Raw genomic sequence first — 70981 nt, forward strand, 5'->3', positions numbered from 1 at the left:
TATAACATGTGATTTTTAAATTAGGGATTAATTATGGATTACACTGCACACGGTTTGCGAAAGAGAAACGTCTGCAATATACGTGGAGATCAGAAACGTTTCTAGGGTCCACTACGTGTGCGATCAATCTCCACTGCACACACGACTTTCTCTTGACAACTGTTTGCGTTAGGCCACCTTGCGCAAACGTTTATCACATAAAAAGTGTGTGTGATGGACAGCCTTTGCCACACAGTTTCTTTCTACGCACCGTGTGTGATGCATTCAATAACGCAAACAATAAAATTGTTAATATCGTGTGCAATGGCAACGCTATCACAAACGATTTAACGGGAAAAATTATGTGTGATGTACCTGTGAACGGAAACGTTTTCCTTGGAGCGACTGTGTGAGATGTACATATGAATGGAAAAGTTTAGCGGGGACTGACTGTGTGGGACGTACTTGCGACCGGAAACAATTTTGCCGTATAATTGTATTTTTTAGCTCTACTGTACGTATTTCCGTATTTGAGCGCTCGCTGGTCGCACACGACCTCATTTTGCCGAACGTGTGTGCCAGGAGGGCATATCCCCGACGGTTTCTGGGTCGTGTGGGAAGGACCCCCCCTATTGCCCACACTCACTTGGCGATGGTTCCAGATGCCGTCGCGGAAAGGGGTTAAAAACCGTTTCTTTAGGACCGACGCGCACCGGTGATTTGTCACTCTGAGTATCGGAGAGGTATCTCTGGGCCCTCTTGGTAATAAACATCATGATAAGCTTTGCAAGCAATGTGACTAATGAGTTAGTTGCGGGATGATGTATTACGAAACGAGTAAAGAGACTTGCCGGTGACGAGATTGTACTAGGTATGAAGATACCGACGATCGAATCTCGGGCAAGTAACATACCAATGACAAAGGAATGGCGTATGTTGTCATTACGGTTTGACCGATAAAGATCTTTGTAGAATATGTAGGAACTAATATGACCATCCAGGTTCCGCTGTTGGTTATTGACAGGAGATGTGTCTCGGTCATGTCTACATAGTTCTCGAACTCGTAGGGTCCGCACGCTTAACGTTCGATGACGATTTGTATTATGAGTTATGTGTTTTGATGACCGAAGATTGTTCAGAGTCCCGAATGAGATCACGGACATGACGAGGAGTCTTGAAATGGTCAAGAGGTCAAGATTGATATATTGGATTATGGTATTCGGACACCGGAAGTGTTTCAGAATGAATCGGGTACGTATCGGAGTACCGGGAGGTTACCGGAACCCCCCGGGGGAAGATATGGGCCCTATGGGCCATAGGAGGGAGGCAAGGCAGCCCACAAGGGTGATGCGCCCTCCCCAAGGGAGGATTCTGAATTGGACTAGGGGAGGGGGCGGCGCCCCCCTTTCCTTCTCCTTCTCCCTCTCCTTCCCTCTTTCCCCCTGCGATAAAAGGAAGGGGGGCAAATTGGACTAGGAGCCTAAGTGGGACTCCTCCCACTTGGGGAGCCCCTAGGCCGGCCTCCTCCCCTATCCCTCCTTTATATACGGGGGTGGGGGCGCCTCTAACACACAACAATTGTTCTTAGCCGTGTGCAGTGCCCATCTCCACCGTTTACTCCTCTGGTCATATCGTCGTAGTGCTTAGGCGAAACCCTGTGCGGATCACTTCACCATCACCGTCACCACGCCGTCGTGCTGACAAAACTCTCCCTCGCCACTTTGTTGGATCAAGAGTTCGAGGGACGTCATCGAGCTGAACGTGTGCAGAACTCGGTGGTGCCGTACGTTCGGTGCTTGATCGGTTGAATTGAGAAGACGTTCGACTACATCAACCGCGTTAAGCTAACGCTTTCGCTTTCAGTCTACGAGGGTACATGGACACACTCTCCCCTCTCGTTGCTATGCATCTCCTAGATAGATTTGCGTGAGCTTAGGAATTTTTTTCAAATTGCATGCTACGTTTCCCAACAGGGAGGGGGAGTGCGGGAGGGTTTTTGGGAAAGGAAGGGAAAGTGGGTGTGTTGTGTCCTCGACGGGCGGGCCATGGGAGGAAAAGGGCGTGCGTCCCGCCCGTTCGTGCGCTGTCCATTTTGACGCAAACGCGGCCCAAATCTGGGCCGGAAATGTGTCAGCCGCGGACAAAGAATAGACATTTGTCCATTTGTTCCCACGTGTTAGGCCGTGATTTGTGTCCGTCTATCCGTTTACCCCCAAATGGACACGGCCGGACCAATTGTGGTCGTCTGTTGGAGTTGCCTAAGGGCATCTCCAACACCGATCGTCATACATCCGGACTGAGCGGTTCGGACATGTTTTTCCATCCAACGTAGTATTATATCGGACCACTCGGTGGTCCGGATGCACTTTTTCCTGCAAACTGGAGACAAATTAGAGGGCTTTGCGGGCATTTGGACCATTGCAACGTCTGCTTCTGACTGCTCTGACCCACCAAACAACTTCACCCACCTCTCTTGCACTTTACTTTCATTGCACGCATCGCTTCCCGCGCGGCATCAATGCCGTCCCAGAGCATGCAGCGACCGTCATTGATGTCGCGTGATGTGATCGGACGGGAGGACGGTGCAGACCAACGCGACCTCTCGGTAGCCATCTCTTCAATGTAGATGCATTTTCCCAAGGAACCAAATCTAGCCGTTGTGTCGCATTTAAGCGGCCGGCCGTCCGTTCAGATGGCCTGGCTGATGTCTACTACACAACTTGTTCTTGTAGACTCGTGTTGGGCCTCCAAGCGCAGAGTTTTGTAGGACAGTAGCAAATTTCCCTCAAGTGCATGACCTAAGGTTTATCAATCCGTGGGAAGCGTAGGATGAAGATGATCTCTCTCAAACAACCCTGCAACCAAATAATAAAAAGTCCCTTGTGTCCCCAACACACCAAATACAATGGTAATTTGTATAGGTACACTAGTTCGGCGAGGAGATGGTAATAAAAGCGTAGAAATGATAGTAGATATTTGTTTTTGTGTTAGGAACAATAAAAACAGCAAGGTAGCAATTGATAAAATGGAGCACAAACGCAATGCTTGAAAATGAGGCCTAGGGTCTGTACTGTTGCTAGTGCAATCTCTCAACAATGCTAATATAATTGGATCATATAACCTTCCCTCAACGTGCGTTGAAGAATCACTCCAAAGTTCCTATCTAGCGGAGAACATAAGAAGAAATTGTTTGTAGAGTACAAAACCACCTCAAAACTATTCTTTCCGATCAATCCATCCTAGAGTTCATACTAAAATAACAGCAAGCTATTCTTTCCATTCGATCTAACCAAGAGTTTGTACTAAAATAACACCATATGATACACATCAACCAACTCTAATGTCACCTAGATACTCCAATGTCACCGCGAGTATCCGCGAGTTGATTATACGATATGCATCAAACAATAACAGATTCATAATAGTGAACCCAACACAAAGAACCTCAAAGAGTGCCCCAAGATTTCTACCAGAGAAACAAAGACAAGAACATGCATCAACCCCTATGCATAGATTACCCCAATGTCACCCCGGAAATCCGCGAGTTGAGTGCCAAAACATATATCAAGTGAATCAATATAATACCCCATTGTCACCACGGGTATTCATATGCAAGGCATATATCAAGTGCTCTCAAATCCATAAAACTATTCAATCCGATAAAACAAAATCTCAAAAGGAAAACTCAATTCATCACAAGATAGAGAGGGGAAAACACCATATGATCCAACTATATTAACAAAGCCCGCGATACATCAAGATCATGCCATCAAGAACACGACAGAGAGAGAGAGAGAGAGAGAGAGATTAAACACATAGCCACTGGTACAAACTCTCATCCCCGAGGGTGGACTACTCCCTCCTCATCATGGTGGCCATAGGGATGATGAAGATGGCCACCGGTGATGATTTCCCCCTCCGGCGGAGTGCCGGAACGGGGTCTAGATTGGTTTTTTCTGGCTACAAAGGCTTGCGGCGATGGAACTTCTGATCTATGTCAATAAGTTAGTCCGAAAAAATGATATAAAGTTGCTATAAAATGATTGTAAAACATCCAAGAATGATAATATAACAGTATGAATACTTCATAAATTATAGATATGTTGGAGACGTATCACTGGCCAAGGCTTTATAAGCCATGCTCCGACACCATTCACATCGCACTCGTCGCAACGCTCCATACGTTCTCCTCTTCCCCTTCCCTCTTCCTCCACCACTATGGCGCTGGGAAAGTCATGGACCTCGGCGCCGGCAGGCGGTGGCTCTGGAACGGGCTTCTCTGGGGTCGTTGTCCTCATCGGCGGGTGCCTCCTCGATAAAGGTGGAGATCGTCATATCCTCCAGCGACAATGAGGACCAGCCACAGCAGCAGTCGCCGCCAGTGAAGTAGGGCACGGTGTACGCCACCATGGACAAGGAGTACAAGCAACAGATGAAGGTGATGCTCTATCCTCCACGTGTACCACCGGAGCTCCTCCGCGCTAAGCCGGAGCTCGCATCGCCTCCGTGCTCTCCCCTGCGCAACGACGACGTCCAAATCGGGTGCCGTGTCAAGGAGGAGCCCCTCTCGCTGCCGCCCCGGCGCGTCAAGGAGGAGCGGCTCCGTCTGGTGACCCGACGCGTGAAGGAGGAGTGACACTCTCCACCGCCTCCCTGATGACCCACAAGTATAGGTGTCGGGAGGATGGACCCCGGGCAGGCAACGGAACCCGGATCCTCTTCAAAAACAACGGGGCTGGCACCGCCCCTCAATATCGGCACGCGCTTGGCCGGGTCGCTCGACCCGGCCAAGCCCCGCAAGCCGGCCAGACTAGCCGACCCGGCAAGACACGTCGAGTCGGCCTCAACAACTGGCGCAAGACAGCCGAACCCGGCAAGGCCGAAGCCTCCTCAACAAGCCAGCGCCAACCATGGCATGCTATGCAATCCAGCCGCGGGTCAACTCCCGTCCCATCCAGGCCGTACGATGGGGACGAGACTTCAATCAACAATGACCGAGGGAACAGTGCCCCGCCCATGCCTCTGGTCTGCAGGAACGTGGCAACAGTGCCCCTCACCTACCCGCTGACCAGGGCCGGCGTGGCTACAGTGCCCCGCCCTCACCGCTGACGACAGAAAGCGGCAACCTGACGGAGAGCACTGTACGCGACTCAACTCGGCCACGCCCTGACGATCGACAAGACGGCGCACAGTCCCCCTAGGCTTGCGGGGCCTGCACCTAGGGGAACCCGGCGAACCACAAGCCCTCAGCGGGACCCAGCCCGGGTCCCCGGACACCGACAACACGGACCCACCGACTTATAGCATTACCATTGTACCCCCGGGGGGTTGAACTATAAAACCCCCGGAAGCCCACGGTCATTCGGGGGGCAAGCAAGAGGACTACCACAAAACAGCAACACCGGAGAGAAGGAGCAGCCCAAGCCTTGGCCAACGTCCTTCCTCCTCCATACAGCTCCTGGAGCAACATTGTACTATCGATCATCCAACTATACTCGGCAGGACTAGGGGTATTATCTCTCCGGAGAGCCCCGAACCTGGGTATGTCCGGCGTCCCGCGCCCGCTCATGCCAACCTCGCCTCTGGAGTCCACCAGCGCCCTCGAGCCTCCTCCTCTCTTTAGCCATCCCTTGGCATCTGCTGTGCGCCCACCACAACAGTTGGCGCCCACCATGGGGTAGCTCGAGGAGCTGGCCGGGAGCATGCTTCAGATGGGGCCCTTCTCCTACGCCGACGAGTCCGTCGCGCTGGCGGACGACGTCGTCGGCGCGCTTGTCGCCTCCTTCGCCGCGCTGCACATCTCCGATGCGTTCGCGGCCGACGAGTACCCCAGCGAGGTGCTCAGCTACTCCGACTCTCCCCTCTCCCTCGGCTGTAACGCCCACGATGCGGCTATATCTCCCATGTGTCGAGGCACGACTTAGAGGCATAACCGCATTGTGGTATTGTCGCAAGAAGAGTTATCTTCACACAATCCCATGTAATGAACAAGAATGGGATAACGAGAGTTGGCTTACAATCGCCACTTCACACAATACATAAATATAATTCATACATCATCCAAAATCCACACATAGACCGACTACGGTCAAAATCCAAATGAAAATAAGATAACCCCAAATGCTAGATCCCCGATCATCCCAACTGGGCTCCACTACTGATCATCAGGAAAAGAAACATAGTAACGACCACATTCCTCGTCGAACTCCCACTTGAGCTCGGTTGCGTCGTCTGCACTGGCATCGTCGGCACCTGCAACTGTTTTGGTAGAATCTGTGAGTCATGAGGACTCAGCAATCTCACACCCGCGAGATCAAGACTATTTAAGCTTATAGGAAAAGATGGTGTAATGAGGTGGAGCTGCAGCAAGCACTAAGCATATATGGTGGCTAACATACGCAAAAGAGAGCGAGAAGAGAAGCAACGCAACGGTCGCGAAGCTAGAAATGATCAAGAAGTGATCCTGAAACTACTTACGTTCATGCATAACTCAAACCGTGTTCACTTCCCGGACTCCGCCGAGAAGAGACCATCACGGCTACACACACGGTTGATGTATTTTAAATTAAGTCAAGTGACAAGTTCTCTACAACCAGACATTAACAAATTCCCATCTGCCTCATAACCGCGGGCACGGCTTTCAAAAGATAATACCCTGCAGGGGTGTCCCAACTTAGCCCATAATAAGCTCTCACGGTCAACGAAGGATAAACCTTCTCCCAGGAAGACCCGATCAGTCTCGGAATCCCGGTTTACAAGACATTTCGACAATGGTAAAACAAGACCAGCAAAGCCGCCCGAATGTGCCGACAAATCCTGATAGGAGCTGCACATATCTCGTTCTCAGGGCACACCGGATGAACACTACGTACAACTAGAACCAGCCCTCGAGTTTCCCCAAGGTGGCGCTGCAAGTGGCTCTAGTTCGGACCAGCACTCAGAGGAACACTGGCTCGGGGGTTTAAATAAAGATGACCCTCGGGCTCGCGAAAACCCAAGGGAAAAGGCTTAGGTGGCAAATGGTAAAACCAAGGTTGGGCCTTGCTGGAGGAGTTTTATTCAAGGCGAACTGTCAAGGGGGTCCCATAAATCACCCAACCGCGTAAGGAACACAAACTCAAGGAACATAATACCGGTATGACGGAAAGTAGGGCGGCAAGAGTGGAACAAAACACCAGGCATAAGGCCGAGCCTTCCACCCTTTACAAAATATATAGATGCATTAATTAAATAAGAGATATTGTGATATTCCAAAATATCCATGTTCCAACATGGAACCAACTTCAACTTCACCTGCAACTAGCAACGCTATAAGAAGGACTGAGCAAAAGCGGTAACTTAGCCAAACAACGGTTTGCTAGGAAAGGATGGTTAGAGGCTTGACATGGCAATATGGGAGGCATGATATAGCAAGTGGTAGGTAGCGCATCATATCAATAGAACGAACAACTAGCAAAGCAAAGATAGAAGTGATTTCGAGGGTATGGTCATCTTGCCTGCAAGGTTCTCAGAGTTGTCGAAAGCCTGATCCTCGTAAGCGTACTCAACGGGTTCCTCGTTCACGAACTCGTCTCCCGGCTCTACCCACAACAAGAACACAAGCAACGAAACCACAATCAATCACGGGAAATGCACAAGCAACATGATGCAATACATGTATGATATGCGAGATGTGGTATGCGGTGCATATGCGTGCTCCGGAAGAAAAGGAATGAACAAGGCAGTAACTTGGCAAACCAAGTATGCCACTGGAAAGATGAGATGATTTCGGTCGAAATCGATATAAAGATCACCGGAAACGGATGCACGGTTTGCAAATGGCAAGCAAAACAAGAATAACACGATTCTGCGATTAACAGCATGATAGCACTTAGAATGCATCAAGTAACTATGCTACAACACTCCAACATAGCAACAAAGCATATGGCAGTAATCTACGGGAGATGATTGACTAAAGATGAACACTGAGCTACGGCTAGATCACAACATAACAGGCTCAAACAAGCATGGCAGAAGTGCAAAAGATATCAGGTTCACAGACTTTGATGAAATTATTGGACATGGCATAAACAGCATCAGGTAGCAAAGTTCAGAGCAAGCAAACAACATGCTACAGGAACTTAACATACAAAACAAGGCATGGCTTGAATCTACTAAATGCATATGACAAAAGTCCCTTACTAACCATAAGCCAAAAAGGACCACACAATATGGTGGCAACCATGTAAACATAGCAAGTTTCGTTAACAGGTTCCAGACTTGGCAGAAAAAAGAGCATGGCAGAAACAGTATTATAAAGGCATCTTTGTGAGCTTGATTCACTCACCACAAAGCAATGCATGACAAAACAACCATATCTACAGCAAGATGGTATGTTTATGAAGCTATACATGGCAAGAGCAAATACATAGCATGAATGGATCAACTACAACAACCTTGGCAAAATTGAATATCATGTTAACAATCTGCCAGAAATATTTTATAGCAAAAGTAGAGCAAGATTAAGACATGCTATTGCACTCCAAAATTGCAAACAGGGGCATGGATGGATAGAGCACAACTATATCTACAAAACATCCTTACTGAACATCACCAAAAGGAGCATGGATCTCTCTGTAGACATATGGATACATGGCAACAAAATAACAGCAGTAACAGACAGTGAAATTACTAAGCCCCTGAAAACAGAAACATCACGAAGCCTAGTTTGCATGCTTGTGCTAGTCACCACAGAGATTACAAAAATACATGGCATACACCTCTGTAAATATGGCATGGCATACATCAAAACACATGTAGAGCTCCTACTCATAAGATGCACACAATAAATGCAACAAAAATAACGAAACACCAAGTTCTGCTAAGTAACAGCAGTTAACAGCATATAGCACTCTTGCACCAGAGATTTGGGCATCAAGACGGACTCAAATGAACATGGCATAATGTAACAAAATGAAAAGCATCTCGAGACGAGCATTTCTATATATTACATGCACGAAACGGAGCACTATGCAGAGAGTTATGATGCAATGAACAGGAGCATATAATGTAAAAAATATGGGACTTAGAATTCAGAGGGATCTCGGGGAGAAAGTCAACCGCGGGCTCGAGCTCGGGCTCGCCGGAGTGAGCTCGAGAGAGGGAGGAGGGAGACGCGGCGACCGGAGGAGGAGAGGAGCTCGTCGGGGCTCGGGCGCCGGTGCGGGACGGGCGGCGGCGCGGGGGACGGCGTCGGGCGCGCCGAACGGCGCCGGCGGGGTCGGGGGAGGAGCGCCGGCGGGAGGACGACGGGCGGAGCCACGGCGCGGGTCGCCGGCGGAGCGGGGCGCGGGCTCCCGCGGGGCCTGGCGGCGGACGGAGGGGGGCTCGGGGGGCCCGAGGCGGGCCTCGCGGGCTCGCGCGGTGGAGGCGGCCGGGGAGCTGACGTGGCGGCCTCCGGTTGGCCGGGCGCGGCGGCGAGGATGTGTCCGGTGGCGGCGGGGCGATTTGATCTAGGGTTTGACCCGGATTTCGGAGGGGGTGTTTTTATAGGTAGAGGGAGCTAGGAGACTCTAAATAGAGCATGGTTTTCGCCCACACGATCGTGATCGAACGACGGAGAGCATGGAGAGGACTTAGGTGGGTTTTGGGCTGTTAGGAGGGGGGTTTTGCTCCAACACCCAAAAGAACTTTGCGGTTACCCGATTAACCGTTGGAGCATCAAACGACCTCCAAATGGAATGAAACTTGACAGGTGGTCTACCGGTGGTGTACCAAGGCCACTTGGCAAGACTCGGTCCATTCCGAGAATGTTCAACACCCGCTCACGAAAAGAAACAAGAGGGGTGCGCTGGTGCATGTGGGAGTGTCGGATTGCAAAACGGATAACGGGGAAAATGCTCGGACGCATGAGACGAACACGTATGCAAAAGAGATGCACATGATGACATGATATGAGATGCATGACATGAACAAAATGCAAAACGAAAAAAAAACCCGACCACAGAGGGAATATCATAACACATAGCCGAAAATGGCAAGAGTTGGAGTTACAAATATGAAAAGTTACATCCAGGGTGTTACATCGGCGGCGGCATTTCCGCCAGGGCAATGGACGTCCATGTGGAGGTCTTCGTCATCGGCGACGGCGCCTCCTCCTCATCGAGCAAGACGAGGAAGGCTGCTGAAGCCAGGGCCACAGCGGATCAGATCGAGTTGTCCGATCCGTTGCGCGCCGCGATGCAGAGCCTCCGCATCCCCATCGGCATCGACGTCGACGCCACCAACGTCGCTGAGGCCCGAACCCAGCTTGAGGAAAGGCGCCAGCAGATGCTCGACCTATCTGAGACGCTCGCCGCCACTCAGCGTCACCTGGACGCCGCTCAGCTGGAGTGCGACGCCGCCTACGGATTCACGCCCGCCGCGGCCGAGCCAAGCCGGGTCGCCGATGTGCGTGCCCGGGGAGGAGCGATCGGTCGTGCCCTCGGCGCCGTCCCAACCGTCTACGAGACCCCAGCAAAGAACATGCGCGTGCCCAGGCAGCCGCAGTCGGCCTGGACCAGCTCGCGGGTGAGGAGCTGAAAGAGGGCATCGGGCGGATGCGTGAACTCCTCCACGCCGCCAACACCCAGCAGGACCGCCTCAACTAGCTCGCCAAGTCGGCGGGATCCGGCTCCGCCCGCCTTGGCGGGCCCGGCGAACTTCTGCACACCGCTTCCTCGCCACCCGACGAGGCGCACTCCGGCCGAGCCCGGACTCGGCACGACCCGGCCGCTACAGCCGCCGGCGGATTGGGCGACGAGCCCGTCCTAGAGATCCAGCGCGGACCCGGACAGCATGGCCGGCGTCCGGCACCAACCGACCCGGCCCCCCGTGGCCTGGCCGCAAGTCGACTCGGCCCGCGCGCCATCGACGACGCCGACGCTCGCCGCTGGCTGGATCAGCTCGCTCGCTCCCTGGAGCTGGAGGAGAGCGGCGCTATCGGGCCGGTGTGCTTTGGCCCGCGCATCCGGGAGGAGCCCTTCCCCAAAGGATTCATGCTCCCCCGCGACACCCCCAAGTACAACGGGACGGTGAAGCCAGAAGACTGGCTCACCGACTACACCACGGCCATTGGCATCACCGGTGCCAATCGTCGTCTCGCCTTGCGCTACGCACCGCTCATGCTCCAAGGGTCGGCCCGCACGTGGTTGAACAGCCTGCCGATGGGCAGCATCAACACGTGGGTGGATTTCGAGGAAGCCTTCATCCGCAACTTCACGCGGACCTACAAGCGACCCGACCGCCCTAGCCATCTCGCCATGTGCGTGCAAGGGCCTACGGAGACCGGTCGCGAGTACCTCGCACGCTGGACCGAGCTCCGGAACAGCTGCGAGGCCGTCCATGAAGTCCAGGCGATCCAGTACTTCGTCAGCGGGTGCCGAGACGGCACCCTCCTCAAGCACAAGCTCTTACGCTCCAAGCCGGCCACCATGGCCGCGCTCACGGTGACGGCAGACAAGTACGCCAACGCCGACTCCGCCATGAAGATCTAGGTGGCGCTGGATGAAGCCGGCAAGGCGAAGTCGGTTCCCCCTCCGAAGCCGGCCGACGAAAGCAGCCGGCAGCAGCATCACCAGAACAACAAGCGCAAGGCCGACCGGCCGGCGCCGCGTCATGACAACCGGCTCGTCGCGGCCACCGAGCCCGCGGCGGACCCGGCGGCGAAACGCCGGCAAATCGGCAAGATGGCATGGCAACCCGCCATGAGCTTCGAGCAGATGCTCGACGCCTCCTACAAGCACCACAGCGGCGCAAGACCCTCCACACACACGCTTCGGCAGTGCGCCATCACCAAGCGCGTCATGAGGGGTGACGTCCCGCCCCCTCCGGCTCCGGCTCCAGGCGCGGGACAGCTGCCTCTGCCTCCACCGCCGCCTCCAGCTGGCAGCGTGATGCGCGACGACGCCTACCCGGACCAGAGCACGGCCTACGCCGTCTTCACCAGCCTCGGCGACGACAAGCGCAGCGAGCGCCTCCTTCGGCAGGAGGTGAACACCGTCGTCTCGGCCAAGCCGGAGTTCATGCATTGGTCGGATCGCCCGATCATCTGGACCTGGGAGGATCACCCGGCAGTCATGCCGAGTCCGGGTGGTTACGCCCTCGTCCTCAACCCCACCATCGTCGCGTGGCGCACGTGCAAGTTCTCCCGAGTCCTCATCGACGGCGGCAGCAGCATCAACATCCTCTACTGTGACACGATGACCAAGCTCGGCCTCAAGGCCGAGGACCTGGAGCCAACCCGAACGATCTTCCACGGCATCGTGCCCGGCCTCTCCTGCTCCCCCATTGGCCGGGTCCGTCTAGATGTCCTATTCGGTGACAGCAGCCACTTCCGGCGCGAACCGATCTGGTTCGAGGTGGTGGACCTGTCCAGCGCGTATCACGCGTTGCTGGGCCGGCCTGCGTTCGCCAAGTTCATGGCGATTCCCCACTACGCGTACCTGAAGATGAAGATGCCGGGTCCCAAGGGCCTCATCACCGTCACCGGCGATTACCGCAAGTCCCTGGAGTGTGCCCGAGACGGCGCCAAGTTGGCCGAGTCGCTGGTCATTGCCGAGGAGCGGCGCCAGCTCGACCGGATCGTCGCCCTGGCAGGCGAGGCCTCCGCCGCGTCGATGCCGACACCGGACCCGGCCGACGAGGCCGCCTTCAAGCCCTCCAAGGAGACCAAGAAAGTGAAGCTCAACCCAGAAGACCCCAGCTGCAGCAAGTACGTTGTCATAGGCGCCCGCCTCAACAGCAAATAGGAAGGCGAGCTCGTCGACTTCCTCCGTGGGAATCGGGATATCTTCGCGTGGACCCCCAAGGACATGCCGGGTATCCCGAGGAAGTACGCCGACCACAAACTTCACGTCTGCAAGGACGCCAAGCCTGTCCGTCAACCCCTACGACGATTTTCCGAAGAGAAGAGAAGAACCATTGGTGAAGAGGTCGCCAAGCTTTTGGCGGCCGGCTTCATAATGGAAGTGTTTCACCCCGAGTGGCTGGCCAATCCAGTCCTCGTCCTGAAGAAGAACAAGACCTGGCGCATGTGTATCAACTACACCAGCCTCAACAAGGCCTGTCTCAAGGATCCGTTCGCCCTCCCGCGGATCGACCAAGTCATCGACTCGACCGCCGGGTGTGAGCTCCTGTCCTTCCTGGACGCTTACTCCGGCTACCACCAGATCAAGCTGGACCTGGCCGACGCCCTGAAGATGTCCTTCATCACGCCCTTTGGAGCGTATTGCTACATCACCATGTCGTTCAGCTTGAAGAACGCCGGCGCCACCATCCAGCGCTGCATGCAGAAATGCCTGCTGCCGCAACTCGGCCGCAATATCCACGTATACGTGGAGGACATCGTGGTGAAGACCAAGCAGCACCTCACGCTCCTCGATGATTTGAAGGAAACCTTTGCCAACCTCCGCGAATACAAGGTCAAGCTTAACCCGGAAAAATGCGTCTTCGGCGTCCTGGCCGGAAAGCTACTCGGCTTCCTCGTCTCAGAACGCGGCATTGAGGCGAACCCGGAGAAGATCAAGGCCATCGAGCGCATGCGCAAGCCGGCTCGGCTGCGCGATGTCGAGAAGTTCACCGGATGCTTGGCCTCGGTCAGCCGGTTTCTAAGCCGGCTGGGCGAGAGGGCGCTACCCCTGTACCAGCTGATGAAGAAGACGAGCCCGTTCGAATGGAACGGCAAGGCAGACGAGGCCTTCCAAGACCTCAAGCACATGCTCTCCACCGCACCAGTCCTGGCCGCGCCGACCGACAAGGAGCCGCTGTTGCTCTACATAGCCGCGACCTCGCGGGCGGTTAGCACGGTGCTAGTGGTCGAGCGACCAGAGAAGGGAAAGATCCAAGCCGTCCAGCGCCCAGTCTACCACCTGAGCGAGGTGCTCTCCATCTCCAAGCAGAACTACCCGCACTACCACAAGATGTGTTACGACGTGTACTTCACCGCCAAGAAGCTGAAGCAGTATTTCCAAGAGCACGTCGTCACCGTGGTCAGCACGACGCCTATCGAAGAAATCATCGGGTGCCGGGATGCCTCTGGCCGGGTTGCCAAGTGGGCGATCCAGCTAGCCGGCCACACCATCCTCTACGAGCCCCGCACCGCGATCAAGTCTCAAGCCCTGGCCGACTTCCTCGTTGACTGGACCGAGACCTAGTACTTGCCGCTGCCTCCCGACTCGACGCATTGGCGCATGCACTTCAACGGGTTCAAAATGCGACTCGGCTTGGGGGCCGGCATCGTACTGTCGTCCCCGAAGGGCGACCGGCTCCGCTACGCGCTCCAGATCCACTTCGCCGCCTCCAACAACATCGCCGAGTACGAAGCCCTTGTGCACGGCTTCCGGCTTGCCAAGAAACTCGGCATCCGGCGCATCCTGTGCTACGGCAACTCATACCCGCCGGTGCAGCAATGCTCCGGCGAATGGGACGCCCGCGACTCCAACATGGCAAGCTACCGCTTCCTCGTCCAGAAGCTGTCCGGATCCTTCGAGGGCTGCGAGTTCCTCCACGTCCCGCGCACGGAGAATGAAGCAGCCGACACGCTCGCCAAGATCGCCTCGTCACGACAAGCCATCCCGTCCGACGTCTCCCTCGAGCACCTGCGCGAGCCGTCCGTCTAGCCATCGCCGGACTCCGAGTCCATCCACGTTCCAGACGACCCGGCTGCACCTCAACCCGGCCCGGGGACTGCTGAACCCGGCCCGGGGGCTGCTCAGCTCGACCCGGCCACCATCGTCCCGGCCCCGGCCGTCTTCGCCGTGGTTGCGGCTCCATCTTGGGCCCTCCCAATATTAGAATTTTTGGAGAACGGGGTTCTCCCCATGGACGAGGCCGAAGCTCGGCAAGTGCAGTGTCGGGCGTCTGCCTACAGCATCATCAACAACGAGCTCGTCGAGCGCAGCTCCACCGGCGTGTTCCAGCGCTGCGTCGAGCAGGAACGGGGCATCGACATCCTCCTCGACATACATCAGGGCGAGTGTGGGCACCACGCCGCATCATGATCCCTGGTGGCCAAGGCGTTCCGCCATGGTTTCTACTGGCCCACGGCCCTCCAAGATGCCGAGTTGCTCGTCCTCAAGTGTGAGGGATGCCAACGCTTCAGGAAACGCAGCCACCAGCCGGCGTCAGCACTTCGCACCATACCGATCGCCTGGCCCTTCGCGGTCTGGGGACTCGAGGTGGTGGGACCCTTCAAAACCGCTCGAGGCGGCATGACGCACTTGCTGGTGGCAGTGGACAAATTCACCAAGTGGATCGAGGCAAGACCAAACAAGAAACTGGATGGGCCAACAGCCGTCCGGTTCATCAAGGACATAGCGGTGCGCTACGGCACGCCGAACGGCATCATCACCGACAACGGCACCAACATTGCCAAGGGCGCGCTCGAGCAATACTGCTCCGTCTCCGGCATCCGCCTCGACCTGGCCTCCGTTGCGCATCCGCAGTCCAACGGGCAGGTCGAGCGGGCCAATGGACTCATCCTGTCCGGCGTCAAGCCGCGACTCGTCGAGCCACTCATCTGCTCACCCGGCAGCTGGCTTGACGAGTTGCCAGCCGTTCTCTAGAGTCTACGCACCACGCCGAATCGGTCGACCGGGTTCACCCCGTTCTTCCTCGTCTACGGAGCCGAAGCCGTCATCCCGACCGACGTCGAGTTCGACTCGCCGCGCGTCGCGATGTACACCGAAGCCGAAGCCAGAGAAGCCCGCGAAGATGGCGTCGACCTGCTCGAAGAAGCACGCCTCCTGGCGCTCAGCCGCTCGGCCATCTACCAGCAAGGCCTGAGGCACTACCACAGCAAGAAGATCAAGCCCCTCGCGTTCCGCGAGGGCGACCTCGTCCTCCGACTCGTCAAGAGCAGGCAGGCCAGCACAACCTGTCCCCTCCATGGGAGGGCTCATTCATCGTGAGCAGGGCCTTGCGCGACCGCAACGCCTACTACCTCATCGACGCACGCAAGTCAACGAAGCGCAAGAAGGACACTGCCGGTGAAGAAACGACCCGGCCGTGGAACGCGGAACTCCTCCGCCCGTTTTACAGTTAGCCGCACGAGCGTATGTGTCATCGCCTTTTTTAAACGCATGAAACTATGGGGTCCCCGAACGAGACTCGAGGGCTGCCTCTTGTCGACCAATTTATTGTGTCCCTATTTTCTTGCATCACTATACCACTGAACCCGGCCACCGGTCCGACTCGCTCGACCCGGGGGCTCGGGGGCTGGCCGGCTCGGTCGCCACCCCGCCGCCTTACTTGGCGATTCCTGATAAAGTTAGGATGCCGCGGTCCCCCACTTCGCCCTAAAGCCACAGATCCAGTTCTGCCACTTCTTGGCAGAATCCTCCAGCGGGATCTTGGGGAAATCCGCCCCTGACCGCTTCGAGATGACGGCGGCGGGCGAACTCCCCGGCCGACGTGCCCTGCTGCTTCAAGGAGAAGAAGCGCGCCGAGAGGTCGATCGTAGGCTCGACCCCCAGGTACCCCTCGCGGAAGGTGACGAAGCCGGAGAGCTGGACGATGGCGCCGGCGCCAAGATGATGCGGATGGAACCCGAAGAACTCCAGGAACGCACGGAAGAAGGTGCTCGCCGGCAGCCCGAACCCGCACTTGAAGTGTGTGAGGAAGACCACGCGCTCCCGCCCCTCAGGCCGAGGCCTCTGCTCGCCGCGCGGCAGGCGGACGCCGACGTCCGTCTCCCGCGGCAGGCGCCGCGTCGCCCGGAGTTGGGTGATGTCCTCGGAGGTGACATACGAACCCATCCAGGAGCCCGATGGCAGTGACATGATCGAAGGAAGAAGAAGGAAGATGGACGGCGAAGGAGTTCTGCTCGGAGCAGCGGGCGCCGTGGTGCGTCAGTTGCAAAGAGCGGAGCGAGAGCAAAGGGACAAGAGGGCGTGAGCGAGAATAATGTCCGCCGCCCCCTGCCCCCCGATTTATAACCATCGGTTTGAACGTGGGGATGTGGGGAAGTGGGATCGTCTGCATGCGCCCGTTCCACTACCCCGCAATAAGCGCGCATGTTCACGCGCAGTAACTGCCCGGGGAAGAGCAACCGGCCCCCGGGCGCCGCAATAAATCCGTGCGCTTGGGCCGAGGGCGTGCGGCGGTGGGCCCCAGCCCGTCGCCCGGTCCCTCACGCGCGTGGCCTGTCAGGCCCCTCCGACTTCCGGGCACCACGTGGCGCCCGCGCAAAGGCTGAGGGATTGCCCCAAGATTCGGCGGACTTCTCGGTCCCCGCCACAGCCGAGATGTCGCGATCCGGTTTCCGGGAAAACCGGCACACAGTGGGTGTTGCCGGACCCGGCGCTCGCAAAATCCACCTTGCTTAAGGGGGAAACTGCGAAGGCCCACTCATCCGAAGACGGCGGACCTTCACAGCTTCGGGGACTACTGTCGGGGGGATGGACCCCGGGCAGGCAACGGAACCCGGATCCTCTTCAAAAACAACGGGGCTGGCACCGCCCCTCAATACTGGCACGCGCTTGGCCGGGTCGCTCGAACCGGCCAAGCCCCGCAAGCCGGCCAGACTAGCCGACCCGGCAAGACACGTCGACTCGGCCTCAACAACTGGCGCAAGACAGCCGAACCCGGCACGGCCGAAGCCTCCTCAACAAGCCAGTGCCACCCATGGCGTGCTACGCAATCCAGCCGCGGGTCAACTCCCGTCCCATCCAGGCCTTACGAGGGGACGAGACTTCAATCAACGATGACGGAGGCAACAGTGCCCCGCCCATGCCTCTGGTCAGCAGGAATGTGGCAACAGTGCCCCTCACCTACCCGCTGACCAGGGCCGGCGTGGCTACAGTGCCCCCGCCCTCACCGCTGAAGACAGCAAGCGGCAACCTGACGGAGAGCACTGTACGCGACTCAACTCGGCCACGCCCTGACGATCAACAAGACGGCGCATAGTCCCCCTAGGCTTGCAGGGCCCGCACCTAGGGGAACCCGGCGAACCACAAGCCCTCAGCGGGACCCAGCCCGGGTCCCCGGACACCGGCAACACGGACCCACCGACTTATAACATTACCATTGTACCCCCGGGGGGTTGAACTATAAAACCCCCGGAAGCCCACGGTCATTCGGGGGGCAAGCAAGAGGACTAGCCACAAAACAGCAACACCGGAGAGAAGGAGCAGCCCAAGCCTTGGCCAGCTTCCTTCCTCCTCCATACAGCTCTAGGAGCAACATTGTACTATCGATCATCCAACTATACTCGGCAGGACTAGGGGTATTATCTCTCCGGAGTGCCCCGAACCTGGGTATGTCCGGCGTCCCGCGCCAGCTCATGCCAACCTCGCCTCTGGAGTCCACCAGCGCCCTCGAGCCTCCTCCTCTCTTTAGCCATCCCTTGGCATCTGCCGTGCGCCCACCACGACAATAGGGGATCAATAATATCTCTTTTCGATAAGTAAGAGTGTCGAACCCAACAAGGAGCAGAAGGAAATGACAAGTAGTTTTCAGTAAGGTAATGTCTGCGAGTGTTGAAACCGTAAATAGCGAGTAGTTTGATAGCAAGATTGTAACGAGCAAGTAACGATAATAGTAACAAGTATGCAGAAAGGTAGCCCAATCCTTTTGAGGCAAAGGACAGGCCAAAACGGTCTCTTATGATAAGCAAAGCGTTCTTGAGGGTGCACGGGAATTTCATCTAGTCACTTTCATCATGTTGGTTTGATTTGTGTTCGCTACTTTGATAATTTGATATGTGGGTGGACCGGTGCTTAGGTGTTGTTCTTACTTGAACAAACCTCCTACTTATGATTAACCCTCCCACAAGCATCCGCAACTATGAGAAAAGTATTAAGAATAAATTCTAACCATATCATTAAACTTTTGGATCCAATCGGTCCCTTACGGAATAGCGCATAAACTGGGGTTTAAGCTTCTATCACTCTTGCAACCCATCATCTAAATGCTACTCCACAATGCATTCCCTTAGGCCCAAATATGGTGAAGTGTCATGTAGTCGACGTTCACATGACACCACTAAGGGAATCACGACATACATACTATCAAAATATCGAACACACATATCAAGTTCACATGATTACTTGCAACATGATTTCTCTCGTGACCTGAAGAACAAAAGTAACTACTCACAAATGATAAACATGTTCATGATCAGAGGAGTATTAAATAGCATAATGGATCTGAACATATAATCTTCCACCAAATAAACCATATAGTAATCAACTACAAGATGTAATCAACACTACTAGTCACCCACAAGCACCAATCTATAGTTCCGGTAACAAGATTGAATACAAGAGATGAACTAGGATTTGAGATGAGATGGTGCTGTTGAAGATGTTGATGAAGATTGCCCTCCCCAAGATGGGAGAGTTGTTGGTGATGATGATGATGATGATGATTTCCCCCTCCAGGACGGAAGTTCCCCCGGCGGAATCGCTCCGCCGGAGGGCAAAAGTGCTCTTGCCCAAGTTCCGCCTTGAGATGGCGGCGCTCCGTCCCGAAAGCCCTTTCCTTATTTTTTCTAGGTAAAAATGACTTATATACCAGAAGATGGGCACCGGAGGTGGGCCGAGGAGGGCACAACCCATCAGGGCGCGCCTGGGCTCCCTGGCGCGCCCAGGTGGGTTGTGCCCACCTGGTGGGCCCCTTTGGTAGTTATTTGCTCTAGTAATTCTTAAATATTCCATAAAAAATCCTCGCGAAGTTTCAGCTTGTTTGGAGTTGTGCAAAATAGGTGGCCTGACGTAACTTTTTCAGGTCCAGATTTCCAGCTGCCGGAATTCTCCCTCTTGATGTGTACCTTGCAAATTATGAGAGAAAAGGCATTAGAATTACTCCAAAAAGCATTATTATGGATAAAAACATTATAAATAACAGTAAGAAAACATGATGCAAAATGGATGTATCACTCGCCACCTCAAGGAGAATCGCTGATCGACGCCATCCCTGCCCCATGCGATCATTGTGAATGAGTACGCCTACAGGGAGCAGCGTCGATAGGACAGGCGCAACGCGGCGCGCTGGTCGGAGTTTTTGGACTTCGACGTGCCGCCGCCACACATCGAGGCGGACCTGGAGCCGGTGTATGCCTGGGCCCTGGACCGCTCCGTGACAACGGCGGAGACGAGCAAGAGTCGTCTCTGCCACCTCGATGGGGAGATGGCCAAGTACATCAAGGAGTGGTCTCTTAGCGAGATTCTCACCAATGCCGCCTTCTCTAAGGCCCGCTGCCCTCTCTCCCTGCCCACCTTGTCATTGGTCGCGGGCGCATTGCGCACGGAGTAGGGTGAAGCAGAGAGGATCATCCACAAGCGCGAGGCGGCTGCTGGGAAGCCGTGTCACCACACCGCGACCTTCCACCGCGTGAAGCCCGACGACGACGACTCCGATTACGGCTCTGGCGACGTTGACAAAGGAGTCACCTCCCAGCCCAGCACTTCCTCCGAGGTCACCGTCAAGTATAGGGTAGTGTAGGGTTAGGTTTTTAGTGGGCCGCGCATCTTCATGGCCCACGCACCGCATCTCCCCTTTCATCCTTATATCCATTTAATGTTGGGAAACGTAGCATGCAATTTCAAAAAAATTCCTATGCTCACGCAAGTTCTATCTAGGAGATGCATAGCGATGAGAAGGGGAGAGTGTGTCTACGTAGCCTCGTAGATCGAAAGCGGAAGCATTTGACAACGCGGTTGATGTAGTCGAACTTCTTCTCGTTCCGACCGATCAAGCACCGAACATGCGGCACCTCCGAGTTCTGCACACGTTCAGCTCGATGACGTCCTTCGAACTCTTGATCCAGCAAAGTGCCGAGGAAGTAGACGAGTTCCGTCAGCACGACAGCATGGTGACGGTGATGGTGAAGTGATCCGCATAGGGCTTCGACTAAGCACTACGAATATATGACCGGAGGCGTAAACTATGGAGGGGGGCGCCGCACACGGCTAGCAATTGTTGGTGTGTGTTCTAGGCGCCCCTCCCCACGTATATATAGGTGGGAGGGGGAGGGGGTCATCCTTGGGGCGCCCCAAGTAGGAGGAATCCTACTTGGGGCCCTAGTCCAATTCGCCCCCCCTTACCATGTTTTCTAGAGGGGAAAGGAAGGAGGAGGGAGGAGGGGAGGAAGGGGGAGGCCGAATCCTTCCCCTTCCTTCTCTCTTCCCCTCTTTCCTTCCCCTCAGGTGCGGCCCATATGGGGGGCGTGGCAGCCCCTGTTGGCTGCTGCGTTTCCCCTCTTGGCCCATTAGGCCCATATCTTTTGCCGGGGGCGTCCGGAACCCCTTCCGCTGACCCGATGTACCCGGTACCCTCCGGAACACTTCCGGTGTCCGAATACTATCGTCCTATATATAAATATTTACCTATCGACCATTTTGAGACTCCTCGTCATGTCCGTGATCTCATCCGAGACTCCGAACAACATTCGGTCACCAAATCACATAACTCATATAATACAAAATTATCATCGAACGTTAAGCGTGCGGACCCTATGAGTTCGAGAACTATGTAGACATGACCGAGACACCTCTCCGGTCAATAACCAATAGCGGAACCTAGATGCTCATATTGGATCCTACATATTATACGAAGATCTTTATTTGTCGAACCGTTATGACAACCTATGTTATTCCCTTTGTCTATCGGTATGTTACTTGCCCGAGATTCGATCATCGGTATCCACATACCTAGTTCAATCTTGTTACCGGCAAGTCTCTTTACTCGTTCCGTAATACATCATCCCGTAACTAACTCATTAGTCACTTTGCTTGCAAGGCTTCTTATGATGTGTATTACCGAGAGGGCCCAGAGATACCTCTCCGATACTCGGAGTGACAAATCCTAATCTTGATCTATGCCAACCCAACAAATACCTTCGGAGATACCTGTAGAGCATTTTTATAATCACCCAGTTACGTTGTGAAGTTTGATAGCACACAAGGTATTCCTCCGGTATCCGGGAGTTGCATAATCTCATAGTCGAAGGAATATGTATTTGACATGAAGAAAGCAATAGCAATAAAACTGAACGATCAGTATGCTAAGCTAATAGATGGGTCTTGTCCATCACATCATTCTCCTAATGATGTGATCCCGTTATCAAATGACAACTCATGTCCATGGTTAGGAAACCTTAACCATCTTTGATCAACGAGCTAGTCAACTAGATGCTCACTAGGGACACCGTGTTTGTCTATATATTCACACATGTATTAAGGTTTCCGATCAATACAATTCTAGCATGAATAATAAACCTTTATCATGAATAAGGAAATATACAATAAGAACTTTATTATTGCCTCTATGGCATATTTCCTTCATTTAAATGCTAGCCACATATATATTCTTGCAACCGGCCATCGGTTTCAAAAGGCACACCGCAACAAGCGGCCTGTTGCAGACCCCCAGGAGGGAACCGTGAGGGAGGGCAACGATGACAACACAAGGCACACCGCAACAAGTGGTCTGTTGCAGACCCCCAGGAGGGAACCGTGGGGGAGGGCAACGATGACAACACAACCATTGCCAACGGTGGCCTCCCCGACCACGGCGGGGTGACCATGGCGGCCGGGCCCGAGCAGTCACCGTCGAAACCACCCAGGTGCCAGCAGGCAGAGCCACACCGCCTCTGCTGCGACGCGATCTCGACCGGTGGTCCCCGTCATCGACGGTGAAGTAGGTGCAAGACCAGCGTCATGAAACCGCTGAGTCTGCCTCGCACAACGGAAGCTGCTCGTGCCCGCCAGGCCGTGCGGCCGCACACCGATGAGTTTCTGCAACAACGACGGAGTTGCAAAATGGCGACAACAATGATGACGGTGCTGCTGCGACATCCCTTTATTACAAAAGGAATTTTGCAACATCATCCATGTTGCAAAAGTTCTTTCAGCAACATCATCTTTGTTGCAAAAAGGTGAAGTCAATAAAAAAAGAATTCTGCAACACAACCTCTGTTACAAAATGTTGTCTGCAACATGAATTATGTTGCAAAGGCTTGTGCAAATACCTCCTTTGTTGCAATGGTGAGTTCGGGGCTGTTTCATTGGATAACACGGCTGCCTCGGCGGTGGATCTTTTACAGCTGACGCGTAGCACATCCCTTATTTAAAGGAGTATATAAGAGCATCTCTAAAAGATCCGGTAAACGCCCATCACGGAAAAATTGTTTACGTCATCCCGGAAACGATTTTTGTAGGATGACAGGTGTTGAGACAGAATGGATCCGGTAAAGATGTACCACATATTCAAATTTGCAGTTCACGCTTAAACTAGATCACCGGAGTTCATACATAAAAACATAGTACGTACTACATACCGAAGTTCATACTTAATAAAAACAGAAATTAAACAGTTCGTACTTAAATGGGGTGCATACTAGCATAGTAGATCTACTCATCGCCGTCGTCTCTGTTCTCGCGGGGCGGGTTGCCGTGGAGGTGGTACTCCATGAGGGTGCTGGAGAGGAATTGCACGAGCTGGTACTCCTCGAACAACGCCTCCACCCACCCTGTTGCAGCTTCATCTCTGGCGGCGGCAGCCTCCTTGGCCTGGAACCACGCCTTCCCCGCCTCCTGGCGATGCTTGAGCGCGGGGGAGAATATGCGGTCGAGGCAGTTGAAGTTGCTCCATGCCTGTGCTCCGGCGCTGCGTGAGCGGGTGCCGCGCGTGCGTGCCCGCTCCTTGCGCCATTCCTCCACCGGCGGGCGGAGGGAGGAGCTCCCGCCCTCAGCGTCGTTGCGGTGCTTGCGAGACGGCTTGTGACCGAGCCTCACTCGGCCACCCCTCCCGTCGCCCGCACACGACATCTCCTCTCGCCTCGGGTGGCTCAACTCGCCGGAAAACAACGCCGGAGCTTGCTTGATTTGCCGCGGGAGTAAAAGAAACGCGACGAAGGATGGGAGAAAAGGAGGATGGAAACCATAAAATGTCCCGGAGCCGGTATATATAGTGAAATCGCGGTCGGTTTATGGCCCTCCAGGCTGTTTTTACCGGACCTGGTTGGGCCGTTTTTTTACCTCCCGTAATTCCGCTGGAAGAAAGCGTCCCGACAAGGTTTTACGAAAGAAAATGCCCTGACAAGGTTTTATGGGATCCGCTAGAGTTGCTCTAACCATCTAAAAAGACCAGTCCAAGAAAACCCGACATAAACATTTGCACCTCCAAACGAAGACAATTTGGAGATACGATCACTTTACCATCAATTTTAGCACCACATCTACTAGGGTACGAAATTAATTCAAAGCCTCCATGAAACCACGCCGAAAAGCACCAATAACGAACCGGTTTAATCGCCCCCAAACCCACCGCGACCCGTCCGTACACACGCCCCGCCCACTCCCCTCCCCCCTCCCCTGCCCCTGGCACGAACCACGCTGCGGTTTAAGACGGGCAGGGCAGGTGGCGAGTGCCATTGCCATCCGCCGCTCTCCGTCCCGTCCCGTCCCGTCTCCAACAAAACCCCCGCCCCTCCGCCCCGCGCTCCCCCTTTCCCTCCGCCCGGCGCGGCCCCCGTTTTACCGCGGCCAGCATCGTCGGCTCCACACGCAAACGCCTCCCAGGGAGCGACCAAAAAGCCAGGGCGCCACGGTCTGGCCTGACGGCCCACCTCAGTCCATCAGGGGCGGGCAGCGCGGAAAACAGAACCGCGCGCGCCTACCTCGCTGCGGCGCCAAGCAAAGCGCGACGGCACGGGGCGGGGCTTTCTGGGAGGTCGGCGGATGAGATGGCGCTGCGGCGCAAGGGGAGGTCGGCGGGGCGCCGGGCGGCGGTGAGGTGGTGGCTGCTCTCCCTCCTCGGGGCCGGCGCCGCCGTCACCGCCGCGGCCGCGCTGCTCGCCGTCGCGCTCCACGTCTCCGCGTCCGCCTCCGCCGGCTCTCCCTACCGCCTGGCCAAGGTACGCGCGACTTCCGGGTCTCTCTTCGACCCTTCCGCCTCTCAGATTGAACTCTCTGGGGCGTGCTAAGTGCTAACGGATCGCCGTCTCGATGCCGCAGCAGCCGCGGGAGGCCGAGGAGCTGCGCTGGGAGCAGGAGTTCGCGCCGCCGCAGCTCGCCTCGCCGCACTCGCGGAAGGTGATTCCCCCCGCCGTGCGCCGCGGATGGCGCGTCTCTTACCGTTATGATTTTGTTATCCTGTTACTACTGTACATGGGAGCCCGTGACATTCGGGATTAATCTCTAGATTTGACAGCTGGACGGCGCGGCCGAAGACGAGCCGGAGAAGAGGCTGTGGCTGCCGGCCCCGTCGCGCCGGTTCGTGCCCTGCGTCTCCCCGTCGCTCGAGTACAGACGTACGCGCACTGGCACTTCAATCTAGCGGTAGAATCTCGCCCGCCCGGCGCACATTCTCGGTAGGCCGTTCTGATTTCGGTCGGCCTGTTTTTTCAGGCCCGGAGGCATCCAGGGGGTACCTGCTCGTACACACCAATGGCGGGCTCAACCAGATGCGCGCCGGGGTGAGTCATTGGTTCGTCCTGGTAAAAAATTCCCTAGTTGCCGTGGCATAGGAATAATGGTCCAGTTTGCATTAGATATGTTTGACTTACGTGGTGGGAAGCTGGAACCTAGCGTGCGTGCATGTGGTGTGTTTGATCACGGTTGACGGTTTTGTAGCATTTCATCATCAGTTTTTGTGGGCAATGCTGTAATCAATGCGTACGGGTGGTTCTGGTGCTAGTGTAGACACCCGACTTCTGTGGGTAGTGTTTTGGTGTTTTATCCCCATCTAGAGGTATGCCTCCATAAGCTTGAAATGGTGGCTGTGAAACTGAACTGTTTGCTTTGTTTTTATTGCCCAACCGAGTTATCGGTGGAAGAGACATGAATGGCTCAACTGCACTCAGGATAAAGTCCTGAGTATAATTGGTGGGTCTATGCTGTCTCAGCACTCTTCTGAATTTCTTGTCCCAATGTGTCGCAGTCAATTTGTTTGTCATGATAAAAGATGATTATCTGAAGGTGCTATTCCTATATTTGTGCCATCACTTCAGTCACTATCTTGTACGTTTCATTTATGACAACCAAGACAGCTGTATATTCTTGATAAAAAAGATGCCTGATTTGTTAGTTGATACCAAAAGTGAATACATTCTATTTGAGCATACACCCCCTAAGAGAAGTAACATCGGTCCTGCAAGTCCTTTTGAGTTTGATGCGTTAACAGAATTTGCTGGTTTTCTTTAGGCAGGCTTGAATTGAGACTGCATATCTTTTTGCAAGTTGGATGTTTTTCCTATTCTCAGGAATGATCTTAACAAAAGTGTGATGTGACTTGGCAAATATAGAAAAGATGAAGCATATGTTTATTGTTTTGTCTTCTATCTTGTGTGTACATGTCCGTGTTTACCAATCAATCATAATCATGGGAAGCTTCACTTTAAATATAAGCTCCCACACACTTCCAATTTTTCACTGATTTGTTCTTATTCTTATGGCAGATCAGTGATATGGTAGCAGTTGCACGTATACTCAAGGCTACACTTATAATCCCAGAACTTGATAAGAAATCGTTTTGGCTCGACAAAAGGTGAACACTGCATGATTGTTTTTGCTCTGAGCCTTTCCCTTTAACTGATCAAAACTGACAGAACCGTTTTTCATTTCTCATCACAGCAACTTTTCAGATGTCTTCGATGAAGAACACTTTATACGTTATTTGGCAAACGATGTGAAAGTTGAGAAAAATTTGCCAAAGGAATTGGTGAAAGCACCAAAATCTGTTAGGTACTTCAAGAGTTGGTCTGGAGTAGATTATTATCAGAATGAGATTTCTCCACTATGGGAGCACCGTCAGGTTTGGATTCCACAACTACTGCCCTTTTGTGGCTGCGTACTAATCAATCGTAAGCAGTAGTTACTGGATGCAAGTATTTGGAACTGTTATTCTGATCAAAGATTTGTATCAGGTTATTCGAGCTGCTAAATCAGATTCTCGCCTTGCAAACAACTTCCTTCCGCCTGATATTCAAAAGCTTCGCTGCCGGACCTTTTTCCAGGCACTTAGATTTGCTCCCCCAATCGAAGCTTTAGGCAATGTAAATCCTTCTCTAAAGTCCATCACGGGAAAAATATAACATTATAGTTCGAACTTCTAACTTATAAATGTATTGACAAATAATATCAACCAATTTGCAGCTATTGGTGGAGAGGATGAAATCATTTGGACCATATATTGCTTTGCATTTACGCTATGAGAAGGATATGCTTGCTTTTAGTGGGTGTACGTATGGTCTGTCAGATACCGAATCAGAGGAGCTTGCAATGATCAGGCAAGGCCTTTAAAATAGACGTGTTAGTCATTGCACTGTCTTTACCTTCTTGGTTTTAGAACTCTATAGTATTATGTGACTTACTTCTTCACCTATTTTAACAGAGGAAACACAACCTACTGGAAGGTGAAGGACATTGATCCATTAGAACAAAGATCACATGGTCATTGTCCCCTGACGCCAAAGGAAGTTGGAATGTTTCTTTCTGCCCTAGGATATCCATCAAGCACCCCAGTTTACATAGCTGCAGGGGAGATATATGGAGGTGAATCTCATATGGTCGATTTGCAATCCCGATTCCCAATTCTGATGAACAAGGTATGAAAGCTGCCATTTTGTTTTTTCTAGTGTTTGATAACATGACTTCTGTTCCGTCAGCACATTGCGTCTTCTCCATTTGCAGGAGAAACTGGCCTCAGCGGAAGAACTGCGACCGTTCAGCCAATACGCTTCTCAAATGGCAGCTTTGGATTACATCGTTTCAGTGGAAAGTGATGTATTTATCCCATCATATTCCGGGAACATGGCGCGGGCTGTTGCCGGTCATCGGCGTTTCCATGGCCACAGGAAAACAATCAGTCCTGACAGGTGAAACCACAGCTTAGCACTTGTCTATAAAGCCGTGTGTCACTCTTCGCATCTTGGCCTCATCATCTTCTTTCTGTGTTCAGGAAAGCATTAGTTCATTTGTTTGACAAAGTTGATAGTGGATTACTCGATGAAGGCAAAAGGCTATCGCAAAAGATAATAGAAATGCACCAGAAGAGGTACCGAACTGGGCATGAGAGCTAAAGGACCCTTTGCTCTGTGTTTTAACTGTCAATGTTTCTTATGCTGTTCTTCATCTGTCTTCAGACAAGGTTCTCCTCGGAAACGGAAAGGTCCCGTGTCAGGCACAAGGGGCAGCGATAGGTTTCGCTCAGAGGAGGCATTTTATGAGAACCCTCTTCCTGATTGCCTGTGTCAATCGAATGACAATTCTATTGTCAACATATAACCACGATCATGGAGTTAACCGGTCTTCGCTACCCCTGCCCCCTGGCCAGCATGCCCAGGTACATAGAGCAAAGGGAGGCGCATACTGATAAAGTTCCACAGCATTAGAGATCTGCTTAGGTGACATTACGGTCCAACGATTCGTTGGCACACACGGTCCGGCTCTCATTCCGCAGAACAAGTTGCCAATGTATCAAAGAATCGAAGATGTTCAGAGCAGCTGTACAGCGGTTTAGATGTAACTGCAGTTTGTAAGCTTGGGTATAATTATTACCTCTTGTAAGTATAGGACTAATAAAGAGCGGAGGATAGTTTCTGTTGAAACATCTTGACGCTAGTAGTATCTCACTGGAGATAGTTTCTGTTGACTGACATCACACGATGGCAGCATGAGGATGAGTATGTTCAGAACACGGCTGTGCAGGGCTTTAGATGTAGCTGCAGTTGTAAGCCTCCTGTGTAGGTAAAACCAATAGAATAAGAGGAATAGGTGAAACATGCTGAATTCCTAGCTGGGTATTTCTGAATCAAAGCTTGAGCTTGGACGAAGGAACTATACAGCAGAGCACTGGAAAACATCGCACTAACATTGAGTTTCTGATTTCTTTGTTACAAGTGCACACCAGAATGTGCTAAATTTCTTTTGTCTTTTGTCTTGTGAGTTACAATCATGTTATGTTTGTCACCATGAAAATCACGAAGGAGCTGATAAACAAACGCCCATCTCATATGGCTGTTTACACAAGAAGAGTACAAGTACCTACAAAAAGTAACACACAGGATAGACACACAAATTTCAGTGAGCAACAACCATTAGTTAGTACTCCCGTTCACCACTAACTCCAGTTCATCACGTCAGACTAGAGGGAATCAACCAAGTTCATGGCCAATTTCACCATCAAATAAGTTCATCAAGCAAAGCTGGAGTAAATCATAAGTTCCATGATGTAAGAGGCGAGAGAGAGAGAGTTTGCGCTGCACACATTGTTCATTGACATTGCCACAATTTATACAAGTACAGTGAGTGGGATCAGCTAACAGAATGGCTAACAACCTGAGCTAAACGAGGAGTAGTGGGTTAGTGGATAGGCTGATCCGTTGGCTACGCTAACAGAACGGCTGCCACGGCAGAGATAATGCGTGCCGTGACAACGGTCAAAGGACTGTTTCAACACCCCCCCGCAGTCGAAGCTTCACCGTCGGTGATGCAGAGGCTGGACCGGAACTCCGTGAAGACCGTGGTAGACAACCCCTTCGTCATGATGTCGGCAAGTTGTTGCGTGGTGGGGACATGAAGAACTCGGACCTGTCCGAGCGCAACTTTCTCCCGGACAAAATGAATGTCAAGTTCTATGTGCTTTGTCCGCCGATGATGCACCGGATTGGCAGACAAATAGACCGCCGACACATTGTCGCAGTAGACCAGAGTGGCACGATGAACGCTGCAGTGGAGCTCCTCGAGTAGCTGAAGCAGCCACGCGCACTCAGCGACGGCGTTGGCCACGGCGCGGTACTCGGCTTCCGCGCTGGAGCGGGAGACCGTCGGCTGGCGTTTCGAGGACCAGGAGACGAGCGAAGGACCGAGGAAGACGCAGTAGCCGGACGTAGATCGTCGGGTGTCGGGGCAGCCCGCCCAGTCCGCGTCGGAGTAGGCGACGATGTCGAGCGAGGTCGAGCGATGCAGAGTGAGCCCGAGCGACGGTGTGCCACGGATGTACCGTAGAATCCGTTTCACAAGACTCAGTGGACGTCGCGCGGCGCGTGCATATGCAGGCACACCTGTTGGACGGCGTACGTCAGGTCGGGGCGGGTAAGGGTCAGGTACTGGAGCGCGCCCACGATGCTCCGGTAGAAGGCGCCGTCAGGAGCCAAAACGCCGTCCGCCGCGGAGACCTTGGCCTTGGTGTCGACGGGGGTGGAGGCGACCTTGCAGTTCGCCATGCCCGCACGCTCCAGGATCTCCAGCGCGTACTTCTTCTGACACAGGAAGAAGCCATCGGGGCGCCGGGAGACCTCCACGCCCAGGAAGTAGCTCAGCGGCCCCAAGTCTTTGAGCGCGAACTCAGCGTGCAGACGACCAATGAGTCGGCGAAGAAGATCACCACTGGACGCCGTAAGGACGATATCGTCGACGTACAAGAGCAGGTACGCCATGTCGCCGGCATGCCTGTACACAAAAAGAGACGCGTCGGACCGCGTGGAGACGAAGCCGAGCTCGACGAGGTAGCCGGCGATCCGTTGATACCACGCGCGCGGCGCCTGTTTGAGGCCGTAGAGCGAACGTGACAGGAGACAGACGTCGTCGGGGTGGGCAGCGTCGACAAAACCTGCCGGCTGTTGGCAGTACACGCGCTCGGCAAGATGCCCATGCAGGAACGCGTTGGAGACGTCAAGCTGGTGTACATCCCACTGGCGCGAGACGGCGAGCTGCAGGACGCACCGGATCGTGCCGGGCTTGACGACGGGTGCGAACGTGTCGGTGAAGTCGACGCCGGCGCGTTGGCGGAAGCCCCGGACGACCCATCTGGCCTTGTACCGCTCGAGGGTGCCGTCGGAGCGAAGCTTGCGGCGGAACACCCACCGGCCGCTGATCACGTTGGCGCCCGGTGGGCGGGGCACCAACTGCCAAGTATGGTTGCGCTGGAGCGCCTCGAATTCTTCACGCATGGCCGCGACCCAGAGTGGATCGCGAAGAGCCGCGTGAACTGACGACGGGAGAGCGGTCGAGGACGACGAGGTGGACGCCGCGCAGACGTACTGGTCCGACGGGTACCGGCTGCTGGGCCGATGGACTCCAGCACGGGCTCGAGTGACGACCCGTGACACGCCTGGAGCGGCAGCCGGGGCGCCCAGGCCAGCGGAGCCAGCTGGAGGGGCGGCAGCCGGGGCGCCCAGGCCAGCGGAGCCAGCTGGAGGGGCGGCGGCCGCTACAGCGGAGCTGGCCGCGGGTGACACCATAGCAGGTGCAGCGGCTGCCAGGCCCGCAGAAGGGGCAGCGGGAGACGCAGCAGAGTTGGCCGAGGCTGATGTAGAGCCAGCTTCAGCTGATGGAGCAGTAGAAGCGCCCGACGCGGGCGAGCCAGCAGGCGGGCGCGACGAAGCCGGAGAGCGCCGGGGAGCCGGCGGCTGGCGGTGAAGACGTGCCAAGCGGGGCCGGCGAGGCTCGTGAGTGTCCAGAGGGACCACGACGCGGGCCGGCGATGAGACCGGCGGGGAAGATGGCGGTGCGGCAACCTGCTTAAACGGGAACACGAGCTCGTCAAAATAAACATGCCGGGATATGATCACGCGGTTGGACTCCGGATCGTAACAGCGGTACCCCTTTGTGTTTGCGGGATATCCGAGGAAGATACATGGAAGAGACCGCGGGGCGAGCTTGTGAGGAGCGGTGGCTAGGACATTGGGGTAGCAGCGACACCCGAAGACGCGGAGATCGGCAAAGGAGGGTGGGTGGCCGAAAAGAAGATGGTAGGGGGAAAAATTACCACGGGGACGACACGGGCGCATGTTGAGAAGGCGCGTGGACGTGGCGAGGGCCTCGGCCCAGAACCGTGGAGGGGCGCCGGCATGGAGAAGCAGAGCACGGACACCGTCGTTGAGCGTGCGGAGCACGCGCTCGGCGCGCCCGTTCTGCTGCGACGTGTACGGGCAAGTGAGACGTAGGATGGAGCCGTGCGCGGCGAGCAGCGTGTGGACGCCCTGGTTGTCAAATTCCCTGCCGTTATCTGTTTGAAGCCCGAGGATGGAGTGACGAAACTGAGTACGCACAAAGGCAAAAAACGAGGTGAGCACGGTGATCACGTCAGATTTACGGCGGAGAGGGAAAGTCCAGACGAAGTGAGAAAAATCATCAAGCAACACCAAGTAATACTCAAAACCAGAATTGCTCTTTATTGGAGATGTCCAGACGTCACAATGGAGTAGTTCAAAAGGGAAACTAGAAACTGAAAAAGATTCAGAGAACGGGAGGCGCGTGTGTTTGCCAAGCCGACAGGCGGAACATGAGTGTTTCTCTGTTTTATTACAACTGAAAGGGAAACTACGAAGAAGCTGCTGCATAGCTGAAACGCCGGGGTGCCCAAGGCGTGCATGCCACAGGTCGAGACCGATGGAGAGCGCAACCGGAGCGGGGGCAGCAGGCGACGCCCGGAGCGGGTACAGGTCGTCCGGGCTATTACATCGGAGCAGCACCGTCTTGGTCTGCAGGTCCTTGACAGAGAAACCAAAGGCGTCAAATTCAACTGTAGCAGAGTTCTGGCGAGTGAGAGCACGAACAGAAACTAAATTGGTAATGAGATGCGGTGAGACAAGAACATCATATAAGCGAACAGGAGCACCAGAGGAAGGGAGGGAGAGGCCACCGCGGTGGGTGATGGGGAGAGAAGAGCCGTCACCGACGATGATGCGGGTGGAGGTGGGAAAGGGACGGGAGTGAGAGAGGATACCAGGGTGCGACGCCATATGAGAGGAGGCCCCGGTGTCCATGAACCAGTCGCCGTTCCCGGGGTAGGCGCTCGGCGGCGGGGCCTGCTGAAGTGCAGCGAGGAGGGCGGGGTCGTAGGTGGACGAAGAAGCGGCCGTCCAGGAGGAGGTAGGCGCCGGCGGCCACGAAGAGGGCGGCGGAGGAGGGACCCCGCCGGGCTGGGGCGCGGCGAGCAGCGCCTGATGACCCGCGGGCCGCGGGCCGAGGATGCCGGGATGCGGCGCGCGCGTCGGGGGCATGGCCCAGGCATGCACCACGCCCGTCCATGGGTTGACCCCGCCGAACCACGGCGCCGGTGCAGCCGGCGGAGCTGGTGGACGAGGCCCGGCCGAAGTCTGGCCGGAGGAGCGTGGACGCCCGTCGTTCCCGCGTTTCTTCTTGCGGGTGTTGCCGGGTGGAGACGCGGCCGCCGGAGGGGCCGCGGGCGCGGGGACGGGGTTGGGCGCGGCCGGAGCGCGCGTGGTGCCGACGGCCAGGGCCGTCTGGGTGCGCTGCAGCGAGGCGTGCCGCATGCGCCGTTCCTCGAGGCGCAGGTAGTTGACGGCGCGCGCGAAGGTCGGCTCTGTCAGCAGGTTGAGGTTGGAGGCGGCGTTGGCGTAGTCGGGACCCAGCCCACGAATGAGGTTCGTGAGCATGGTGGCGTCGGAGACGGCCGCGCCCACGTCGCGCAGCTCGTCGGCGAGGACCTTGAGGCGCAAGCAGTAGTCGAACAGCCCCATCCCATCCTGCGTCAGACTGTAGAACTCTGTGGTTAACAGTACCTGGCGCTGGAGACGATTGTCGAGGAAGAGCTGGCAGATGGAGGTCCAGGCGCCCAGCGCGGTGTCGTTGTCGCGGATGATGTGCGAGAGAATCTCGCGAGACACCGTGCGATAGAGCCACTTGACGATGGTGGCATCCACAGCGAGCCAGTGGACATCATGCTGCATGGCCATGGCATCCACTGATCCATCGACGTGGTCGCGGATGCCGAACTCGCGGAACGTCAGAGAGAAATACGTACGCCAGGTGGAGAAGGAGGGAGTGTGTAGGTCGAGGGTGATGGGGATGTGGTCATGAATTGGGACATGGCGGAGGGCTGCGGCGGTGGGTGGCTCAAGGACGGCGAACGGGTTGAGGTCACCGGAAGCAGAGGACGCCGGGGAAGCCATGAGCAGAGAGAACGAGCGGAAGCGGGGACGATCAGTACTGAACGTCTGATACCATGTAAGAGGCGAGAGAGAGAGAGTTTGCGCTGCACACATTGTTCATTGACATTGCCACAATTTATACAAGTACAGTGAGAGGGATCAGCTAACAGAATGGCTAACAACCTGAGCTAAACGAGGAGTAGTGGGTTAGTGGATAGGCTGATCCGTTGGCTACGCTAACAGAACGGCTGCCACGGCAGAGATAATGCGTGCCGTGACAACGGTCAAAGGACTGTTTCAACACATGACCAATTTCACCAAAGTAGTTCAGTTCATCACGTGCAAGCTTGAGGAAATCAACAAAGTTCATGACCACTTTCGCCACCAAATCAGTTCATCATGTGCAAGCTTGAGGTAATCAACAAAGTTCATGACCATCCCTCGAAAAAAGAAGTTCATCACCAATTTCACCACCAAAATCAGTTCATCACGTCAAGCATGAGGAAATCCTGCAAGTTTCATGACCAATTTCACCACCAATGCAGTTCAGTTCATCACGTCAAACTTGAGGAAATCAACAAAGTTCATCACGTCAAACTTGAGGAAATCAAGCATGAGGAAATCAACAAATTTTCATGACCAACTTCACCATCAAGTAGTTCATCATACGCCAAACTTGGGATATCAACATAGTCCGCGACCAAATTCACCACCAGTCGATCAGAAACCACGATCCAAGACGATCAACAAAGCAAAACAGGGCAGAAAGACACCAAACATGACCACATCAACAAGGCGTCTCTCACACTCTCGCGCCGGCCATCCTCCATGAGCACTACCACTACCACTACTAGACTCTGATCCGTCTTCCATGAGTACTACCACTACGACTACTCGCCTCGCCTGAGCCTCCCTACTCGATCTTCACCTGGAACACGTCCTTGCGCTCCTCCTCCTTCAGCTTGGGCAAGGTCACCTTCAGCACGAAGTTCTTCATCTCGGCCTTGATCTTGTCCATCTTGTACGCGCCAGCGGGCATCTCGATGCGGTGGCTGTACCTTGACATCGCGGGGTCGTAGTCGCCTTTCCGGGGCGCCTTCTCGCCCTCGCCCTTGATCACCAGGATGTTCCGCTCCGCCCACACCTTCACGCACTCCTTCCCGAGCCCCAGCATCGGCACCGTCAGGTACACCGCGTCGTCGTCGTCCTTCTCCACCCACCACCCGCGCCGCGGCGCCCCTGCCGCGGAGGAGAGGCCGGGCGGAGCGGCACCGTCCTCCATCAGAGCGTACAGGCGGTCCACGCATGCCGGGATGCCTACCGGGTCGAGCACGTCTGCGGAATCAATCAAGAGCGGCAAAAGCTGTTGTGATCAGAACCCCGATTCGCCTCACGATGCTAAAAGCGAACGCAGAGAAGGATGCGGCGAGGGCGGGATGGGTGAGGACGCATGCATACATACCCTGCGAGGGGAAGCTGGAGTCGTCGTCGTACCAGCGGGGGGCTCCTTGCCCTGGGTGCCGTTCGGGCGGCGGGCAGGGGTGACCGCGGGGTGCCGGTGCGGAGCGCGTAGAAGGCCACGGGCGCACCGGACTCTCTCTCGCTCGCTCGCTCTCTCTCTCTCTGATGCGAAATGGAGGGGGTGCGAAACGGAAGGGAGCTTTCTTGTGGGAGGGCTAATTTTTTTGAAAAAGTCTAAAATAAACCTTGAACTTGTACCTTGAACTTTGACTCTTAAAATCAGCACACCGAACTATATGATTTCGGTCTATTTTAAACCTTGAGTGCATTCCCAGACAAGAATTGTTGATATGCAGGTGAAACGCGGGATTTCTGACCGCAGGCCGACTGTACTGGACAGGCCCACTAGGCGAATTTAAAATCTGCCGCTGGACGGCACTGGACCAGCCCACCAGGTAAACTTAAAAATAAGAAAACAATGGAGATGTTGTCAGGAATCGTAGTTTCATTGTAAAAAAAAAGGAATCGTAGTTTCAACCTCGCGTTGCTGACCTTGTCAGGATAGCCACTCTACCTCGTAGCTGTTTTTCTTTTGAGAATCACTACCTCGTAGTTGTTCATGATAAAAGAGAAGCGCGAAAATATTTAACAACAAACAGTAGCGTCGAGATTTGAAAAGATTTCTGAAATTTTTAGATATATTTTCTTGAAAATTGTCAACAATTTTGAAATCCGAACATTTTTTGGAATTATGTGGAATACACAAACAAATTTTGAAAACGTGTACCATTTTTGAAATCCCCTACGATTTTTAAAGTGCGAACACTTATAAAAGGAATAATTTCGGAAGCTGAACAAAATATGAAAGTGCGAACAGTTTTGTGAAAATTTGTTTCCATTTTTAAAAAGTTAGAAAGTGTTCGCACATTAAAATTTTATTCAGATTTACGAATTTGTTCACATTTTTACAAAGAAATGTTTCTGTTTCAAAAAAATCTCGTCTTGGAAAATTCTTCGCAGTTATTTGTTTAGGTTTCAAAATTTTGTTTGCTTTTCTAAAGGTGTTCGCACGTCAAAAAATGTTCGGGGATATAAAAAATGGTTCGTGTTTTCAAAATTTCTTTGTGTTCCTTTTTTGCTTTTAAGAACACTTGGATTTCAAAATTGTTGACCATTTCCAAGAAAATGTTCCGAAATTAAATGTTTCAAATATCGACCCCGCAGTGTCTTATTAAATATGTTCGCGCTTCCAATTTACAACAAAAGTTATTAGCTAGGATGGTTGGCGGTATGAGCTTGGAAGCAACAGGTCCCAAGTTCAAATCTTTGTTCACGATTTATTTTGTCTTGGGTATTTTTAAGTCGCGCGATATACTCAAAAGGAAAAGATGCTTCGCGCCTGATGGGCTGGCCCAGCCATAGCCTTACGAGCCACGTCGACAATCCCCTTGAAAAGGCGCTTAAGGTTTAAAATAGACCGGGATCTTATAGTTCGGTGTGCTGATTTCAGAGATTCAAAGTTCAGGGTCTTATTTAGCTTCCGTCTACAAACTTAAGGTTTATTTTAGACTTTTTCCTTTTTTTTAACTGGGATGCCATTTTTTTGAGGGTATTACTTTTGATATGGTCAGCTACGTCTGTAACGAATGATTTGCTTTTTGGAGTTGGACTACTTTTGCATTGAATTCCTACCGTATGGTTTGTTATTTTTGCAGTGCCCTCACCCATATATTTCGGCCACATTTTTTGGGTTGTTATTTTTGCACGCCTATTGCATTGCTTACACTGTTACACATATGAGAATAGAGCGATCCTAAAAAGAAAAGAAAAACATATGACAATAGAGCATCAACTCAACACCACTGTTTGGTTTGCTAAACTTATGCCTGTTCCCGGATAGTCGTGCAAGAAAACATAAACATCCCTCGTACCCCCTCGTGTCGCCCCCGTGGGCGACCAGGGTGAAACCCTAGCCGCCGGCGCCCGTACTCGCCCGCATCTCCTTCATCCTCGCCGCCGTCCGCAGCACCGCCGGGCGAAGCCTGGCCGGCAGGGGCAGCGGCGGGGCTCCCCTCCCCTTCGCGCGAATCTTTGTTCACGATTTATTTTGTCTTGGGTATTTTTAAGTCGCGCGATATACTCAAAAGAAAAAGATGCTTCGCGCCTGATGGGCTGGCCCAGTCATAGCCTTACCAGCCACGTCGACAATCCCCTTGAAAAGACGCTTAAGGTTTAAAATAGACCGGGATCTTATAATTCGGTGTGCTGATTTCAGAGATTCAAAGTTCAGGGTCTTATTTAGCTTCCGTCTACAAACTTAAGGTTTATTTTAGACTTTTTCCTTTTTTTTAACTGGGATGCCATTTTTTTGAGGGTATTACTTTTGATATGGTCAGCTACGTCTGTAACGAATGATTTGCTTTTCGGAGTTGGACTACTTTTGCATTGAATTCCTACCGTATGGTTTGTTATTTTTGCAGTGCCCTCGCCCATATATTTCGGCCACATTTTTTGGGTTGTTATTTTTGCACGCCTATTGCATTGCTTACACTGTTACACATATGAGAATAGAGCGATCCTAAAAAGAAAAGAAAAACATATGACAATAGAGCATCAACTCAACACCACTGTTTGGTTTGCTAAACTTATGCCTGTTCCCGGATAGTCGTGCAAGAAAACATAAACATCCCTCGTACCCCCTCGTGTCGCCCCCGTGGGCGACCAGGGTGAAACCCTAGCCGTCGGCGCCCGTACTCGCCCGCATCTCCTTCATCCTCGCCGCCGTCCGCAGCGCCGCCGGGCGAAGCCTGGCCGGCAGGGGCAGCGGCGGGGCTCCCCTCCCCTTCGCGCGAATAGGCTGGCGCGGGACGGCCGTTCGAGAGGAGGCGCCGGACTTTTGCGGGGTGCGGCGACGCTGCATATGGATCCTGGCCGCGACGTGCGCAACGCGTCGGCGGTTGGGGTTCGTGCTCGCGGCGTGGTGCGGCCGCTGGATCTGGTGGTCGCGTGCGTCGTCGGTCTCGGGTCATATCCTTCTGGATCCGGCGCCTGAACGCCGTCGGCCAGCGCAGGATGGTGGCTTTCGTCGCTGACCAGGTCGGATCTTCATTGATCCGGCGCCTGGATGGATCTACGCCGGAGGTGTTGAGCCTTATGGTGTTCCCTCTCTGGAGTTTTCGTGTCTTGGCTTCTGCCAGATCCAGAGCAGATGGAGATTGGTGGTACAGGATGCGGACCGGAGGAAACTTTGGTCGGCTAGCTCGGCCCGGCATCGACAATGGCTTTGACGTCGTTACCCTTCTTGAAGGCGAGGTTGAGGTCCCTCCTATCCACCTCCGTCCCCTTCCCGGATGAAAGTCCAAAATCCGTTTTGGATTGGACGGCGGTGGCGCCCTTCGCATCGTAACGTCCATGGAGGCGCCGTCTTGGGAGGCTTGGGCGTTCGGGGGAGAGTTGCTATGGGCGAAGGGCTTCGCGTGTCAGATCCAGCAGCGGCAATGGTGTGGAGGTTGGCAGGAGGAGTGATGTTCTAACCGCGTCAGATGCGTCTGGTAAGAGATGTCAAGTCATGCCTGGTAGACAGGTGCTACGCTGAGTCATGCCTAGTCAGTAGGTGCTACACACAACAGATCTTCCAGAGTGTCCGCGTCGGGATGGACGAGCGCATAGCGGTGGAGTCGTTGGGCGCCGTGGTGGCGTCGACGGATGGCCGGACTGGCAAGAATGATGCGGATCTCTCTCTTGAAGATGGTACAACGGTTCGATGATGATGGCGGCCTCTAAAACGTATGCAAGGGGTGTACGCTTTAGGTTTGCTGCACCGGTTGTTTGTTCCGATACGTTAGATGGATGGATCGGTGACGACATCGGCTTTAGATATGGGGAGTGAGAGCACTCCACAATATCAAGTTTGTAGGTGTGAGTGATGGCTTCGGGTGGCTTGATGTATGTTCTTGTCAGACCCTCGTGGAATAATTAATAAAGATGGCTGCATGCACGATTGATGCAGAGGCCGGGGGTTTAACCTCCATTTCTAAAAAAACACAAGGCTCCTAATAACCATACAGAAAATAAATAAGTAATTATACTACTCCCTTTGATTCATATTATTTGCCTCTTATTTAGTAGAGAGTATAAAATCATGTAAGCTTACGGAATTCAAAATGTCAAAAGAAATGTGTACCCCCTCCTCCCCCAAAAGGATATGTATACTCCCTCCGTCTAGGTTTATAAGTCATTTTAGGTTGTGCACCGCAACCAAGGCGGAGGGGAAAATGAGAGAACTTAATGTGTTTTTTGCAAACTAATAGCATTGCATGCAGCGAACTAACCACTTCATGTCATGTTTGGTAGTCTCAAGTCACTGAAAGCATGCACGGACCACATCTCTTATTGGTTGATATTTCACGAAACAAGAAACGAGGAGGGAGTTAATTGTGACGCCCGGGTAATTAAGCTACAGTGAACCTCTGCTAACGATGCCACATCACCTCGGTTACTGTCGATAAACTCGCGCTAGTTTAAAACCGATTCAAATTCAGATTCGAAATAAAGTCAAAGCGGAAAGTTTTCAAATGTGAGAACTAAAATCTTTGAGTTGTTGCAAATAGTCTTTTGATAATATTAGTGGTGAACCAACATTTTTTTTGCAACTTGTTTAATTGACCTGAAGTAAATAAAACCGTGGCCTGATTAATAATTTAATTGCATTTTAAATTGTAGAAATTCTAAACTACTTTATTTTGATGTCAAATTAATTATAGCAGTGGCCTAAGTTAGAACGATATTTTAGATGCAAGCATTGTATTTTATAAAACTAATTTTCTTTTGAAAAAAAAGAAATGCCAAATAAAAATAAGGGGAAAACCCCCTTTCCCTGTTCCCGTGGGCCTCGGCCCACCCGGGCCAACCCACACAGCTGAGAGGATAAGACCAAGCCCCCCGTCTCTCGGCCTCGTCAGCACCCCAGATCTTTTGCCTCCCCCTCGCTCGTTCCCCTCTCGCTCGCCCCTTTCTTTTTCTTCATCGTCCGAGCGCGTGGTCGCCGCCACCTCGTCGATCCCGCGGCCACCGGACTCCCCTCGTCGCTGCAACAAGTCCAGGAACTCCGCAGTGTTCGACTACGTCCTCTACGCACCACCGTTCGAGCTGGAGGGGACGACATCGCCAGGATCGATTTCATCTACTTCCTTCGGTCGTCGGCGTTCATCGCCAAATCCGGCTACCCTCTGCTGCTCCTAAGCTACTCACTGAGCCTCCTTGTGCTCCCTAGGTGAGCTCCGCGTCAACCCCCTCTCTTCGCCGCTCATTTTCGTCGCCCCGTCGCTGTTCCGTCGTGACCGAGCGCTCCTCGCCGCCGGGCTTGGCGTAGCCATGACCACAGCAACAACGGCTCGCCTCTGAGCACACTGACGTACTCAACGCATCGCCGCGGAGCCCCCGTGCCTGCAGTCCCTCTTGTTGTGCTCCGTAGCGCCGCGCACAAGCTTGCCCGAACTCCGGCAGCCGCCCAGTCGTTGCTGCCGTCGATTTAGATCGCCTCCGCCTTCGTCGTATGCTCTGTTGGATGTGCGCGAGACTCAACCTTCGAACGCAACAAACTGCACACAATTTGGCCACCGGAGCGCCGTTACCGAGGCCGCCGCCTAGCGCCACTCCCCGCCGGTCGGCGCGCTCGCCGCGGGCCACTCGCGCCCTGATTTCGCATGCTCTCTGTCGCCCCGCTGCTTCCTGCTCGCCGGCGCCCCTCCTTCGGCCGGCCGCGCCCGCCCCTGCTCTTGCCCGCTGCTGCCGATTTCGCCTGCGTCCGACGCCTGCTGCAATCGCTGGGGCCGCCGGTGCTCCCCCACGCGCCGCTCGCCGCGGGAGCCCGCCTCCACCCGCCTTCGCGCCTCCCCAAGGCTCCGGCCTGCTACTCCTGGCCGCAGCCGCCGAGCGCCGGTGCGCACGCAGGCGTGCATGCGTGCCTGGCGAGGCCGCTTGGCCTTCTGTAATGGAGGCCGACCCCTTGTGGATTAAGGGGCTAATCCCCTTTTAGTGCTAACCCCCCAGTAGTCAATGACAGTGGGCCCAAGGCCATTAGGATTAAATTAAGAAAAGGGGTTTAGTTTAAAATATACACCGAGTCACTTGCAGGTGGGGCCAGCGACACTGTTCATAGTTTGATCAGTCAAACGTTGACTACTGACTCAGCAGTCAATGGGCCACATGTCAGCCTCTGTGGCTAGACAGCCACTGGGTACACGCAGTTTTACTGTTCTTTTTCGATTTAATAATAAATCAGAAAATCCTTTAAACTTTGAAAATTAATAGAAAAATAACCGTAACTTGGATGAAAATGTTTTCTATATGAAAGTTGCTCAGAACGACGAGAGGAATCCGAATACGCGGTCCGTTCGTCTGCCACACATCCCCAACATAGCAAACACACAACTTTCCCCCTCCGGTTCATCTGTCCGAAAACGCGTAACACCGGGGATACTTTCTCGGATGTTTTTCCCCTTCGCCGGTATCACCTATCCCTGCGTTAGATCACCATGGCACCGTGTATTGCCTTGTTATATTTTGTGATGCTTTGTTTGCTCTGTATTTACTGTTTCTTCCCTCCTCTTCTTCTCCGATAGACCCTGAGACCGGCGTTGATGCGTTTGACTACGACTACATCACCGACGACCCTTCTTCTTGTGCAACAGAGCTTCCAGGCAAGCCCCCCTGATCACCAGATATCGCCTATTCTTCTCTCTACTACTTGCATTAGAGTAGTGTAGCATGTTACTGCCTTCCGTTAATCCTATCCTGATGCATAGCCTGTCCTTGCTACTATTGTTGTTACCTTTACCTGCAATCCTAATGCTTAGTATAGGATGCTAGTGTTCCATCAGTGGCCCTACACTCTTGTCTGTCTGCCATGCTATACTACTGGGCCGTGATCACTTCGGGAGGTGATCACGAGCATATGCTATATACTTTCTACTGTTACATTACTTATGATACTGATCGGAGATGGGGGCTGAAGGGGCAGGTGGCTCCATCCCGGTAGAGGTGGGCCTGGGTTCCCGACGGCCCCCGACTGTTACTTTGTGGCGGAGCGACAGGGCAGGTTGAGACCACCTAGGAGAGGGGTGGGCCTGGCCCTGGTCGGCGTTCGCGGTTACTTCATAATAACACGCTTAACGAGATCTTGGTATTTGATCTGAGTCTGGCCAATGGCCTATACGCACTAACCAACTACACGGGAACAGTTATGGGCACTCGGCGTCGTGGTATCAGCCGAAGCCTTTGTGATGTCAGCGACTGAGCGGCGCGCGCCGGATTGGACTGGAACGCCTGCTAGGCTAGGTCTGCTTCCGGCCGCCCACGCAACGTGCAGGTGTGCAATGGGCGATGGGCCCAGAGCCCTGCGCCATAGGATTTAGACCGGCGTGCTGACCTCTCTGTTGTGCCTAGGTGGGGCTGTGACATGTTGATCTTTCGAGGCCGGGCATGACCATGAAAGTGTGTCCGGCCAAATGGGATCAAGCGTGTTGGGTTATGTGGTGCACCCCTGCAGGGAAGTTTATCTATTCGAATAGCCGTGTCCCTCGGTAAAAAGACGACCCGGAGTTGTACCTTGACCTTATGACAACTAGAACCGGATACTTAATAAAACACACATTTCCAAGTGCCAGATATAACCCGGTGGTCGCTCTCACACAGGGTGACGAGGAGAGGGTCACCGGGTAGGATTATGCTATGCGATGCTACTTGGTGAACTTACCATCTACCCTCTTCTACATGATGCAAGATGGAGGCTGCCAGAAGCGTAGTCTTCGACAGGACTAGCTATCCCCCTCTTATTCTGGCATTCTGCAGTTCAGTCCACCTATATTGCCCCTTTACACATACCCATTCATATGTAGTGTAGATCCTTACTTGCGAGTACTTTGGATGAGTACTCACGGTTGCTTTTCTCCCTCTTTCCCCCTTTCCTTTTTACCTGGTTGTCGCAACCAGATGTTGGAGCCCCGGAGCCAGACGCCACCGTCGACGACGACCCCTACTACACCGGAGGTGCCTACTACTACGTGCAGGCCGCTGACGACGCCCAGGAGTAGTTTAGGAGGATCCCAGGCAGGAGGCCTGCGCCTCTTTCGATCTGTATTCCAGTTTGTGCTAGCCTTCTTAAGGCAAACTTGTTTAACTTATGTGTGTACTCAGATATTGTTGCTTCCGCTGACTCGTCTATGATCGAGCACTTGTATTCGAGTCCTCGAGGCCCCTGACTTGTATTATGATGCTTGTATGACTTATTTTTTTAGAGTTGTGTTGTGATATCTTCCCATGAGTCCCTGATCTTGATCGTACACGTTTGCGTGCATGATTAGTGTACGATTGAATCGGGGGCGTCACAAGTTGGTATCAGAGCCGACTGCCTGTAGGAATCCCCCTTCCACACTCCTTGGCCGAAGTCGAGTCTAGACATTGCAAAAACTTTTACTAACATGGCTGTGTGTCTTATGGGCCCACATCGCCTTTTGGGTGGTGTTAGGATCTTTTACTCCTCGATCCTTACTCTGGGACTCTGAACTCTCTTCTATTCGGGTTAAAATGAATTTACTAACTCTGACTCTAGGTTCTCGTAATTACTTTCTCCCGGAGAGCCCCTCACTCCAGATGATCGCTTGCTGCACTAGAAGATTCCGAAGATACTCTCCGAGGTTTTCCCGAGACCCTTGTGCCCACCGACTTTACAATCCCCTACCAACGATATACCCTTATGGATAACTACCTACAATTTTCATTCATACCTTCATCCTCAGTTGCTCTTGTTATTACAAGATGCCCTAAATTGCTCTCCGTTGTTCCGAAAATCCTTTAAGCTTACTGCCTTGCAGTTCTTTACCACATGATTACCCCTATTGAAAATTCCTCGCACTTATTGAGTATTCGTTCATCCCCAGTTGTTCGTATCCTTCATAAGATACTCTGAAATACTATCCGACCTTCTGAGCATCCTCTTCAAACTATTGCTCTGCAAATACTTGTATGCTTACATTATGGATGCTCCCATATCACTAGCAATATTCACTAGTATCTTTTGACACCGTCATTTTGATCCTATTGATTAAACATGTGTGCGAATTCACACAATCATCAATCGTCCCTTCTAAATTATCTTTCCGGCTCAGACGTCATTTTGAACATGAGCTGGTTCTCGACCAAACTATTTGTCGTCAATTGTGCCTCTGGTCTATCCAACTTATCCATCCTTGATCAGAGCGTCTGCTTCTGATCCTTTGTTTTGGAAATCACAATTCCTTTGTTATCTAAGCATCGAATTATTCAGATGTTCTATAATCTGATGCCCGTGCATTCTTTCTTCCTCTGATTGAGTACCGATACTCACATCAGCTCCGTTGTGGATCGCCCGATCCATTATTGGATTTCATCCGACATCGTCCTTCATATTCAATAACCTTGTGAGCCTTTCCACGGGTATATAATGCCTTTGGTAAATTGTATCCTCTGCTTTGTCAACCATGCTCTACTTTTGAGCTTGTGTTATTTACTCCTGAAGTTCGTGGTATATGTTCTAAGAAGCCCCGATGGCTTGAACCTATGCCTTCCTTAATATGTGTGAACTCGAAAGTTTTCACGAGTCATACTCTTCTGGTATTTTGCCAGATAAAATTTCAACACTACAACTTCATCGAACACGAGAAGTAAATGAAAGGTTATGCATTGGAGAAGTGGGAGTCGACCTTGAACTTTGTGTTCATGCCCATGGACACGATGTAGATCTTCTCATCGAAGCTTCTTTTAAAATTAATTATTCCCTTGGTATAAGTTCATCTTATATCTGGGATCTGAACTTTTTCAATCGTGGTTCCGACCATGTTCTCCTTTAAATACCATTTCCTGTGCAAGTTTAAGCACTTGTCTTCTGTAGAGCAATACCCCGGTCCAACCTCTACTTTGATCTGTCGTCGAGTATTACCCCCTGGTATCTCGAGATTATCACGGAACTGCATAACTTCTTATGAGTTCTTCATCAAGTACTACATTCTCACTGATTCCATTTTTTTCATGGGCTCTGAGTTATTAGACACTCAAAGACATCGATAACTGAATCGAGATCGCACCGCGATTAAACAACTCTTGGTAACCTTCATTACTTACGAATTTGAACTCGATCAGGTAAGTCCTAGCGTGCTCGACTATATCATTATCATGCTAAACTTTAACTGTGCTACCTGGTCCTTAATTCCGGAGCACAACTTTCGATGATGAGCTAAGCTTACGTCGATCTTCCTCGTCATATCAGTTCGCCTTGAACAACAAGCTTGATTTCAAGTTTGTGTCCTACCCATGGTTCCAATAACCTTCCGCTTCATCATTCCTTTGACTTGATGTCGTCGCTGATTGATTACATCTTCATGAAATCTCTCGACAAATGTGTCGTGATCATCATCAACCTTATGAGCTCTTCCAGGATATCAATTGAGTTCATGATGAGAAATACCATCCTTGCCCCCGATGATTTGTGTTATCTTTGACCACTTTATTGCCTTCCGTTCAACACAAACTTGTTCGTGTTTTGTGTTATACCTTGAGATCCTTGCTATCCAGCATTTGTTCGTCTTTACCTTGGGGTATTACCATCTTTTATGTCAAGAATGTCGTGAGAATTTCACCACCCCTTAAGAATTCTTGATACAGGTGATACCTTTTGCCATATCCGTTCATTCCTTGGTCTCCGTGTTATTTCTAACCAGAAAACCGACAATCGAACTATGATGCACGACTTCAAAACTTCTAGCAACCCTATTGCTTCGAAGTTAATGGTCGATATTTCATTCTTAGACCATTGGTTATCGAACCACCATTCTAACATTGATCATGCTACTTAAGCCCATATTTCGGGTGCACCTTTCAACCAATGTTTAACTGTGTATGTTTTCCTCGAGCATACATCATTATATCATTTGATCTGACTAATGTTATCTCCTTGTTCACATAATTGTGGAAACCCATCTTTTGGAAGTCTCGATGAATTGTCGCTGAGTTCATCAGCTACCACCTCATCCTCCCCTTGGTTTAATGATGAACTCTTGCTTCCATAGTTCATTGCCCGAGAATCTTATAATGCCATCTCGTCAATTGCGTTGCACCTTTTCTCCTCAGGCATCATGAGTCTGAGGTATCCTGACACCAATCAGATCTGAATCTCGGTCAGATATGATGGTTGGAACATTTTCCAAGAGTCACAACATTGATCTTTATACGACCCGGTAAGGTGATGTCATGCCTAGCACACCTGGCCGAAGGATCTATTGTTATAGTTTTATTTTTAGTAAGGTTATCCATTCTTCCATGAGGAAATTGTAAGACTTATTCTACAAGTTGTCCCTGATGGATCCTTTGTGTATCCAAAGTCCGACCTTTGCTTGAAGACCATGTCAATGCTATCTCGAAGCATGTCTGTGGTAATCCGATTTTCAATAAGAGCATTTGAAGCACAATGCTAAATTTTCTTTATCATTTAATCTAACACCGTTGTATGGGTAATATCATGAGATTCCTCCCCCCTTACCTAAATGGTTCCCTACTTTCTATCCTGTCATGGATATCATGCTCCGCTTGTCCTTGGGAAGGACATACCCCCGAAATATGTGTGTATACACATTTTCCTTTCCATTGTTCTGTTTAAACCTGATAATCACTTTTCCTTTCCATTGTTTTGTTTAACCTTTCTGGTGATCTATATGATCTAAGCAGTAATATTCTTCTGCTTATGTAAACACCTCGGTGTACAATTCTATCAGAAAGACCCTGTTACTTTTGTTGATGACATTCCGGTAACCACCGATGGACGAGAACTTTGCCTATTGGTCCGCCTCGTTCAACGAGCAGGAAAATGGTTCTCTTCGTCCCTCGCCCTTGGTACCGATGTTGTTGCCGACATAACCGACAGACTATCCTATGACATGCCTTGCTTACATGATCGTGCAAGATGTCACCACGCTTCCTACTTTTAACCCACATGGTGGGCCCATAACCCATAGTTCCACAGGATCAAAACCTGACTCTCCTGTACACCTTGTTGACAAAGTTATCCCTTGCTCTTGGTTTCGTAGGTAATTCGCGAGCCACCTTCCTAGTGATCTATTCTGGTATCACACACTACTTATTCTCGTTGCTCTGAACCCCTTTTAACACTCCGTTTCAGGCAACGAGCGATTGCATGCCCGCTCGGAAATTCTCATGCGACCTTCATATTTTGCTCTCGATATATTATTAAGTTTCAATTTGAGAGTTACTTTCCGCCACCTCCCCCGATGTTATCTACCAGATAGACAACCTTGCAGAGGTCTGTTCTCCCGGAATACCCCCCTTATCCTTTTCGTAAGTTCGATGGAGTTCTCGACGAAAGGATGCTGACTTCATCATGATGACCCGAAGCAGAGAAATGAAGACATGAACGTAATGGATCGACCTCCTTGAGAAGAGCAACCAGGCCCGAGAAGATTCGTTAGAATTTCGTAACCAGAATTTTCTCCCTTAATCCACCTCTTAAATCTCGGGACGAGATTTCTTGTACTGGAGGAGAATTGTGACGCCCGGGTAATTAAGCTACAGTGAACCTCTGCTAACGATGCCACGTCACCTCGGTTACTGTCGATAAACTCGCGCTAGTTTAAAACCGATTCAAATTCAGATTCGAAATAAAGTCAAAGCGGAAAGTTTTCAAATGTGAGAACTAAAATCTTTGAGTTGTTGCAAATAATCTTTTGATAATATTAGTGGTGAACCAACATTTTTTTTGCAACTTGTTTAATTGACCTGAAGTAAATAAAACCATGGCCTAATTAATAATTTAATTGCATTTTAAATTGTAGAAATTCTAAACTACTTTATTTTGATGTCAAATTAATTATAGCCGTGGCCTAAGTTAGAACGATATTTTAGATGCAAGCATTGTATTTTATAAAACTAATTTTCTTTTGAAAAAAAAGAAATGCCAAATAAAAATAAGGGGAAAACCCCCTTTCCCTGTTCCCGTGGGCCTCGGCCCACCCGGGCCAACCCACACAGCTGAGAGGATAAGACCAAGCCCCCCCGTCTCTCGGCCTCGTCAGCACCCCAGATCTTTTCCCTCCCCCTCGCTCGTTCCCCTCTCGCTCGCCCCTTTCTTTTTCTTCATCGTCCGAGCGGGTGGTCGCCGCCACCTCGTCGATCCCGCGGCCACCGGACTCCCCTCGTCGCTACAACAAGTCCAGGAACTTCGCAGTGTTCGACTACGTCCTCTACGCACCACCGTTCGAGCTGGAGGGGACGACATCGCCGGGATCGATTTCATCTACTTCCTTTGGTCGTCGGCGTTCATCGCCAAATCCGGCTACCCTCTGCTGCTCCTAAGCTACTCACCGAGCCTCCTTGTGCTCCCTAGGTGAGCTCCGCGTCAACCCCCTCTCTTCGCCGCTCATTTTCGTCGCCCCGTCGCTGTCTCGTCATGACCGAGCGCTCCTCGCCGCCGGGCTTGGCCTAGCCATGACCACAGCAACAACGGCTCGCCTCTGAGCACACTGACGTACTCAACGCATTGCTGCGGAGCGCACGTGCCTGCAGTCCCTCTTGCCGTGCTCCGTAGCGCTGCGCACGAGCTTGCCCGAACTCCGGCCGCCGCCCCAGTCGTTGCTGTCGTCGATTTAGATCGCCTCCGCCTTCGTCGTATGCTCTGTTGGATGTGCGCGAGACTCAACCTTCGAACGCAACAAACTGCACACAATTTGGCCACCGGAGCGCCGTTACCGAGCCAGCCGCCTAGCGCCACTCCCCGCCGGTCGGCGCGCTCGTCGCGGGCCGCTCGCGCCCTGGTTTCGCATGCTCTCTGTCGCCCTGCTGCTTCCTGCTCGCCGGCGCCCCATCTCCGGCCGGCCGCGCCCACCCCTGCTCTTGCCCGCTGCTGCCGATTTCGCCTGCGTCCGACGCCTGCTGCAACCGCCGCGGCCGCCGGTGCTCCCCCACGCGCCGCTCGCCGCGGGAGCCCCGCCTCCACCCGCCTTCGCGCCTCCCCAAGGCCCCGGCCTGCTGCTCCTGGCCGCAGCCGCCGAGCGCCGGTGCGCACACAGGCGTGCGTGCGTGCCTGGCGAGGCCGCTTGGCCTTTTGTAATGGAGGCCGACCCCTTGTGGTTAAGGGGTTAATCCCCTTTTAGTGCTAACCCCCCCAGTAGTCAATGACAGTGGGCCCAAGGCCATTAGGATTAAATTAAGAAAAGGGGTTTAGTTTAAAATATACACCGAGTCACTTGCAGGTGGGGCCAGCGACACTGTTCATAGTTTGACCAGTCAAACGTTGACTGCTGACTCAGCAGTCAACGGGCCACATGTCAGCCTCTGTGGCTAGACAGTCACTGGGTACACGCAGTTTTACTGTTCTTTTTCGATTTAATAATAAATCAGAAAATCCTTTAAACTTTGAAAATTAATAGAAAAATAACCGTAACTCGGATGAAAATGTTTTCTATATGAAAGTTGCTCAGAACGACGAGAGGAATCCGAATACGCGGTCCGTTCGTCTGCCACACATCCCCAGCATAGCAAACACGCAACTTTCCCCCTCCGGTTCATCTGTCCGAAAACGCGTAACACCGGGGATACTTTCTCGGATGTTTTTCCCCTTCGCCGGTATCACCTATCCCTGCGTTAGATCACCCTGGCACCGCGTATTGCCTTGTTATATTTTGTGATGCTTTGTTTGCTCTGTATTTACTATTTCTTCCCCCCTCTTCTTCTCTGATAGGCCCCGAGACCGGCGTTGATGCGTTTGAGTACGACTACATCACCGACGACCCTTCTTCTTGTGCAACAGAGCTTCCAAGCAAGCCCCCCCTGATCACCAGATATCACCTATTCTTCTCTCTACTGCTTTCATTAGAGTTGTGTAGCATGTTACTGCTTTCCGTTAATCCTATCCTGATGCATAGCCTGTCCTTGCTACTATTGTTGTTACCTTTACCTGCAATCCTAATGCTTAGTATAGGATGCTAGTGTTCCATCAGTGGCCCTACACTCTTGTCCGTCTGCCATGCTATACTACTGGGCCGTGATCACTTCAGGAGGTGATCACGGGCATATGCTATATACTTTATACTGTTACATTACTTATGATACTGATCGGAGATGGGGGCTGAAGGGGCAGGTGGCTCCATCCCGGTAGAGGTGGGCCTGGGTTCCCGACGGCCCCCGACTGTTACTTTGTGGCGGAGCGACAGGGCAGGTTGAGACCACCTAGGAGAGGGGTGGGCCTGGCCCTGGTCGGCGTTCGCGGTTACTTCATAATAACACGCTTAGCGAGGTCTTGGTATTTGATCTGAGTCTGGCCACTGGCCTATACGCACTAACCAACTATGCGGGAACAGTTATGGGCACTCGGCGTCGTGGTATCAGCCGAAGCCTTCGTGACGTCAGCGACTAAGCGGCGCGCGCCGGATTGGACTGGAACGCCTGCTAGGCTAGGTCTGCTTCCGGCCGCCCACGCAACGTGCAGGTGTGCAATGGGCGATGGGCCCAGACCCCTGCGCCATAGGATTTAGACCGGCGTGCTGACCTCTTTGTTGTGCCTAGGTGGGGCTGCGACGTGTTGATCTTGCGAGGCCGGGCATGACCCAGGAAAGTGTGTCTGGCCAAATGGGATCAAGCGTGTTGGGTTATGTGGTGCACCCCTGCAGGGAAGTTTATCTATTCGAATAGCCGTGTCCCTCGGTAAAAGGACGACCCGGAGTTGTACCTTGACCTTATGACAACTAGAACCGGATACTTAATAAAACACACCGTTCCAAGTGCTAGATATAACCCGATGGTCGCTCTCACACAGGGTGACGAGGAGAGGATCGCCGGGTAGGATTATGCTATGCGATGCTACTTGGTGAACTTACCATCTACCCTCTTCTACATGCTGCAAGATGGAGGCTGCCAGAAGCGTAGTCTTCGACAGGACTAGCTATCCCCCTCTTATTCTGCCATTCTGCAGTCCAGTCCACCGATATTGCCCCTTTACACATACCCATGCATATTTAGTGTAGATCCTTGCTTGCGAGTACTTTGAATGAGTACTCACGGTTGCGTTTCTCCCTCTTTCCCCCCTTTCCTTTTTACCTGGTTGTCGCAACCAGATGTTGGAGCCCCGGAGCCAGACGCCACCGTCGACGACGACCCCTACTACACCGGAGGTGCCTACTACTACGTGCAGGCCGCTGATGATGCCCAGGAGTAGTTTAGGAGGATCCCAGGCAGGAGGCCTGCACCTCTTTCGATCTGTATCCCAGTTTGTGCTAGCCTTCTTAAGGCAAACTTGTTTAACTTATGCCTGTACTCAGATATTGTTGCTTCTGCTATCTCATCTATGATCGAGCACTTGTATTCGAGCCCTCGAGGCCCCTGGCTTGTATTATGATGCTTGTATGACTTATTTATGTTTTTAGAGTTGTGTTGTGATATCTTCCCGTGAGTCCCTGATCTTGATCGTACACGTTTGCGTGCATGATTAGTGTATGATTGAATCGGGGGCGTCACATTAATGTACCGTGCCTAAGTGTTTTGGGATTATTTGGTTTTCGTAAGGTGACTTACACACCTAGATGGAGGGAGTACACAATGCACTTTGGTGGAGAGGATTAAGGTCATGTAAGTGCGGGGGCACACACTATGTGGGTCGTTGATCTGTGCCAGATTCGCACATATGGTTTGTGTATATAGTATTTTTGTGTTGTATAACACTTGGTATATTTTTGTAATGTTATGTACATTGAATTGTATATCCGTTTTTCCATGGGGCCAGATAATTGTTTGCGTGGGGTATATACAGTAAGTGAATTTGCACATATACACGTCCCAAGGAAAATGATCCTTTCGGAGTACAGATAGCTAGCTCTTCTTCCCTTGTTCTTGTTCGTTCTCTCTCTTCTAGTTCGATCTCACCTTACAATAAATAGAATCATGTAGTAAACTTAGTTATTATTTGAATATACTAAAGTAGATACAAATTATCAGCAATACAAGTGGAGTTCTATAGGAAGGTTGGTCGAAAAGGTTTGTTATATTTGCATATTTCATCTTCATACATTTTTGAGATCTATAATATTTGTCGAATGTCCTCATTGTTTTTGTGTTTTGCACATTGATGATTCATTCGTTTGTTTGGCTTGTTCAATCGACATACTGGATGTATTAACTGTGTTTACTCTAAAATACTAGGATTTTCAAACTTCCAAGGAAAATAAACTGTTACTAGCGTTGCAATGCATATATGAATAATTTTTGTTCAGTTACTGAGGATGAAGCTTAGTCTATTCAACTTTTATTTATTTTATTGTTTTACTTCATGAGTAGTAAAATATATTGACTATATTAACTTGAAAGCCTATATTAACTGTGTTTGATGTGACATGCTACGATTCCGAATGTTACATGCGGCATAGCCATTCTTCTATTGTTCTTCTTAGTTCTTGTTTCTTCTTATCTTCCTCTTTCATTAAGCATCCATGGTTAAGCCTACTTTGAATCGGTCCTTGCATGTTGAAGGCCACGAAGATAAGAACACATGAGGCAATATATAGGTAGGAAAAGGGACAAATTTCTTTGAGAAGCTTGATTTTCTTATCTAAATGGAATAGATCATCTTCTTTCCTTATGGATTGAAGGGATTCAAACATATGAACGCCCGCACAAAAATGCTGTTTCAAAAAGGTTTGGTTTTATCGATCTTGTACAGCTGGGAAATTTCATTGTTAATGTTGTTCTTAGTTACTTTTTATTTTTTATCCTGGAACAATTTATGTGTTTGTGATTTGGATTGGGGTGAATTGGATCTTAGAATGCGGCTACAGTAACTGGCAGTACATGTAACAAGTTAGAGTCACTGAAAATTTATGTTCAGGCGGTTTATGGAGAAGTTACATGTTATGAAACTTAAGATGAACATAATACTTGTTTTTTGGTATTTATTTTTATAGTTGCATACTTAGTCGTGTCGGTAAATTCTGATAGACGAATTAAATTGAATTATAATATAATAGTAATTCCATATTATTAATCATGTTTATGTCTTTAAATTTTTGTTATTCTTCTAAACGATATTATTATTTCACATATTTTTTGAGATATCAACATTCTGAACAATGCAAGTTTATGATTCAGAACATTGTGAACAAAATCAGTTGTTGGACATTTATTCATGTAGAAACCATCGATTTAAGTTACTAGGTCAAGAATTAAATCTTAAAGAACTATATTAAAAAACTTAAACTGTAAATAAGACTATTACTATAGTGAAAGTTGACTACTAAATTGACCTGATGGTGAAAAGTTATCAAATGATGATTGTGTTTAGAAGAATGTCGAGCAATAATTATTTACAACAATTCCGTAGGTTAATGTACAAGAATAAATAAGAACCCTAAAAGTGAATGCAAATTCTAAAACAGAACATGAAACAGGAAACAACGATTCCCTCTACATTGTAATCCGAACATTCTAACCACTAAGGACTAAAGAGCATTGCTCATATTGAATATCCCACTCATGTAAAAGCTAAACCTCAAAACCTAAGGCCCAAAGACCATATTAGATAAATGAACCCTAAACCGCATAGACGTAAACCCTAAGCCTAAACCGTAAGCCCTAAGCTCTCAATCCTAATTCCTAAACCCTAAGCCCTAAATCTTAAACCTAAGCCCTAAACCTTAAACCCTTAATGCTAAGCCCTAAGCCTAAACCCAAAATGCTTGTACTGTTGAAAGAACATGCAGTGGCCCCATGTTTGGTTTTGGTAATTGATGACAATCTCTATGGACTAATGGTTGCCTTAAGTTATATTTGAAGGTTTTGTCCATAGGCTTTTCTTGGAATACACGTGTTGGTTTCAAGGAGAGTTTGTGTCGATCAAGGTGCTATTCAAGGAATTACCTAAAGATTGGTCTTGTGAGAGGTTGATCAAGACTAAGTCAAAGAGTGAATCAAGTTGATCAACACACAAAGTGTAGAAGATGTACCGAGAGGGATCAAGCGATCCCATGGTATGGTAAGCATTGTCAATTACGCTTTGTGTACTAACCCATGGTCTTCGTGAGAGTTCTTTGTGGGGTTAGGTTGCGGTGTGCAAGTTCAAGTGATGCATCACGAAGACATCAAGTGCTTGAAGCTTGCCGTCCATTGTGGTGACAATGGACTTGTGAAGATGTGCCGAAGAGTGGCTCACCCATAGTGGAGTATGGGGGAGTAATCTACTAGTCTTCACCGAGCCAACGCAATCAAGAAAGGTGGTCCAACTTGAGGAAGTCAAGATCGTCTACATCTAGCTCAAGTGGACTTTGTGCAATACAAAGGTTTGCCCTTGATAGGTTTTCTATTTTACCGGTCTCATGGTAGTTGTGGGAGACCGGGTTATAGGATCGATTGTCGTACTATCAAGGGGGGCTCTCGATAAGTAACTTGATCGTATCATTCATAGGGAGCTCAAACCATTGCATCCTTGCATCATATTTCTTGGTTCTTGTTTGGTGTTTCTCTTTGTGAGTTTTGGAGCTTATGGTCATCTTGATGACAAGCTCGAGTTCATCGAAAACGGAGTTCACTCATGCATCTTCTATGATATTTCCGATGTTGGAGGTTATGCCGGTTCTTCTCTAATGGAGGGTTCACTCCTCTATATCCTAGGCATACCTCCCCTGCCTCTTCTTACTATAATCATATGACTAAGTTATGGTTGTTTTCATGCTACTCGTCTTCCTCTATTCAACAAGCTTGAGTTTGCTCAATTCGAAGCTCATATGAAGAAGTTATGGCAGTTCTGGTTTCTCCCTGCGGTAGTACCGCGATCGGCAGCGGTAGTACCGCTTGTAGCGTCAAGCGGTAGTACCGCTCTACTACCGCCTTGATTTTGTCTTGCATTTCTCGTGTCGGGTTTCGCGGTAGTTGAGCGGTAGTACACCTTATAAGCGGTACTGCCTCTCGCCTCGAGCGGTAGTACCTCTTATAAGCGGTACTACGTCTCCCCTCGAGAGGTAGTACCTCTTATAAGCGGCACTACCTCTCCCCTCGAGCGGTAGTACCTCTTACAAGCGGTACTACCTCTCCCCACGAGCGGTAGTACCTCTTATAAGCGGTACTACCTCTACCCACGAGCGGTACTACCTCTCCCCGAGCGGTACTACCTCTCTGGCAGAACTTCAACTCGTGTTTTTCTCTCTCGTTGGGCTGTTTTGACCGTGCTAAGTGGTAGTACCACTCCTCCAGCGGTAGTACCGCTCGTGGAGCGGTAGTACCGCTCTGTGCGGGCTGTGAGCATAACGGTTGGATTTTTCCCCACCTATAAAAGGGGGTCTTGTTCCCCAAGGAACCTTATCCTTTGAGCTCGTGTTCTTCCCCCATTGTTGACCTTCTTCGAGCTTGCTAACTCTCAATCCCTCCATGGATTCTTGCTAGTTTTTGGGGGAAAGAGAGAGGAGATCTAGATCCACATTTCCACCTATCACTTTCTCCTCTATGTGAGGGGAACCCTTTGGATCTAGATCTTGGAGTTCTTTGTGTTCTCTTCTTTGTTCTTCCTCTCATTTTTCTCCCTAGGATTAGTTGCTTCGGTGGGATTTGAGAGAGAAGGACTTGGGCACTCCGTGTGCCCTTGCCATTGCATTTGGTGCATCGGTTTGAGTTCTCCACGGTGGTACGTGGAAGTTACAAGTCGAGAAGTTTATTACTCTTGGGTGCTTGGTACCCTTGAGCTTGTTCCTCTTGGGTGCTTGGGCGCCCTAGACGGTTGGTGGTGTTCGGAGCTCAATCATTGTGGTGTAAAGCTCCGGGCAAGCGTCGGGGTCTCCAATTAGGTTGTGGAGATCGCCTCGAGCAATTTGACGGGTACCGATGACCGCCCTCAAGGGTTGCCAAAGTGTACGGGTTCGGTGACCGCCCCCAAGGGTTGCCATTTGTACGGGTTCGGTGACCGCCCCCAAGGGTTGCCATTTGGACGGGTTCGGTGACCGCCCTCAAGGGTCCCTTAGTGGAATCACGACATCTTGCATGGTGCGAGGGCGTGAGGAGATTACGGTGGCCCTAGTGGCTTCTTGGGGAGCATTGTGCCTCCACACCGCTCCAAACGGAGATTAGCATCCGCAAGGGTGTGAACTTCGGGATACATCGTCGTCTCCGCGTGCCTCGGTTATCTCTTACCCGAGCCCTTTACTTTGTGATAGCCATATTGTTCTTGTCATATATCTTGCTATCACCTAGTAGTTTATCTTGCTTAGCATAAGTTGTTGGTGCACATAGGTGAGCCTAGTTGTTGTAGGTTTTGTGCTTGACAAATTAACCGCTACAGTTATTCCGCATTTGTTCAAGCCTAAACCGTATTTTTTAAAGCACCTATTCACCCCGCCTCTAGGCGACATCCTCGATCTTTCAATTGGTATCAGAGCCTCGTCTCTCTTTACAGGGCTTAACCGCCTAGAGAGTAAGGATGTCTACTAGGGGTTTAGGATTCTTTGACACTCTTAGTTTCAATGGCACAAATTTTGATGTTTGGGTAATTAGCATTCTTAATCTCTTTAGGGTCATGGACCCAAATTTAGAGCGAATTGTAGATATGGGTTTTTCTCCTCCAATGGATCCCCAAAGATTATCTTTAGAGGATGAGAAAAACTCTTATCTCAATGCTCAAGCTTCTAATGTGCTTTTTGATGCTTTGAGCAATGTAGTTATATTTCAACTCATGCCGTTCTGGGATGCTCATGAGTTGTGGAAAAAGCTTCAAGATAAATATGGTGTGTCCAAGTTTTGTGGGGATGATTGTTCTCCCTCCACCTCCGGCCGCGCTGCCTTCTCAACTTCTTCTACTTCACCTACATGTGGACTGCCACAAGGTAATGATATTTTGAGTAGTGGTGTTCATTGCAATGATGATAGTGGGCTTATCGTTGACGATTCCTCATCACTATCTTATTGCAATGCCCCATCTTTGGACTTCAACACTTCGAGCTCTCTAAATGTTTCACATGCTTGTGTTGATAGTCCTTGCATATCATGTAGAAATTGCTTTACTAAATCTCATGATGATATGCTTGCTATGTCTTGTTGCCATGACAAAAGTGCATCTATTTCCTCGAATTGTTGTGCTAACAATGTAGAGGAAACCCAACACCCCATGGAACAAGATGTGGTCTTGAAAGGTGCCTCAAGGGATCCTACATCATCATCGATTGCGTTTTGCCTTATGGCTAAGGCTTCAAAGGTATCTCCCAATTTGAATCTCAATATATCTTGTGATGATATTGATGATGACAAGAATGATGATGATGATGTTGATAGTTATGAAGAGAATGATAATGTTGCCTCCTTAAAAATTAAGTGGGAAATGATTTTTAAAGCTCTTCGTAAGAATAAAATTGCTTATTCCAACTTCATGGAAATCATGTCTATTACTATTGAGGGCAAGAAATATATTGATGAGTTGGAATCTCGTCTTGAGGAGCATGATGTCACCATTGAGAAAATGGAAGGTCATGAGCGTGATTACGCTAATGAGATTGTGGACCTCTCCCAAGCTCTTGAACTTGAACAAACCACCAAGGAATCTCTTGAGGAGACTTTTGCTCTATAATTATCTAGAGTGAAGGAATCTCATGATAGAGCTCTTGAGGTGGCCAATGTTTTTGAAACTAAAAATGCTAAGCTTGAAGTTTCCCATGCTAGACTCCTTGAGGATTTTGAGCACCTCGAAAATGGCTCAAGGGTCATCAAGGGTGAGCTCATCAAACTCACCGAGTCTCATGCTCAACTTAAAGCTTCATATTCAAAAGAGCTTGTAAAGTTGCCTTCTCCTCTTGCTTTTATTGATGATGCTTGTGCTACTAACTCTATTACTTGTGAAGCATCCATTTTGAAGGAGAATGTTGAGCTACAGGCTCAACTTGAGTTGCTATCCAGCAAATATGGGAAATTGGAAGAAAGTCATGAAAAGCTCTCAAACTCTCATGATGATCTTCTAGTATCCCATAATGTGCTAAAGATGGCTCATGAGGCCATGCTTGCTAAGGTAACATCTAGTGAGCCTCATGTGGATACTAGCACTACTTCTAGTCAAAATGCTATATTGCTATGTGCTAGTCCTTGTAATTCATCTACTCACAATGTTGGTACATCTTGTGATGAATTGCTTTCCTTGCCTTGTTGCTCTAACGATGAAGCTTATACTTCCTCTAGTACTTGTGTTGAGACTAACCATGTAGAGGAAATCAAAGAGCTCAAGGCCCAAGTCACTTCTTTGAAGAAAGACTTGGAAAAGTGTCATGAAGGGAAGGCCACACTCAACAATATCTTGGATGTGCAAAAATCCCCCAATGACAAAGGTGGACTTGGATTCAACTACAATAAGAATAAGAAGTCCAAGAGCAACAAGAAGAAGGGCCAAAAACAAGTCAAGAATTCGACCAAGATCATTTGCTTCAAGTGCAAAATTGAAGGGCACCATGTTAGATCTTGCTCTTTGAAGAAGAAGGCCATTAGTGACAAGCAACAAGGGAACCGGCCACAAGTTCATTCTCATGCTCAACCTCAAGTTGAAGAAAGGCCTCTTCCCAAGAAAACTCAAGCTAATGCTTCTCAAGTTGAGAAATCAAGTGAGAAGAAAGTGAAGAGTAGACGTTGCTACCTATGTCATGAGAAAGGTCACCTTGCTTCCTCATGCACTAGTGGTAACTTATCCAACCCAATTATTATTGATGATATCTACTCTCTTGGGAAGGATAAGGTTGGCAATGTCTTTGCCAAAGTTGTTGGTACTCAAAGTGGTGTCAAGAAAAGAACCATTTGGGTAGCCTAGCCTATTGTGACTAACCTCTTAGGACTCAACTTGGTTGGGGACCAACTAGCTCAAACTTGATCAATAGGTGTTGTTGGAGGTCATTGGAGACTTGGCTACATTATGAAGATTTAAGGGGTCTTCATCATTCATATTGTCTCAAGCCAAGTCATTCGGATTATCTTTCTATCGTATATCCAATGTTCCTCCTTGCGGTAACTCGTGCTTAAATTGCTTACATTGAAAGTTACTTGCTCCTTAGCATGTTGTGGTTTTGTACCTTGCATGTGCTTGTATATGTTGTGCTTCCAATTTGCTTATCTTGAGAAATCAAGTATGTGTATGTTGGTTTGCACATCATGTACGTGTGTGTTGTGTGTTGAGCCTTTTTGCATCTTGTATGTATCTTAGTTGGCTCCTGTGAGAGATTAATGGAACATCCCATTTTGGGGGAGTGATGTGCTTTGTGCACCTCACAATCCTATAAATGTGTGTACACGAGGAATACCATCTAGTATTGATATTACAAGATTATCTAGTCTCTATGTGGTATGTCTTCTCATGAGAAATTTAAATTCTTTTCGGTCCATTAATTATCTCTTGTTGGTCCTCTTATTGCCTCTTGTTAAGTTTTCTTTAATTGGTATCACATTATGGGGGAGTAATATGCTATGTATATTACTAGCCTAGAAAATGTGTACATTTGAGATATTGTCACCTAGTGTTGATATTGTAGATTATCTTGTTCCTAGGTGGCATGTTAGCTCTACAAGTTGCAATTTGCTTGTGTTTGGTGTGAAGATGATGTTGGATATCCTTGCTATCTACCAACGGGAATTATTTCCAAATACTTCTTGTCTTATGACAATTGGTATTCACTTATGTGTGGTAGAAATTATTGATCATCTTTACATTGGCCTTTGCTTTTATTTGCCTTATCTCGTGCCTAGGATTGTGTCAACTCCCATTGTATCCCATACCACTTGTGGATCTTGTTATTTCCTTAAGCTTGTCTAGTGTTTGTATAGATATAGTGAAAGTGGTGATCCCATCTTGTACTTTTTGTATTCAAATGCAAATTCTCTATAATGCACAATGCTTGGGGGAGCTATCCTATTTTTCTTAGAACGCTCACCTTGTGATCCTTATCAAGTGTATGTTGGTGGAATGCAAACCGTTTCTTTTTGGTATTTTGTGCCATCATGAAACTTTGTAGAGCACTTGGTTTGTTTGGAACCATTCTCTCTTTTGGGAGTTTGACATCTTTCTTTTTGCGTGTATCATTGGATATCTCATTCCTTGATGTATCTTTCATTTGATATCCTACAAGTGTTGATTTATTCTTTGGTATCTCTTCTTCACTTGGTATTTCTTTGTCAATTGGTATCGGTTCTTGAAAGTATTGAGCATGCATATTAACTTCATGTAGTTTCTTTGGCATGCTTTCCTTCTTTGACCCAATATATAGGGGAAACTCCACCAAGTCTCAAATTGGATGAGATGTGCATGGAATTCATTTCCTTATCTATATGCACATATTTATGTGGAGTTTGTCCTATGTATATTGGTGTTTCTAACTCTTTGGTCCCAATGAGTTTGGGTACCATTTTGTTTGTGTTGTTGTTCTAGGAACAATTGGAGATGCATTGGATGCTCGGCTCACTCACAAGGAAGGTGGTGTCACCATGTGCTTATTGGAGTCAAGCTAGGATGCTCAATGAACTACTATCTACTACCTTCAATTGGTTTCTTCTACATCCTTCCAATGATATCTCGGTAACAAGTATCTATTCATGCACTCTTTTCTTGCATTCAACCTTGTGTAGGTTGCATCTTGGCATGATATTCATTCCATCTTGTGATACTTGTTTCCTTCTCAAAGCATCTCAACGATGATCTCATGTTGCTAGTTGTGATGTCTTTGATGGGTGTGTGGTAGGATTTCATTTATATACTATAAGACCATATCTAGCCATGTGCTATGCTTCCAAGCAAATATCTTATTGGTATATCTATGACTTCCTTTTGTATATCTTGTTCCTTTGTGTTGTAACTATTTCGGGTGTACATCCTTCTTTGTAGATATATATCATCATGATTTTGTCTACCTAGAACCTTATACACTTGAGAGAAATTACATCTCTAGATGATATCCTTTCTTTCACGTCCACCTTGTCCTTCTTGTGTGGTGAAGATTATTTCCCTCATGCTTGTCTTTACGAGGCTTTTGCCATGTTAATTGGTATCCCTCGTCTTGATGAGGCTTTCATCTTCTATCTTCACCATGGGTTGTCGCAAGCTTTGTTGTTATCTTTTTAGTGAGCTTGTGAACCCATTTGCTAGTTGGGTGTGTGTGGGGAGGACATGTCATGCACCGTGTATCTCATTTATCCAGGACTATTTGGATGCTTAATGCTCATCCTTATTTTAGTCTTCTCAAGTGCTTTGCCATGACTCACACACATCATTTTGGTTGAGCCTATTCTTAAGTTGCCTCTTTTACATGTTGCTCAACCATGTGTTTGTTGCTTGTGCTAGGCTTTGTTTCCTACATGCTCACTTACACTTGTTGTGAGTTTCTATTGATTTTCGAGGAGTGATGATCCTATTTTGTGCACTTGGTATCCTAATGCAAATATTCTAAGGAGTGCACAAATCATGGGGAGCTTCACTAGTGTCTTTAGAACACTTCGTTGCTCTCTTGCACTTGTCGTGAGGTTCTATTGATCTTGGGGGAGTGACGATCCTATTTTATGCTCGATGTATCCAATGACAAAACTAAATTGTGCACAAATCATGGGGAGCTTCTCTAGTTTCTCTAGAACACTCCTTTGCTCATATCATAATATCTTTTATTCATGTGGCTCGTAGGATCATTGGTCTAGTTGGTTCAATTGGTATCTTTTGATAGCTTGCTTCAATTGGTATCTTTTGATAGCTTGCTTCAATTGGTATCTTTTGATTGCTTGATTGCTTGTTTCTCTCTTTGTTATGTCTTTGTGGCATATCATTCTTTTGCAATCTTTGGGCCTCAATATAGTTTGTCTTCCTCCAAGTATTTGCCGTTGGATATGTGCATTGCATTCCACTCTCTTGTGGAGAAATACACAATTTATATTGGCCTTCTAAGCTTCTCTCCCATTTTGGCAATCGGTGCCAATGGGGGAGAAGTTTCAGAGAGTTTTGCGGAGGAGTTTAGAGAGTCATCTTTTCTTGCTTTGGTTGTGTTCCTAAGCGTTTGCACCTCATATGCATGCATTATTGGTTGTTGCATTGCATGGTGATGCATAATTCCTTGTATAAACTCTCTTGAAAGTGATTGTCATCAATTACCAAAATGGGGAGATTGAAAGAACATGCGGTGGCCCCATGTTTGGTTTTGGTAATTGATGACAATCTCTATGTACTAATGGTTGCCTTGAGTTATATTTGAAGGTTTTGTCCATAGGCTTTTCTTGGAATACATGTGTTGGCTTCAAGGAGAGTTTGGGTCGACCAAGGTGCTATTCAAGTAATTACCTAAAGATTGGTCTTGTGAGAGGTTGATCAAGACTAAGTCAAAGAGTGAATCAAGTTGATCAACACACAAAGTGTAGAAGATGTACCGAGAGGGATCAAGCGATCCCATGGTATGGTAAGCATTGTCAATTACGCTTTGTGTACTAACCCATGGTCTTCGTGAGAGTTCTTTGTGGGGTTAGGTTGCGGTGTGCAAGTTCAAGTGATGCATCACGAAGACATCAAGTGCTTGAAGCTTGCCGTCCATTGTGGTGACAATGGACTTGTGAAGATGTGCCGAAGAGTGGCTCACCCATAGTGGAGTATGGGGGAGTAATCTACTAGTCTTCACCGAGCCAACGCAATCAAGAAAGGTGGTCCAACTTGAGGAAGTCAAGATCATCTACATGTAGCTCAAGTGGACTTTGTGCAATACAAAGGTTTGCCCTTGATAGGTTTTCTATTTTACCGGTCTCATGGTAGTTGTGGGAGACCGGGTTATAGGATCGATTGTCGTACTATCAAGGGGGGGGCTCTCGATAAGTAACTTGATCGTATCATTCATAGAGAGCTCAAACCATTGCATCCTTGCATCATATTTCTTGGTTCTTGTTTGGTGTTTCTCTTTGTGAGTTTTGGAGCTTATGGTCATCTTGATGACAAGCTCGAGTTCATCGAAAACGGAGTTCACTCATGCATCTTCTATGATGTTTCCGATGTTGGAGGTTATGCCGGTTCTTCTCTAATGGAGGGTTCACTCCTCTATATCCTAGGCATACCTCCCCTGCCTCTTCTTACTATAATCATATGAAGAAGTTATGGCTGTTTTGATGCTACTCGTCTTCCTCTATCCAACAAGCTTGAGTTTGCTCAATTCGGAGCCCATATGAAGAAGTTATGGCAGTTCTGGTTTTCTCCCTGCGGTAGTACCGCGGTCAGTAGCGGTAGTACCGCTTGTAGCGTCAAGCGGTAGTACCGCTCTACTACCGCCTCGATTTTGTCTTGCATTTCTCGTGTCGGGTTTCGCGGTAGTTGAGCGGCAGTACAGCTTATAAGCGGTACTACCTCTCCCCTCGAGCGGTAGTACCTCTGAAAGATCGTGGATGTCGCCTAGAGGGGGGGGGTGAATAGGCGCTTTAAAATAATTACGGTATAGGCTTGAACAAATGCGGAATAAACCTAGCTTTGACAAGCACAAAACCTACAACATCTAGGCTCACCTATGTGCACCAACAACTTATGCTAAGCAAGATAAACAACTAAGTGATAGCTAGATATATGACAAGAAACAATATGGCTATCACAAAGTAAAGTGCATAAGTAAAGGGTTCGGGTAAGAGATAACCGAGGCACGCGGAGACGACGATGTATCCCGAAGTTCACACCCTTGTGGATGCTAATCACCGTTTGGAGCGGTGTGGAGGCACAATGCTCCCCAAGAAGCCACTAGGGCCACCGTAATCTCCTCACGCCCTCGCAGAATGCAAGATGCCGTGATTCCACTAAGGGACCCTTGAGGGCGGTCACCGAACCCGTACAAATGGCAACCCTTGGGGGCGGTCACCGAACCCGTACACTTTGGCAACCCTTGGGGGCGGTCACCGGTACCCGTCAAATTGCTCGGGGCGATCTCCACAACCTAATTGGAGACCCTGACGCTTGCCCGGAGCTTTACACCACAATGATTGAGCTCCGAACACCACCAACCGTCTAGGGCGCCCAAGCACCCAAGAGAAACAAGCTCAAGGGCACCAAGCACCCAAGAGTAATAAGCTTCTCAACTTGTAATTTCCACGTATCACCGTGGAGAACTCAAGCCGATGCACCAAATTCAATGGCAAGGGCACACGGAGTGCCCAAGTCCTTCTCTCTCAAATCCCATCGAAGCAACAAATGCTAGGGAGGAAAAAGAGAGGAAGAACATGATGGAGAACACCAATAACTCCAAGATCTAGATCCAAGGGGTTCCCCTCACATAGAGGAGAAAGTGATTGGTGGAAATGTGGATCTAGATCTCCTCTCTCTTTTCCCTCAAAAACTAGCAAGAATCCATGGAGGAATTGACAGTTAGCAAGGTCGAAGAAGGTCAACAACGGGGGAAGAATACGAGCTCAAGAGATAAGGTAGAATGGGGAAGAAGACCCCCTTATATAGTGGGGGGAACAATCCAACCGTTACCCCCAAAACAGCCCCGCAGAGGGCGGTACTACCGCAGGAGGCAGCGGTACTACCGCTGATCACAGCGGTACTACCGCTCCCCCGGGCGGTACTACCGTGGAGTTTGGAGGGCAGGAGAGTGACAGACCCGAGCGATACTGCCGCGGTGGTTGGGCGGTACTACCGCTCGTGAGCGGTACTGCCGCCCTACTGCCGCTGCGAAGTACCGCACTATCCAACACGAAAAATGACCCCTCGAGTCGACGCGGTAGGGGCGTGGTACCATAGCGGTACTACTGCTGAGGACCCACCAGCGGTACTACCGCTGCGGAGTGGTACTGCCGCTTGTGACCCCTAAGCGGTACTACCGCTGGGTACCGCGGTACTACCGTTGGAACCATCCTAAAGCCACTTCCACGAAAACAAGTATACTCCACGGGAAACCAAAACTGCCATAACTTCTGCATATGAGCTCCGAATTGAGCAAACTCAAGCTTGTTGTATACAAGACGACGAGTAAGAAGAGGCAGGGAAGGTATGCCAACAAAATAGAGGAGTGAAACCTCCAACCGAGAAGAACCGGCATAACCTTCCAACATTGAAAACATCATAGAAGATGCGAGGGAACTCCGCTTTCGATGAACTCGAGCTTGTCATCAAGATGACCATAAGCTCCAAAACTCACAAAGAGAAAAACCAAACAAGAACCAAGAAAGATGATGCAAGGATGCAATGGTTTGAGCTCTCTACGAATTATACGATCAAGCTACTCATCGAGAGCCCCCCTTGATAGTACGACAATCGATCCTATAACCCGGTCTCCCAACTACCATCATGAGACCGGTAAAATAGAAAACCTATCAAGGGCAAACCTTTGCCTTGCACATGGTCCACTTGAGCTAGATGATGACGATCTTGACTCCCTCAAGTTGGACCACCTTTCTTGGTTGCGTTGGCTCGATGAAGACTAGTTGATTGCTCCCCCATACTCCACTATGGGTGAGCCACTCTTCCGCACATCTTCACAAGTCCATTGTCACCACAATGGACGGCAAGCTTCAAGCATTTGATCTCTTCATGATGCTTCACTTGAACTTGGACACCGCAACATCTTCACAAGTCCATTGTCACCACAATGGACGGCAAGCTTCAAGCATTTGATCTCTTCATGATGCTTCACTTGAACTTGCACACTGCAACCTAACCCCACAAAGAACTCTCACGAAGATCATGGGTTAGTACACAAAGCGTAATTGACAATGCTTACCACACCATGGGATCGCTTGATCCCTCTCGGTACATCTTCTACGCTTTGTGAGTTGATCAAGTTGATTCACTCTTGACTTAGTCTTGATCAACCTTGAATCTTTTCAACTCTCTTCATTTGGATGATGTCTTGAAGATATACATGAATGATCACACAATCTTCTTCTCCAAGACATGCTTGCAATAAGCTCAACTCTCACATGACCAATCTTTGGATAATTCCTTAATAACACCTTGGTCACCACATAAACTCCTTGAAACCAACACATGAACTTCAAGAAATGCCTATGGACAAATCCTTCAAATATAACTCATGGCAACCATTAGTCCATAGAGATTGTCATCAATTACCAAAACCAAACATGGGGGCACCGCATGTTCTTTCAACCTCTTATAAGCGGTGCTACCTCTCCCCTCGAGAGGTAGTACCTCTTATAAGCAGTACTACCTCTCCCCTCGAGCGGTAGTACCTCTTATAAGCGGTACTACCTCTCCCCTCGAGTGGTAGTACCTCTTATAAGCGGTACTACCTCTACCCACGAGCGGTAGTGCCTCTTATAAGGGGTGCTACCTCTCCCCGAGCGGTACTACCTCTCTGGCAGAACTTCAACTCGTGTTTTTCTCTCTCGTTGGGCTTTTTTGACCGTGCTAAGCGGTAGTACCACTCCTCCAGCGGTAGTACCGCTCGTTGAGCAGTAGTACCGCTCTGTGCGGGCTGTGAGCATAACGGTTGGATTTTTCCCCACCTATAAAAGGGGGTCTTCTTCCCCAATGAACCTTATCCTTTGAGCTCGTGTTCTTCCTCCATTGTTGACCTTCTTCGAGCTTGCTAACTCTCAATCCCTCCATGGATTCTTGCTAGTTTTTGGGGGAAAAGAGAGAGGAGATCTAGATCCACATTTCCACCAATCACTTTCTCCTCTATGTGAGGGGAACCCTTTGGATCTAGATCTTGGAGTTCTTTGTGTTCTCTTCTTCGTTCTTCCTCTCATTTTCCTCCCTAGCATTAGTTGCTTCGGTGGGATTTGGGAGAGAAGGACTTGGGCACTCCGTGTGCCCTTGCCATTGCATTTGGTGCATCGGTTTGAGTTCTCCACGGTGGTACGTGGAAGTTACAAGTTGAGAAGCTTATTACTCTTGGGTGCTTGGTACCCTTGAGATTGTTCCTCTTGGGTGCTTGGGCGCCCTAGACGGTTGGTGGTGTTCGGAGCTCAATCATTGTGGTGTAAAGCTCCGGGCAAGCGTCGGGGTCTCCAATTAGGTTGTGGAGATCGCCCCGAGCAATTTGACGGGTACCGGTGACCGCCCTCAAGGGTTGCCAAAGTATACGGGTTCGGTGACCACCCCCAAGGGTTGCCATTTGTACAGGTTCGGTGACCGCCCTCAAGGGTCCCTTAGTGGAATCACGGCATCTTGCATTGTGCGAGGGCGCGAGGAGATTACGGTGGCCCTAGTGGTTTCTTGGGGAGCATTGCGCCTCCACACCGCTCCAAACGGTGATTAGCATCCACAAGGGTGTGAACTTCGGGATACATCGTCGTCTCCGCGTGCCTCGGTTATCTCTTACCCGAACCCTTTACTTATGCACTTTACTTTGTGATAGCCATATTGTTTCTTGTCATATATCTAGCTATCACTTAGTTGTTTATCTTGCTTAGCATAAGTTGTTGGTGCACATAGGTGAGCCTAGATGTTGTAGGTTTTGTGCTTGACAAATTAACCTCTAGGTTTATTCCGCATTTGTTCAAGCATAAACCGTATTTTTTTAAAGCGCCTATTCACCCCCCTCTAGGCGACATCCTCGATCTTTCAACTGTAAATAAAAACAATAGGCGCGTGTAACAAAGTTATAAATAAATAAAAATAGTAAAATGGATTATTATTTAAGGATGATACGTCTCTAACGTATCTATAATTTTTGATCTTTCCATGCTATTATATTATCTGTTTAGGATGTTTTATATGCATTAATATGCTATTTTATATTATTTTTGGAACTAACCTATTAACCTAGTGCCGAGTGGCAGTTGCTGTTTTTTCCTTGTTTTTGTCTTTTGACAGAAAATCAATACCAAACGGAGTCCAAACGAAATGAAACTTTTCGATGATTTTTCTTGGACAACAAGACATCTAGGAAGCTTCGGGAGAAGGCCAGAAGACCCACGAGGAGGCCACAAGCCCTAGGGGCACCCGCGGGGGGGGGGGGCTAGGCTTGTGGGGCCCTCATGGCTCTCCTAACCCTAACTCCAGCACTATAAATTTCCAAATATTCCCCTCACATTAGAGGGCACACCAAAAATACTTTTTCGCCGCCGCAAGCTTCTATTCTCGTGAGATCCCATCTTGGGGCCTTTTTCGGCACTCCGCCGGAGGGGGATTCGATAATGGAGGGCCTCTGCACCAACCTTGCTACCCTTCCGATGATGCGTGAGTAGTTTACCACGGACCTAAGGGTCCATACCTAGTAGCTAGATGGCTTCTTCTCTCTCTTTGATCTTCAATACTATGTTCTCCTCGATGTTCTTGGAGATCTATTCGATGTAATCTTCTTTTGCGGTGCGTTTGTTGAGATCCGATGAATTGTGATTTATGATTAGATTATCTATGAATATTATTTGAGTCTTTTCTGAACTCTTTTATGCATGATTAAGATAGCTTTGTATTTCTCTCCGATCTATCAATTTGGTTTGTCCTACTAGATTGGTTTTTCTTGCAATGGGAGAGGAGCTTTGTGATGGGTTCAATATTGCGGTGTCCTCACCCAGTGACAATAGTGGTAGTGAGGCACATATTTTATTGTTGCCATTAAGGACAAAAAGATGGTTTTTTACCATATTGATTGGATCTATCCCTCTACATCATGTCATCTTGCTTAAGGTGTTACTCCGTTATGAACTTAATACTCTAGTGAAGGAAATATGCCCTAGAGGCAATAATAAAGTTGTTATTTATATTTCCTTATATCATGATAAATGTTTATTATTCATGCTAGAATTGTATTAACCGGAAACTTAGTACATGTGTGAATACATAGACAAACAGAGTGTCACTAGTATGCCTCTACTTGACTAGCTCGTTAATCAAAGATGGTTAAGTTTCCTAACCATAGAAATGAGTTGTCCTTTGATTAAAGGGATCACATCATTAGAGAATGATGTGATTGACAAGTCCCACCTGTTAGCTTAGCACGATGATCGTTTAGTTTGTTGCTATTGCTTTCTTCATGACTTATACATGTTCCTATGACTACGAGATTATGCAACTCCCGAATACCGGAGGAACACTTAGTGTGCTATCAAACATCGCAACGTAACTGGGTGATTATAAAGATGCTCTACAGGTGTCTCCGATGGTGTTTGTTGAGTTGGCATAGATCAAGATTAGGATTTGTCACTCCGATTGTCGGAGAGGTATCTCTGGGCCCTCTCGGTAATGCACATCACTATAAGCCTTGCAAGCATTGTGACTAATGAGTTAGTTGCGGGATGATGCATTACGGAACAAGTAAAGAGACTTGCCGGTAACGAGATTGAACTAGGTATGATGATACCGACGATCGAATCTCGGGCAAGTAACATACCGATGACAAAGGGAACAACATATGTTGTTATGCGATTTGACCGATAAAGATCTTCGTAGAATATGTGGGAGCCAATATGAGCATCCAGGTTCCTCTATTGGTTATTGACCGGAGATGAGTCACGGTCATGTCTACATAGTTCTCGAACCCCCGTAGGGTCCGCACGCTTAACGTTCGATGACGATCGATATTATGAGTTTATGTGTTTTGATGTACCAAAGGTTGTTCGGAGTCCCAGATGTGAGCACGGACATGACGAGGAGTCTCGAAATGGTCGAGACATGAAGATTGATATATTGGAAGGCTATGTTTGGACACCGAAAAGGTTTTGGATGAGTTCGGGCATTTTCCGGAGTACCGGGGGGTTACCGGAACCCCCCGGGGAGTTAATGGGCCATGGTGGAAGAGAGGAGGAGGCGGCCAAGTGGGAGGCGTGCCCCCCAAGCCCAATCCGAATTTGGGGGGCCCCCTTTCCTTCTCTCCCTCTCCCTCTTCCTTCTACTCCTACTCCAACTAGGGAAGGGGGGAAACCTACTCCTACTAGGAGTAGGAATCCCCCATGGGCGCGCCCCATGAGGCCGGCCCTCCCCCTCCTCCACTCCTTTATATACGTGGGAGGGGGGCACCCCATAGACACACAAGTTGATTGTTTAGCCGTGTGCGGTGCCCCCCTCCACATATTTCCACCTCGGTCATATCGTTGTAGTGCTTAGGCGAAGCCCTGCGTCGGTAACTTCATCATCACCGTCATCACGCCGTCGTGCTGACGAAACTCTCCCGCGGCCTCAGCTGGATCAAGAGGTCGAGGGACGTCACCGAGCTGAACGTGTGCAGATCGCGGAGGTGCCGTGCGTTCGGTACTTGATCGGTTGGATCACGAAGACGTTCGACTACATCAACCGCGTTACTTAACGCTTCCGCTTTCGGTCTACGAGGGTACGTGGACACACTCTCTTGCTCGTTGCTATGCATCACATAGATAGATTTTGCGTGATCATAGGTAAAATTTTGAAATACCACGTTCCCCAACAGTGGCATCCGAGCCAGGTTTATGCGTAGATGTTATATGCACGAGTAGAACACAGAGAGTTGTGTGCGATAATAGTCATACTGCTTACCAACATGTCATACTTTGATTCAGCGGTATTATTGGATGAAGCGGCCCAGACCGACATTACATGACCACGTTCATGAGACTGCTTCTACTGTCGTGCTTCGCACACAGGTGGCTAGTTGGTGTCTGTTTGTCCAACTTTAGTTGAATCGAGTGTGACTGCGGCCGGTCCTTGTTGAAGGTTAAAACAACAAACTTGATGAATCACCGTTGTGGTTCTGATGCATAGGTAAGAACGGT

At 50.1% G+C, this 70981-nt stretch overlaps 3 protein-coding genes and 1 long non-coding RNA gene across 10 annotated transcripts; 2 read left to right on the top strand and 2 right to left on the bottom strand.

Moving 5' to 3' along the window:
- Positions 1-24276: 24276 nt before the first annotated feature.
- On the top strand, positions 24277-28718 carry LOC109780127 (O-fucosyltransferase 7). 6 transcript variants are annotated; one of them, XM_020338708.4, is made up of 12 exons: positions 24277-24853; positions 24954-25031; positions 25150-25249; positions 25347-25414; positions 26396-26484; positions 26571-26751; positions 26864-26992; positions 27093-27226; positions 27331-27544; positions 27630-27814; positions 27898-27993; positions 28082-28718. In XM_020338708.4, the coding sequence occupies exons 1-12, from the start codon at positions 24683-24685 to the stop codon at positions 28221-28223; spliced, it is 1587 nt and encodes a 528-aa protein (XP_020194297.1). In that variant the 5' UTR covers positions 24277-24682; the 3' UTR covers positions 28224-28718. The 6 variants fall into 6 exon arrangements, with proteins under 6 accessions (XP_020194297.1, XP_073361385.1, XP_073361383.1 ...); XM_073505284.1 differs by having other exon boundaries at positions 24314-24853; positions 24957-25031; positions 25150-25277; XM_073505282.1 differs by having other exon boundaries at positions 24323-24853; positions 25150-25277.
- Positions 28719-32090: 3372 nt separating this feature from the next.
- Positions 32091-33988, bottom strand: LOC120969246 (uncharacterized). Of its 2 annotated transcripts, none has more exons than XM_040396382.3 (2): positions 32668-33988; positions 32091-32422 (listed from the first exon to the last, which is right to left on the bottom strand). In XM_040396382.3, the coding sequence occupies exons 1-2, from the start codon at positions 33947-33949 to the stop codon at positions 32397-32399; spliced, it is 1308 nt and encodes a 435-aa protein (XP_040252316.2). In that variant the 5' UTR covers positions 33950-33988; the 3' UTR covers positions 32091-32396. The 2 variants fall into 2 exon arrangements, with proteins under 2 accessions (XP_040252316.2, XP_040252315.2); XM_040396381.3 differs by having other exon boundaries at positions 32091-32431; positions 32668-33983.
- Positions 33989-34457: 469 nt separating this feature from the next.
- Positions 34458-35431, bottom strand: LOC109780128 (26.2 kDa heat shock protein, mitochondrial-like). The gene is made up of 2 exons (XM_073503023.1): positions 35298-35431; positions 34458-35170 (listed from the first exon to the last, which is right to left on the bottom strand). Exon 2 carries the CDS (start codon positions 35115-35117, stop codon positions 34749-34751), a length of 369 nt encoding a protein of 122 aa, XP_073359124.1. The 5' UTR covers positions 35118-35170; positions 35298-35431; the 3' UTR covers positions 34458-34748.
- Positions 35432-40237: 4806 nt separating this feature from the next.
- LOC141027822 (uncharacterized) lies at positions 40238-51758 on the top strand. Its single transcript, XR_012189774.1, has 4 exons — positions 40238-40568; positions 41920-41997; positions 43289-48725; positions 50079-51758. It is a non-coding gene; the product is annotated as an uncharacterized lncRNA (long non-coding RNA).
- The last annotated feature ends 19223 nt before the right edge of the window (positions 51759-70981 follow it).

The sequence above is a fragment of the Aegilops tauschii genome, chromosome 7, assembly GCF_002575655.3.
Source record: "Aegilops tauschii subsp. strangulata cultivar AL8/78 chromosome 7, Aet v6.0, whole genome shotgun sequence".
Taxonomy (NCBI): domain Eukaryota; kingdom Viridiplantae; phylum Streptophyta; class Magnoliopsida; order Poales; family Poaceae; genus Aegilops; species Aegilops tauschii.

Bases quoted from the DNA above. Each gene is read 5' to 3' on its own strand.
- LOC109780127 (XM_020338708.4), top strand. From the start codon at position 24,683: ATGGCGCTGCGGCGCAAGGGGAGGTCGGCGGGGCGCCGGGCGGCGGTG. The intron at 24,854-24,953 runs GTACGCGCGACT...TCGATGCCGCAG, and splicing joins CTCCCTACCGCCTGGCCAAG to CAGCCGCGGGAGGCCGAGGA. The intron at 27,994-28,081 runs GTACCGAACTGG...ATCTGTCTTCAG, and splicing joins ATAGAAATGCACCAGAAGAG to ACAAGGTTCTCCTCGGAAAC.
- LOC120969246 (XM_040396381.3), bottom strand. From the start codon at position 33,949: ATGTGTGCAGCGCAAACTCTCTCTCTCTCGCCTCTTACATGGTATCAG. The intron at 32,432-32,667 runs GTATCCTCTCTC...TTCTCTGTCAAG, and splicing joins TCATATGGCGTCGCACCCTG to GACCTGCAGACCAAGACGGT.
- LOC109780128 (XM_073503023.1), bottom strand. From the start codon at position 35,117: ATGGAGGACGGTGCCGCTCCGCCCGGCCTCTCCTCCGCGGCAGGGGCG.